Source organism: Pelophylax lessonae (genome assembly GCF_965119305.1).
Source record: "Pelophylax lessonae genome assembly, chromosome: 1".
NCBI lineage: Eukaryota > Metazoa > Chordata > Amphibia > Anura > Ranidae > Pelophylax > Pelophylax lessonae.
The window spans coordinates 797,007,548-797,079,636 of record NC_138768.1 but is presented as its reverse complement, the minus strand read 5'-3'; the positions used below and the strand labels follow the sequence as shown (position 1 = coordinate 797,079,636).

Here is a 72,089-nt window from a genome sequence, read left to right as displayed (position 1 = left end):
ATGATGCACTAAGTGCCCGAGTGGAGTGCGCCTTAACAGGGAATGGGGGCTCCCGACCCTTAATAGAATAAGCCTGCACTACCGTCTGTCTGATCCATCTGGAAATGGTCGCGGCAGATGCAGGCAACCCCTTTTTGGGTCCATCTGGGATCACAAAAAGTGAATCCGTCTTGCGAAACGAGTCTGTCGTTTTCAAGTATACCCTGATCGCCCGGACCACATCCAAGGAGTGTAAAGCAAACTCCCGAGGATGACTGGGCTTAGGACACAGGGAAGGTAATACAATTTCTTCATTTAGATGAAATTCTGAAACCACTTTTGGTAGGAAGGATGGATTCGGACGAAGAACCACCTTATCTCTATGAACCACCAGATATGGTGAACGACAAGATAATGCGGCCAGTTCTGACACCCTGCGTGCAGAAGTAATAGCCACCAAGAAGGCCACCTTCTGGGACAACGTGGGTAGAGGAATCTCCCTAATATCTTCAAAGGGAGGTTTCTGAAGAACCGACAACACTAAATTAAGATCCCAGGGGGGTAACGGCGCGTGCACTGGCGGAGCCAGATGTCGCACCCCCTGGATGAAATTCCGCACCAAGGAATGAGTAGCCAAAGGCTTCTGAAAGAAGATGGCTAATGCTGAGACCTGACCCTTGATAGTACTCAAGGCCAGTTTCTGCTCAACCCCTTGTTGCAGAAAAGCCAATATTCGACTAATCGAATAAGACCGAGGACGGAACCCCAAAGGTTCACACCATGCAATGTAGGACTTCCATGTGCGATGATAAATCTTTCTGGAAGTCGCTTTCCTTGCTTCAACTAGAGTAGGAATAACTGAAGCTGACATACCTTTGTCCTTCAGCACCTGGGTCTCAATAGCCAGGCCGTTAAAGCCAGCGATCGTAAAGCAGGATGGAAGATCGGTCCCTGAGACAGTAGATCCTCCCTGAGAGGAAGTCTCCACGGGACGTCCGCCACCAGTCTGACCATGTCGGCGTACCAAGCTCGACGAGGCCAGTCCGGAGCTACCAGGATTACTGGAATTCCTTCCTCCTCTATCCTGCGAAGAAGTCTTGGCAGTAACGCGAGAGGAGGGAAGGCATATATTAGCTGGTATTGCCCCCACGGGGCGATCAGTGCGTCTGCGGTTTCTGCTAGAGGATCGCGGGAGCGAGCCACGAATCTCTGAACTTTCCTGTTGAATCGTGATGCCAACAGATCCACATCCGGGGTGCCCCACCGTAGGCACAACTGGTGGAAAACGTCTGGATGGAGGGACCATTCCCCCTGATCCAGGGTCTGACGGCTGAGATAATCTGCCTGCCAATTCTCCACCCCCGGAATGAACACCGCAGAGATTGCTGGAACAAATCGTTCCGCCCAGCGAAGAATGCAAGCCACTTCTTTGGCCGCTCGGACACTCTTGGTGCCCCCCTGGTGATTGACATAAGCCACGGCCGTGGCATTGTCCGACTGGATCCGAACCGGGCTGCCCTGGAGCTGCTCGGTCCAGTGAATCAGACAAAGTCTGATCGCTCTCAGTTCCAATACATTTATCGGTAACCTGGATTCTTCCGGGGACCAAAGTCCCTGGACAGATAACTGACCAAGAATTCCTCCCCATCCGGATAGACTGGCATCCGTGGTCACTATCGTCCAATATATTGGCAGAAATGACTTTCCCTGGCTGAGCATTGGAGACCGAAGCCACCAAACCAGAGACTCTCTGGTCTGTTTGCTCAATCGTATCTGATTGTCCAGGGATTCCGGATTCCGATTCCATCTGAGAAGAATCTCTTGCTGAAGAATTCGGGTATGGGACTGGGCAAATGAGACTGCTTCGAATGAAGCCACCATCAACCCCAGAACCCTCATGCAAGTCCGAAGGGAAGACCAGCTGTTGGACAGTAACAACTGGACTGCTGATTGAATCTTTCGGAGTTTCCCTACCGGAAGAAAAACTCTTGTCCTGACTGTGTCTAGGATTAGACCCAGATATTCGAGCCTCTGGGTGGGAACCAGAAATGACTTTTGCTGGTTCACCAGCCACCCGAATTCCTGTAAAGAAATCATAGTAATTTCTATGTTTTGTAGCAAGGTCTGAGGAGACTCTGCATGAAGCAGAAGATCGTCTAGGTAACCAAGAATCGATATACCTCTTTGGCGCAGAAGTGCCAACATTGGGGCCAACACCTTTGTGAAGACCCGCGGAGCCGTGGCGAGACCGAAAGGTAACGCCACAAACTGATAGTGGTTCTCCTCTACGGAAAAGCGTAGAAACCGCTGATGTCCTGCGAAAATGGGAATGTGAAGATAGGCGTCCTTGATGTCTATGGACGCTAGGACATCCCCTGGATGCAGGAAGGCTGCTACCGTGCGAATGGACTCCATTCTGAATCTTCTTATGTTGACGAAAGAATTGAGTGCTCTTAAGTCCAGAATTGGACGTACTTTGCCCTCTTTCCTGGGTATTGTAAACAGGTTTGAATAAAACCCTTGAAACCGTTCTGTCCAAGGAACGTGGACTACCACTCCTTGTTGTAGTAGATCTGTGACTGCTCTCCGCAGATCTTCTAAACGATCTGAGGATAGTCGGATATTGGAAGGGAAGAATCGCGCCGGTGGGAGAGATCGAAACTCGATCTTGTACCCTGACCTTATGACTTCGCAAACCCATTTGTCCGGGATTCTGGAAAGCCATGGATCCGGGAACCGGCGAAGACGTCCCCCCACCCCAGTTATGGGTGGGGGCGCACCTTCAGGCTTTGGATGGTTTATCTTCAGGTCTGGAGGGGGCGGGCTTTTGCTTGCCCGACCAACGACCCCTGACGCCTCCTGCAGGAGCTTTGGAGGACTTAGTTTTTTCACCCGCTGGACGAAAAAACCTCTTGTGAGCAGAAAAAGAAGGCCCTCGTCTTTGACGAGTTCCTCTACCTTTAAAATTTTGCGGTAAAAAGGTGCTCTTTCCACCGGTGAGATCCTTAATGATCTCATCTAAGTTGGCTCCAAATAGACGCTCTCCTGAAAAGGGGATATTAGCCAATGCTTTTTTGGAACCTTGGTCGGCTAACCAACCTTTTAGCCACAGTGTACGCCTGAGAACCACTGCTGAGACTGATGCTCGCGCCATTAATGGAGTGGCGTCTAACGCCGCATCACACACAAACTGTAACCCCTGTATCATTTGTTCCAACAAATCTGATACCGCCTGAGGGACCTCTTCTAAGTCCCGGCGTAACCCCTTGGTCCATTCAGTTACAGCCTGCGAAACCAGACCAATAGCTATTATAGGTCTGAAAGCTGATCCAATCAAGGAAAACATGGTGCGAGACATAGCTTCTATCTTGCGATCCACTGGATCTTTAAAAGACGGAGCGTCTTCTAAAGGAATAACCGTGGCTTTATTCAATCTAGCAATTGGTGAATCCACCACAGGTGGTTCTGTCCATTTCTTAATAAGGGTTTCCTCAAACGGATAACGCCTGTCAATGCGTTTAGAAATAGTAAAAGTGCGTTTTGGCAGACGCCATTCTTCTTCGATTGGATTGCCAAAACATTTGGGCAATGGAAAAACCTTCGCCACTTTGATGCGTTTTTTAGTCCCAAAAGGGATTTCAGTTTCAGCTATTTCCGATGGAATACCCTGTAACCTTAAGGTCTCTTGAACAGATACAATGAGTGCGTTTACCAACGCTTCCTCTCGGGCTATGGCGGATGCCGAAACATCCTCCTCACTGTCTGAAGAGACAGGACCCGAGACACCAATACCAGATGAAGTACCTGCAACTGCAGAAATAGGCTCAGAGTCTGAATCCGAGGTTTCAGATAATAAGGGGTTAGGCGGGGGTCGCTTTCTTGCGCCCTGTCCCTGACAAGCCACTTCCACCCGGGACACAAAAGTTTCCATAATAGCTGACAATGATTCAATTGTCAATGGGGTGCTGGAGGATCCCGCAGACCCCTCGAGGGGATCCGGAGGAGATACATGAGTGGCAGGGTCCATGTTAATACAGGACACCTTTGCCAGCAAAACAAAAAAACTTTTTCTTTTTTTTTTTTTTTTGTGTGTCTCCCCCTAGCGCAATAGCGCCCCTCAGAGTACCTGCTTCTCGATCCCAGAGAGAGAGAGAGGGACCCCCAAGGCTCACCAACAGATGTAGTGCAGTTTCCAACCAACTGCAGTCAGCGTCTGTCTTACACAGACTGGAAGGAGCTGTTTGCTTTTTCCCGGGTAGAAGGCGTGGCTCCGCCCCCTGTGTACGCCTTCCGGCGTTCCCAGCCCTCCACGAGGTAGCTGGGCTCACAAAACATGGCCGCCCCCATAGAAGAGACATAAGACTCCAAAAACATGGCGGCCAGCGTGACCTGAGGACATACATGCATTCGGTCTACGGCAAAATGGCGGCGGACCGCCGATATCGTCTTCCCAGCACATCCACCTGCACTCTGCTAAGAGGTGATATATGGATCTACAGAGATACACTACACATAAGGTAGGATTATACCTCCTATGTCTGCTGTAATGTTACAGTCTGCTGGGTAGAGTGTTAGCTCTTGAACCAAGTCCACTTCCCACAAACACATGCTGTATTACAAGGGGGACTTGTAAGTATCAGATATATACTGACCATATATGGAGGGGCCCATAATACATACTGCCTCATAATGAGGAAAAAAAGGGAACGTTTACTCACCATACCGAACCGACAGGCACCCTCTCTTCACAATACCCTCTCCACCGGGGTGGGGGTTTGTGGACGCCTCGACTCTCAGGTACCTGGCGTCCAAGCGAGACTTTTAACTCGCAAAGTTAGTCCCTTCACTGGGACTCCGTCGCGGCCGACCCAGCGCGGAGCTCTGGTCTGAACGCGCTCGTAGGCAGAAACCGGGGTGACCACTGGATCTCAACATCCAGCCCGTCGCCCGGCCCTGCATACTTACTTGAATATGTCGCGGCCGACCAAGCGCAATGCCATGGTCTGCGCGCGCTCGTAGGCCGGCTGGGGTGACCACAAGTGTCGCCCAGTCCGGCATTTTTGCTTGAAGATCTCACAGGAAAAAAAAAAACACTGGAGAAAACTACCTAAAAAATGTCTTTTTCTTAAAGAAAAAAAGTCTTGCCAGGACCAAAAGATCCCAGCAAGGAACTTAGGTCCTTACTCCTGACTAGACAGAAAAAAACTGATTCCCTGTAGCAGAGAGAGGGAGGATATACCCTCAGGGACTGCCCCTAAGGTGGAGCCAGAACGTTTTGTCTTTCTGCCTAGTCCTACTCCTGCGGAAACAACATAACCCAGCTCTTGAGAATCAAGAAGATTACGTCTGTCAATGAGCGATAGAGAAATGCAGGTCGCCAACAGTACACGGAGAACCGTGGGGAGACGTCCAGGCGAGGTAGCCACCTCGCAGGCTTGCATCCCTGAGGACAGGGATGGGTCGTTTGAGAGGCCAGGGCGAACACATAGCCTGCTAAACGCTCGATGGCGGGCTGGGATTCCATCAGGCCCTCTGTCCTGGAACACCAGGATGACCAGTCCGATTCCCAGCTCCGCAACGCCGTCATCATCGTGAAGAAGTGACTACCTAAAAGCTGAAAATGAAATACCGAGTAATGTGAAGAAAAAAACAATTTCCCTGAAATAAAATCATAAAGAAAAAGAAGGCCGAGACTGTAGCCCCAGCCTATCTCACTCCTAACTAGGCAGAAGACAAACTGAGTTGGGATGGCTGATAGCAGGGGGGGTATTGGACCAGTGGGACAGCCCCCATAGGTGTGTCTATGTAAATGCTTTGTTTTTAACAAGTCTTATGCCTAGCTTGCGCCTATGGATAAGAGGTCAATACCCATTGGTGAAGACTGTGTGAGTGGGCGGCGACTGTCGGAGGACGCAAGAGAAAAAGCAGGCGCCTCGCAGACTGGGCTGGGTTATATGTGTACTGTCAAGGGGCAGCCCTAGCAAAAGTTTTTACCAGTGTCATGAAGGAAGCAACATACAGGGATTGATTTACTAAGGCCGCTTTCACACAGGGCGGACTCTGGCAGCGAATCCGCCTGCTCATCGGGGAATCTGTCCGATGATCCCCACTGAGCAGATGGATGACAGGTCTATGTCTCTTCTGCTAATGCAGAACAGACACAGCCTGCTGTTCTCTATGTGGCGGTCAGATGGACCACCTGTCATCAGATCCAATGACAGATGGAGAAGGGATCCCCATCTTTCTGTCTTTAGCGGACAGGATCGGATGTCGGCGGACATCTGCCACTCCATAGACAGCAATGGATGGTCTGATCGGATCTGCCTAAAAAAAAAAAAAAAAACTGACAGAGGGACCGGATCGGTCTGTCAGTGTGAAAGGGATTAGAAAACCTGTCAGTTTTTATTGCTGTCTGTTTCTCCATTAAGGAGATTCACTCCCTCCATTTGTCCCGTTTACATTATTGAATGTGAAAGTAAAAGAAAATCAAATTTTGGGTTGACCCTAGAAAAGTAATAGGGGGGAAATCTTCCTATGTGGACATTGGTTCTCATGACTTGGGGGTCACCAAGGAATTCCACTAATCTGCAGGGATTTCCTCTCACTTCCTGTTTGGCTATGGGACAGGAAGTAAAGGAAATCTCCGTAATGGGACACAGATGGAAAAAAAAAAAAGAAAAAAATCTGACTAGGGTTATAACCCTCCCTTACTCTAACCAAAAGAAAAAAACAAAATTTTGCCTATAGTTCTACTTGAACTCGAAGGGCTTCAAATACTTTTTCTTTCAAATTTATAATCCATGGTATATTAGTACCAGTCCTGTAGTGTATGATTAGGGGGTCTTTAACCAAAAATATTTTTTTGCATTTCACTTCCTGAATTGTCACCTAGGCAAAGGATGACATAGGTCCAGTGTTTGTTGTGAAATCTCACACTTGCGCAGACATGCCATGTCCATGGAAAAGAGCAGAAACCCACATCATGATTGCGCATGATCCCCCCTATACATGTGCAGAAAGCTGCAGATCTCAGTCTATGGGACCTGACAGAGAAACATTGTATCTGCAGATGCATAGTATCTCATTCCAAGATGGCAGCCAAGACAAAGCTGGACTCCATGAACTACCAAGTTTTTTCCCTTTCTTCCCCAATTTTCACATGTAAACCATAATAAATTGTAGCTAGGTAGAGTGATATTCCTTTTCAATGTTTTTTTACCTCCTTCACTTGAGATGCAATGATACAGAAACAGTTGCAGTTTCACAGAAACGTATTTATTACATCATGGAAAATGGAAATCATGAATAAAGATATTGTATTCATATCATACACAAAACAATAAATTAAAACAATAGCAATAGGACTCATTGATGCGGAAATAATTCCCAGTTTCAGTAAGAGGAATTCATTTCTGGAACGCCTGTAACCAACCGCATTATAATACAACCATGCTGGACAAACCTTCACAGTCCCCTGCAATAACAAAATGCACACACACATGTATCTATAACAGAATAAAAACAAAAACTATACAAAATTGGATTTGTGCAAATATATGAAGCTTGTCTTTTAACACTATGAAGGTAGAGGAAACTTCACAAAAGGCAAAGAGTGTGTGAAAAACCACAGCATTTGCATATATAAAAAATGTAAATTATTTTAGAGAACAGGCTGATCAGAGTTCTAGAATAAAGGGACAATGAGGATGCTTTACCATAGAATCCACAGACAATAGTTCAGTTGGGTGTATGAAAAGAAATTGCTGGCTCAGGAAATTAAGTCTTACTCTTAAGGGTAAAGAAGTCCAATGACAGTGGACACTTACAGAACCAAAAACTGGTGCACCGAAAAAACATTATTTACAGGTAAGTAGTGTCTGCACTCTGCACAAAATGGATTTTAATTTTCAGTTTTTGATTGGAGTTTATTTTAAAAAGGTGTAATCCCAAAATAGAAAGAAATCCTACTTGGGGTGCTTTCTCCTTTTAAGGTGGTATCCCAATTCTTGGTTTGCAGCCCTAAAAGGGTCAGTTTTCCAGTTGCTTGGTACGCTAAAAGATGTGGTTTTCAAACGAAGATGTTGTCAATCCGATTCTAGGACCCAACATTCACATCAAACTGCTGGTTTAGATAAAGCATAACTTAAGCTTTAAAAAAAAAAAAAAAAAAATTATTATATATATATATATATATATAACATCATTACAAGAAAACTGTCCTCTGAGGAAACAAAGGCTAATTAAAAACCCCAAAGTACAAAAACAAACAATCCACCAATGTGTTTGCATATAAATCCTTATAAAATAACTGATTTTTATTTTATGTAATACAGACTCATGACTGAAACGAGCAATATATTTGGCAATTAAAGTGTATCTGAACTCAAACAAAAACTGAATTTATTGCAGCTTACCAGTCCTTTAATGAGGTAGTTACATTAGTTTTAGGGCTAGTTACATTTTAATCAAGTACAGAAAATACATTTTAAAACTTTCCAGGAATGCAGTGGGATTGTTCTTTCTGTTCAGCTCACAGGAAGTGACAAACATCCTTATCTTTCTTATGTAAACTACTACCTGCATCAATCCACCATTCCATGGTATCTCCATGTAATGGAGATGTATCATGGAGATGAACAAAGTCAGACAATGTTTGAGGACCAGCCTGTGCGATAACTATGGCTCCCTCCATAGATACAATAGAGAAAGGAGTGTAGCCACACTGGTACAGGAAGTGTGTTTTTGCAGGATGTTCAGGTGAAAATAATTGGAGAATGTCTAAAAAAACAAAAATGAATGCAGCCGCCTCATCTAAGAACTTGTAAGCTGCAATATATTACTTTTTTGATTTTTAGTAATGCTTTATTAAAGTGGTTGTTAAGCCACTACTATAAAATAACAAAATCCACTCTGTAATATAACACCAAGTGCTCCTGTGCCTGTCTTCTAGAAAAAATATGCCAATCTGTACCTATATCAGAGCGGTTCCCAGCGATCAGAGGATTCCTCGGCTCTCTTCTCTGCACGGCTGACAGCTCCAGTGGGCGGGGCTGACCACTGCAGCTGACGTCAGTCGGGGAGGAGGGGGAAGAGAGAGAGAGACGAGTGGTCACGTGATCGCTGGGAGCCGCTCTGATATAGGTACAGATCGGCATATTTTTTTGATAAGAGGCACAGGAGTGGATGTGATCATTTTATAATAATGAGAGCCGCAGGAGTGGAGAGGCGGACACTGACACAGCGGCAGGGAGAGGAGGGGGAAAGAGGACACAGGAGACCGAGAGGAGAGCTGCGGCTGACAGAGGCACATACACTGACCATGGTGTCAGGGCTCAGCAGCCATGATATACCGTGGTCAGTTTACAGGGAGGACGGTAAAAACTGGCAGGATCAGCCAAGTATTTTAGGTGATCTGGAGTGCCAAATGACACAGCACAAGCACTGTGTTGTATAACATGCTTTAGGGAAACAGTATCTGGGTTGTTTTGTTTTTTTAGGGTAGCAAACGCTTTAAGTTGGACTTGGTCATATTCAAAAAAGTATGACCAAGTCTATCGGTTTTGGAAACTTGAGTCCTTTGTTAACAGTTTCCACAGCATCCCACAGGTCTTGCCAACTGTTTTAGGATCATCTATACTCACAACAAGGTATCTCACAGTCCAAAATACATCTGATCAGAGAACAGGAAGGGTAAGGCTCCATTCACACCAGTGATTTAGGACAGAGCCATTTGCAGGAACAGGAATCAGATTCCTGCTGTGGCTCTGAGTGGCTTGCAAACACTTCAGGAATAGGATTCCTGCAGATTCAATTTGCACTGGCCTAAACCGCCAGTGTGAATGTAGCCTAAGGACATGAGAACTTGCTATATCTTCCCTTAGATCAGATGAGAGGATCTTCTCAAAAAGCATGAAAATTAGCAAACAGAAACTTTCAAATAAAGTTAACAGGATGGAGATCTGCTGCCTTGAGAAAAACAGAACAGCTTACTTCAAGAAGGCAGTGAAGAGTGGAAATATAGTAAACTAGTCAGCAGGGAAATGCCAAGTGTCTGGCTTAAGTTGATCATTAAAAGTTTAAAGGTCTCTGATCCAGAACAAGAATAATAAGTTCAAATGACTTATCTGCATGCTTGTTCCAGGTCATGGACTCAGACAGCCAGGCAACTTGCATCATCAATAGTCTTGCATGACAGGTTTCCTTTAAGCTTGCCATACACAAGAGAGAAACTGCTAGAGGTTGCGTTACATGTGTTGCGTAGCACTAGTGTACAACAAAATAGATCATATCTGCCTTTGGAGACCAGTATTGTATACAGTAAGAGCAAAAAAAAAAAAAAAAGGACGAATATATGGTTTCGTTTTGAATGCCGTCAAACAAGCGGCTGTGCATAAACGCATTTTTTTTTTTTAAAGCGGCTTTTCTCCTGTAAAGAAAAGGTGTGTCCAAAAGAAGCATAGGGTGCATGAAGCCTTTTAGTGGTCTGAGCATTTACATCCAATCAGAAACCTTGATTTATGGCCACCATGACACCAGTTTCCCCGAGAAGAAATGACAAATCTAATATTAAAACATTTTGTGTCCCATTTTGGACTAGTAGGAATACATTAAAATTATAATTTTACTGACTGGCACCATTTGAGTATAATCAATAGTTTGCTTGCATAACTTTTTTTAAAAATAAAATCTAGCAATAAATATTAGAAAATAAATAAAATATCTGTCACAGTTATCATCCCTGACCTTATTTATCATGTTGGTGCTGTAGGCGCCCATCTTTCTTCAAGTTTTCATTGGCTCTCAGCTAGGTTTTCTGAAACAAGGCCAGCTCTGAGTTTGGTGCCACAACTAAGGATCATTGAACACAAGAACAGGCCCAACTGTGTACATCGGTGCGGAGAGACCACCAGATTGTCTGTTAAAAAGGAGAGGTACGGCCAAAGCTATTTTCAGTTCATTCTGCACTTCTGTGACCTGTTCTCAGCTGACAGCAGGCCAACTTCACAGAGGCAGTCCAGTCTCTGAATAGACCCCAACCATATGGTCAGCATCCACCCAGATCCCTGGATCGGCACTTGGGAGGGGCAGAGCAGATCGCTCGGTTCTCAGTTTTAGAGCCGGCGGGGGATAGATGCTGCATCCATCTAGGAGCATATAAAAAGGTTTCATTTGTTTATTTTTAGAAGCCATACATCTCTTAATTAAATACTGACAGAAAAACCTGCAAGATTTCATAGACCTGAAGGGCAGCGCCAGTTCTTAAGTATTTGCACAACCACAAAGGCAGCCAAGGAGAGATTAAAACAGGATCAATGCATAAGGCACACAGGGTGCATAGGTTGCGAAAAAAAAAAAAAATGAAGAGCATAAAGAGCAAAGCTAAAGCTGGGATATATATAACCTAAATCTCCTCTATCCTAAGGACAACAAAAAGAAACCTTAGTCATCTCCTTATATATTCAACTAAAAAGATACAATTTTGTGCTAATGTCTAACCAAATGTGTGTGGTTTCCAAGACTAAATGCACACAGATTATGGAAACTAAAAACCCACGCAGGAATAAGCAGTAATGCACGGATACCCATAGAGCATCAATTACAACTTTGTAATGGGCCAATCCTTGTATAATCAGGATAGCTAAAGCATCTAGAGTTATCACTTTTCTTCTCCAAGTCTAGACAGCAGTGGAAGGTAATTCAGTCTGAAAACCTTTTCTAGTTTCCAAAATTTTAGGAAAGGTTAGAAGAACCGATAAGTTGTTTTTACTGATGTCTTCCAGGGAAATCCCAGGTTTCACAGTTGTCACTAGAATATCTTCTCCCACAGTGAGATTGCATCCAGTTTCCATTCCTAGTACAACTGTGAAATTTTACAAAGTTCCCCAGGACACAAGGAAGAGTTGACATTTCCTATGGAGACTTAGCAATAAAAAGCTGACAGGAGTTCTAACCCTTCCTTATAATATAGGTGAAGACAGGCCCTTGTTGTTTACATACATAATTGCCGTACAATCTGCTTGCATCTAAAAAGCCCATTCTAGCCTAGCCAAACACTCAAACAATGCAGACTGATCCTGGAGTGGATGAATTGTCCACTGGACCTGAAGATGGCAACAAAGAAAAAAAAAAAAGTAATTACGAGATTTGATCATCCACAAAATGCACATGACACGTTAGAATTTCAACAATGAAATGGTCACCTGCACTACAAGAGCCAACATGCCTTTCAGTCAAGGCACTCTATAAGCCATCTACAACTTTTTATTAAAAAAAAATATATTACGCATATAACTTCCTCACAGTTTCCTGATGTTTACTTGACATAAAATGTATATGCAATTACCGTATTTTTCGCCGTATAAGACGCACTTTTTCTTCCCCAAAACTGGGGGGGAAAGTTGGTGCGTCTTATATGGCAAATACACATTTGCCTGCCAGTTCCGGAGCCAGAAGTGGAGTCCTTGCCACGCCCCCCGCTCGCGCCTCACGCTCTGCCCTGCAGTGGTAGTTATGGAGGAGGCGGGACTCGGAGGACTCGAAGAGACGCGGGGACTGAAGAGGAAGCCGCCGCTAAAACAGGTAAGTCACTGTGGCTTGGTACGCTGTTCACTCATTCTAGGCACTCCGCATTGAAAGGGGGCACTCCACATTGAAAGGGGGCACTCCACATTGAAAGGGGGCAGGCTGTGGGCACTCCACATTGAAGGGGGGCACTCCACAATGAAAGGGGGCAGGCTGTGGGCACTCCACATTGAAAGGGGGCACTCCACATTGAAAGGGAGCAGGCTGTGGGCACTCCACATTGAAAGGGGGCACTCCACATTGAAAGGGGGCAGGCTGTGGGCACTCCACAATGAAAGGGGGCACTCCACATTGAAAGGGGGCAGGCTGTGGGCACTCCACATTGAAAGGGGGCACTCCACAATGAAAGGGGGCAGGCTGTGGGCACTCCACATTGAAAGGGGGCACTCCGCATTGAAAGGGGGCAGGCTGTGGGCACTCCGCATTGAAAGGGGGCAGGCTGTGGGCACTCCGCATTGAAAGGGGGCAGGCTGTGGGCACTCCGCATTGAAAGGGGGCAGGCTGTGGGCACTCCGCATTGAAAGTATTTGGTTCAGAATCTTTTTTTTCTAGATTTTCCTCCTTTAAAATTGGGTGTGTCTTATACGGCGAAATATACGGTATATACAAAGACATTTTAGGCCTCTTACACACTGCAGCTTGAAAAAGCTCAGTACAGCTTTTTTTTTTTTTTACTGAGCTAAAAACACAGCCTATTATTTGTAATGTGCCTATTATGCACACAGCCGCATAAACAAGCGCCTTGCATTCTTCAGTAAAAACAAAATAGAAAAATCTGCATTTTTGGTCAGCAATTTACACCTCATGCGCACAAATGTGCGCAAATTGCCATTTACATATAGTACAGAACAAGAACGCAAGAAAAAGCTTTGCGTATGAATACGCAAATACGTAGAAAAAAAAAAAAAAAAAAGTCTGAAAAAGTAGGACGCTCAAACTGGAGTATATTGGGGAGTATTGGAGAGGCCTTACAAGAGATATACCACAGCCAACAATCAAGCAGACTTCAATTTAAAACAGCCTAGCGATGCAAAGACATTGAAGGTTGGTTTCAGTTTTATTACTGTGCATTGATCTAATGGAGTAAAGATTATTCATCATTTGCAATGGCTAGAAAATTTGTCCCTCCAAATTACAGATAAGACTGGAAAAAAAATGTACTTGGTACTTAAGAACTACAGGGAAAAAACTGCTGGCATACAAGGAATTAAGTGCAAGGAGGTTTATGCCACCGCCTCGATCCCTCTCATTTACAATTTACTGGTCCACTACAGTGAAAAGAATAGGAAAAGAGAGAGCTACAGCTAGAGGCTTCAGGGCCCCAATGCAGGAAACCATAAGGAGCCCCCTGAACCCCCCCCCCCCGATGGTGGAACGCCAGGGCCCGGTAACAAGTGTGACCTTTGCGGTGGCTCTGGTAGTTCCGCCACTAGATACAGCCCTCCTACACAGCAGCTGTTCTACCCATCATTCCTCATCCCAGCCTATTAACAGATAACTTTGGATTTTGTGAACAGCTGCTGTGTAGCACAACCATAGCTGGAATGGGTGTCAGTGCCACAAATATAGTGATCGGTACCACACATATTTGCTCAAACCAGAAATTCTAAAATGGGCACAGGGAGCAGTCCCTGGCGGGAGAACACTGATTATTGCTGGTGGCTGTAGATGCTGGCAATAATCACATGCTAGACATCAGACATGCTGGTTGTACCCAAATCTATTGATGGACCGACTTTGGTACAATCAGCCTGCCCATAGATGGATCGAATCACAGCTGGATCGAATCACAGCTGGTCCCTGCTGAACTGGCCGAGATTGAAACCATCTATAGCTAGCTTAAACCCTCAGGTGGGAGTAGGGCTGTACTCAGGCTGCAGACACTAGGAGTACAATCCCAACAGTCTACAAGGGCTCACTGAGCAGGCTCAGTCAGTGCTAAAGATTTCCCCACCAGGGGAGAAAAGTAAATGCATAGGAGGCCCCAGCTGTCCTGCTAGGTTAAGGCTGGCCAGTTAGGGATTTGTTTGGATTCCCCCATCCATACAAAGCAAGGTGGACAGAGGAATCCTCCCTCCCCACTGTATTATATTCTGACAGCAGGTACTGCTCCGTCATTAGCCCACCTCTCTGACTCAGCCAGAGGAAGCTTTGTATTCATTGATGGAGTAAAAAGCTGCCTATAAAAGGCTGAGTGCCACTCGGAACACATTGCTATACAGCAGGTATATGCAAACTATGGTCGTCCAGATGATGCAGAACTACAAGTCTCATGAGGCATAACAAGACTGACAGCTACAAGCATGACACCCAGAGGCATGATGGGATTTGTAGTTTTGCAACAGCTAGAGGGCCACAGTTTGCATATCCCTGCTATATAGTATATGTAGCTGAGGCTACATACAATTTATACAGTACACCCAGTTGGGTGTGCTGTATAAGTTGTATATACAGCACACCCAATTTTAGGGTTGGAAATCGTTCTTGGCCAGCTTGGTCCAAACAAACTATTTATGAAGTAAAGCTGGAGATCAGCTTTAATGATCAGCCTCTGCAAGGTACTACTGCCTAGTTTTCAGACTTAAAAACAACATTTTAGGACACAAGCCTTCTATACAAAAAAAAGAACTAGCACAACAGAATGACCACACCATCCAGATGCTCAAACAAATATAACTCTTCCTAACTTTTTTAATCCTCTTTCCTGGCAAGCTTCCGATATCAGACACAACTAGCATGCTATCCAAGTAATGATTAGGTCTCCTACAGTACTGGGCTACATATGGAACATGAAGCTGCTCTGCATTTCTCTGTACAAGAAAAATCCTTCACAGGGGTCCAAAACTACATCATATAGGCCAGAATTAATGCCTGCAATTACCTCCAGAAAGCTATAAAATCGTGGCAGACTCATGGTGCCCATGGACTTGCTTTCGATCAGCATTGCAGTTTACAGAGTGATGTCCAACACCGACTGGTCAGTCTACATGGTGAAGATCTGTCACAGATAGACTCCAACTAAAACCATCTTCATACACTACAAGACCAAAAGTACGTAGATGCCCCTCCAAATGATTGAATTTAGGTGTTTCCAGTAAATGGTGCTGTTAATGCTACAGCATACAGCACAAAGACCTTTTAGACAATCATGCACTTGTAGTAACAGTTTGGGGAAAGCCCTTTTCTATTCCAGCATGACTGACAGAGAGGGGTTGATTTACTAAAATTGTAGAGTGCAAAATCTGGTGTAGCTCTGCATAGAAACCAAGCAGTTTCTAGGTTTTATTGTCAAAGCTTAACAAGTGGAAGTTAGAAGCTGATTGGCTACCATGCACAGCTGTACTAGATTTTGCTCCAGTTTCAGTAAATCAACCCCAAAGTCATGGTGGAGTAGAAAACCTATGACCTGCACAGAGCCCTGACCTCAACCCTACTGAACAAATTTGGGATGAACTGGAATGGTAATTGGGAGCTCCAGACACACTTTAAGCTCTCGTGGAAAGCATTCCCAAAAGTGAAAGCTGTTAAATTCGACAACTATATGTTTTGGAATGGATGTCCAATGAGCTGATACAGGTTTGATGGACAGGCATTTACAAACTTTTGGCCATACTGCTAAGGTAAAATACAATGAACCTGCCAAATGTATACCATTTAAAATTTAAACTCCAGGCAGCTATAAAAAACATACCATTTAATACATGAACACATGCATTAACATAAAATGTAGTTCTGAATCCATTATAAATATCTGCTTCCTACAATTTCCTGCCAAACCAGGAAAAGGAGCAACAGCACTATGAGCCAGGCTGCTGTGCTGTCATTCTAACACTGTAAGCCTGCTGACAGAAGTGAGCAAAACATTCATCATGACCTTAGTAGTGTGGTGTTGCTCCTTACTGACTTATCAACACTAAACTCCCAAAAAACCTCAAGGATCTAGTTGCACTGTCTAGATGGATATCTGTATCACAATACTGGGTGAACAGAATTACAAATCTTTTAGCAGTAATTTTGCATTTAGTAGTCTGTCTGGAGTTCTGCTTTAATGTCTATTAGCTGCACGCAGTTGTACAAGTTGGGTGTATAAAATGCAATTACCATTACACAGGTAGAGGTGTAATAAGATAAAGGAAAAGGAATTGGCAGCACTCCAGGTTGAGTCAAAATCCAGATTTATTGACTGGACATCCAAATTATGACAATCGTGACAAGGTAGACGCGTTTCACACACTGACTGTGTGCTTAATCATTACTGGTAACAGTCAGTGTGTGAAACGCGTCTACCTTGTCACGATTGTCATAATTTGGATGTCCAGTCAATAAATCTGGATTTTGACTCAACCTGGAGTGCTGCCAATTCCTTTATCAAGTTTTCACGGAGGCGAGCCGGGCATGCACCGGTGTGAGTCATCAGGCAATTACACCACCTTGAGCAGTGAGTTCTTGTCTCTTCAAGGAGGTGTAATAAGGACAAGAATATATGAACACTATGCTATCGTGTACATGCGCACACATTTTCTAGCATTAGTAAATAACAGCAAGTCCGATTGGTAGCTACAAGCAACACAGATACATCACTCATGTTTTAACATGGCCCTTAATGGTTTAAAAGCACAAAAGAGCCTGCAAAAGGCCACATGTTAATCCAGCTCTACAGCACACCATGCCCCAACTCCACCAATTATCCAATCTAAAAACAAAGTGCTCTATAACACACGCCACTTTCAGAGGAAAATAAAAGCTGCCATATTTTCAACCACTGTTGGTGCAAAGAATGGTATAAAGGAAAAAGGATATTAAAAAGCAATTCAATTAAAAATAGACAGCCCCTCCTTGCAAAGATCAAGGGCACGTTTGTAGGACACTATGTAGATCATGAAAAGTCTCAACCAGAATCACCCACTTGGGAAGAAGACATGTAATCAGAACACACCTGCTAATTGGTCAAGCATATTCATTGCTCTGACTGCTCAAAGATTAAGGCCCCTTTCACACTATCCGTCCGTTGGACGGATTCCGTTTGTCTCAGCGGGGGATCGAGCCGCCGATCCCCCCGCTGAGCAGCAGGACAGCTGTGTCTCCGCGCGGTGTGCGGAGACACAGCTGTCAGTTCCCCATGCATCTCTATGGGGGAAATCGGATGGGAACAGACCGTCGGGTTTCCGGATGGGAACGGACCAATAGGGAACGGACCAATAGGGTTTCCATCTGTCCAGATTTGACGGATCGGATCGGGTCAGATGTCAGCGGACATGTCTCCGTTGCCATCCGATGCCCCATAGGAATGCATGGGGGGGGGACTGTTCAGATCTGGCAAAAAAAAAAAAACGGACAGGTGGATCTGAACGGTCCGCCTGTGTGAAAGGGGCCTTAGTAAGATGAATCCATACAGGTGAGGATACAATTTGAAGAGATTGGGTAAGCCCTCACGCTTGTTGGTGCATTCTGTTGATCTTGCAGATCAGATCGAAAAGATCTGACTTGCAGGCAGCTTTAAACCTGAACTAAACTCATTGATTTAACAGTCTGAAACAACAGTTACATTCCCGTCACGTGTCAGGAACGTGTCAATTTAGTTGTGCTCTCAGCCAAACCATCAAATGGCTGGTGTCATAACTGATGATATGTGCAGCATTATGGCAGTTCAAGATCAAACAGGGGCCAAGATAGCAGCTTCCCTGGCTGAAAACAAGAGGAGGGTTTAATTCCACTTTAAGCTAGCCACACAGATTAAACCTCAACGAGGACTGGTACTGTGCAGGCTGTGGCAAAAGAGAAAAGGAAAGGGCAAGTGACTAGTCACTAGTATTGCCTGTGGCTTTCCTGCAGCCAATTATTTTCCTATTGTCAACTTACCATGCCTTGTTCCACACTGTGCCTATATACAGGGACGTCTATCATTGTGCAGGCAAGTCTGTTGCCTTGTAACAAATCTGAAGTCCGTCACCCACCTTCCCCCGATGACTGGTGGGGTAATATTCCATAAGCAGGAGAGGTGCAGTAAGCACAGAATGAAGCAAGGAAATTTTTGCGCTGCAGATGCTCAGGTACAGTTTTCTCTACAGCAAAGAGGGCAGCACACTAATGATATCACTAATTCTCAGACCAAATCAAATGAGAACAGCAGTGCCTTAGATAATCTTGCACTGCAGATACACTGCTATGAGGCACAGGAAATACAAAGTCAGTTCTTCAGGATATCGCTTAAGCACAAAATGTCTAGACATTCCCTGTAAAAGATAGCATATCCCTTTTTTAGTTCAGGTCGACATTATGAATTGGCGACAGGCCTACCTAAACTATCAGATTGTACAATTACGTGTGTGGCCAGCTTTTTTGCATGACCTGTGAGCACTTATTCGTCACAATTGTCTTTCATGCAACTCTACCTAGTCTGATCGCTCGGCTGGGCTTATTCAGTATGTGTAGGAAGAACGAACTGGAAGAGATTCATAGACCAACCAGACCTCCTTATCACATGAAAAAGTGATCTCCAGACACTCCTGGTATGCAATTGGCTGCTAAAGCCAACATCCCCTTTTTTCCTATTTCTTCACTTCTACAGCACACACTAGAACCATTGTCCAAAGCATCAGAATGTAGATTTCATGTCATACAATTTAAAACCTTGTTAAATGCAACACACCAAATTTTCTATCCCTCTCCTTTCAGAGAAAACCCCTTCAAAGTACGACAGGAAAACAATATCTCCAGATTATCAATAACAATAGTAATAAAAAAAAAAACTGCACATATAATACAAGTTCACTCAATAGAGTATGGAGTCCTATTTATATTACATTAGGTGTTCACAATTATTAAAAAAGAATGTCAAGAGGCATCTCGAGATATCCAGCCACTTTCTGTAAGGAAATTTAAAATCCTTTTCTTTAGGACTTTATCCAAGTAACTAGGCAGACGACTCTTTGAGGGAATTCCCTGTCTTTTCTGCAGATGGTCCTTAATGATAATTGTTTTGACAGTCAGGTAACGAGTAGGACTTAAGTTTACAGAGCTGCAAAGCACTTTCTCTCTGTCCGATAGCAGCTCAAAGCCAGGGAGGTTTTCAATAGCAGCAAACTCTCCATCTTTCCCATCTTCACGGCCCCTCTTGGAGCTTGCAGTGTTTTTATTTTCCTTCCTCTTTTCCCGCTTGTGACGAGCAGCTTCGTACTCGGCAGATTCCTCCATCTTCGTGATGCCATTACGCCGGTACCTTTGCAGTTCTCTAAGCTTAGCCCTCAACATTCGCTCCTTATGCATGTTTTCGAAGAAGTCCTCTATCTCCTTGTTGGACATGAACTGATAGAGCGGCCGCAGTTTTAACCGCAGTTCCTTTTCCTCTTTAGAAATTTTTCTTTTTACTGGCTTGTCTTTGTCCTTTTTATCTTTTCCCAAAAAGCCTGGCACCAAGTTATATTCCCGAGCTATGCTTTTCCTCCGCTGCCTCTCCTTTAATTTCCGCACATACATATCTACACAGCATTCTTTAAGTTCTACCTCCACATCATCGTCATCGTAGTTCACAGACAGGCCACTGATGAGAGTTTCAGCATCCTGGTCGTACTCAATTTCGTAGTCATCACGGAGAGGCATGTACCCCAGCTGCTGCTGTTCTTGGACGGTGATATCTAAGGGAGGCAGTGGTGTTGTCAGACTGGGAGACAATGGGCCTCCAGTGGGGCAGGTGTGATCAGTTACCCTGTTGGGAATGCTGTCTGGAATGCATGCTTTCCCAAGGTTTCCATGTATATACATGCTGACATAGTGTTCCATCACTTCCTGGGGAGTCCGGTTGGCACCCACATGCGCAGCCATATCCTCCTAAGAAGAAACAGAAGAAAATAAAATATATTACTTAATTTTTTTTTTTTTTGGAAAGAACATTAAAACCTTATTTGTATATTAAAGTGGCGTTCCACCCATTTTAGTGACTTTAGACCTATGTAATCCCCTTTAAAACGACTTTTACCAATGGAAAGTTTTTTTTTTTGCTAGTAAATACCTTATTTTCTGCTTTATTTATCCTCTTCTCACTTCCGGGTCTGGTTGGCGATTACGTCATTCGGCGATTCGCAGTGTGTGCTGGGATGTATTTCAGGGCATGAAATCTCGCAGTATTACACAGGAGATGAGCTGTACTGCCCCGCCTCCTCTCAGTGAGCTGTATGTATCTATTGTATTGAGGCCGTGCTCCGCCCCACCTCCTCTCAGTGAGCTGTATGTATGTAGTGTATTGAGGCTGTGCTCCGCCCTGCCTCCTCTCAGTGAGCGAGGACTGAAAGCATTATATCCTCACTGAGCTCACTAAGAGGAGGCGGGGCGGAGCACAGCCTCGATACAATACATACATACATACAGCTCACTGAGAGGAGGCGGGGCAGAGCACGCAGTACAGCTCATCTCCTGTGTAATACTGCGAGATTTCATGCCCTGAAATACATCCCAGCACACACTGCGAATCGCCGAATGACGTAATCGCCGACCGGTCCCGGAAGTGAGAAGAGGATAAATAAAGCAGAAAATAAGGTATTTACTAGCAAAAAAAAAAACAAAAAAAAAAAAAAAAAAACTTTCCATTGGTAAAAGTCGTTTTAAAAGGGGATTACATACATCTATGTAATCCAATTTATTAAAAATGGGTGGAACTCCACTTTAAGGTTTCTACAGTGCTGTGCATGCTGGGCCAGCACTACCTGCTCCTGCAGAATAAAGATCTAGATGGTGCAACCTTTGTATGGAGGTGGCGATTGCTCCTCTGGCGCTAATAACTAAGTGACAATTTTATAACTTAGAAATCATAAAGATGTTCCACCCTAAAAATGTGTGGAACGGGTAACATGTTCCCAAAGGTGAGCTTATCCTTTAACATCCATAAAAAGGGTCTATCCATTCCATGGTAATGCTGAAATAAGTAACGTAAAAACACCCAAAAAAGGTGACATGGAGTCAATGTATTATTGAACTCAAACCTATACCTGACCCAGAACTTTGCACAAATACCGTCCTGATAAAAAATACTCTCTCCCCCTCTGATAATTCCATCCATATATCAAGAATGTCTTGTGCAAAAAGAACCAAAAATTATGAAATTCCCAATAAAGAAAGAACCACTGCTCTAAATCTGTGCTGTCACCTTTGGGTCAAATGGCAGGTAGACAGATGGCCATTTAAAAAACCCTTAATCTGTAGAAAGAATGCATCAGTCACACATTTTACTACTAGCCAGCTGTCAATACTGTGCTGTGGTTTACTTCTCAACAAGCACCACGTTTTCTCCTCCAGCTTCCACCAATTACTAGAAGACCTCCAACCAGCTAGGTCTTTGTCTTATGAATAGCGTCATCTGAATAGAGAAGTCTATTCATGACAAAAGGTCAACACTTCAAGTCAGCTCAGAGATGATAGCTGTTGTTTTTAGAACAGTTGGCTCATTCAAAGGAATAAAAAAAAAAAAAAAAAAAAAAAAAAAAAAAAAAAAAGATGCTGCTGAGCCATCTAAATAAAATCAAACTGGATAAAGTTTTCCAATAAACCGACATATTACCTGTATCAGCCATCTTCTACAGACTGTAAACTGCAGCAGTACCTGCAAATTTGAATGTAGCAAATCCAATAAAAAAGGTGTCAACTTCCTCTAAAGGTACGCATCAAAACTGAATGATTCCCATATCTTTAGGTATCAGCAGACACCCAGGGCTGGTAGCTCTTTGGACAATAATGACTCAAAAAATAAAAAAAAAGTTACAGCGGTTCTAAAAGCTGAAGTTTTTTTACCTTCATGCATTCTATGCATGAAGGTAAAAAACCTTGAGTGTGCAGCGCCCCCTCAAATAATTACCCGAGCCGGATATCGATCCAGCGATGTGCACGAGAGCTGAAATTCTCCCGGGTCTTTGCCTCCGCTGCATTCAATCACAGCCAGTGAGGAGGGAGCGGTCTGCAGGACCGAGCCGTGCTCAGAAACACAGAGGTGGCTCAGGAGCAAGCATGCACAAGTTCCCCAAGAGCAGGCAGCTTGCTCTGGGTGCACTCAGCAGGCGGGAGAGGCCAGGACCACTAGCAGGGGTCCCAAGACCCTTCCACAGAACAGGTAAGTATACCAAGTTTATTACAAAAAAAAAAAAAAAATCTGAAGCTTTAGCCACCTCTTTCCCAAGCCTATTCTGACACTTCGCTCCTACATGTAAAAAAAAAAAAAAAAAAAAAAAAGACTTTATTTTGCTAGAAAATTACTTTGAAACCCCAAACATTATTATTATTATTATTATTATTTTTTTTTTTAGCCCAGACCTTATACAATAAAATGGTGTGTGTTGCAATTTATGTCACACAGTATTTGCGCAGCAGTTTTTCAAACAATTTTTTTCTGGGAAAAAAAAAAAACAGTAAAGTTAGCCCAATTTTTTTTGTATAATGTCAAAGATGATGTTACGCCGAGTGATACCTAATTATATTACACTTTAAAAATGCGTCTGCCTGTGGAGTGGCAGAAAACTACGGTGCTTAAAATTCTCCATAGGCGAGGTTTTAAACGTCTTTACAGGTTACGAATTTAGAGGGGCACAGGAGGTCTGATGCACTCGCTCTGACGTTCACGATAATACAATCACCGTTTACATATATGTGTGCAAGAGTAAAGTATGCGTTCACATTTGCGCGTAAGCAAGGTGGGAGAGGGGCGTTTTCAATTTTTTTTATTGAATACAAATTAGCCACTCAGATCACTTCTGCCTGAATCGGAATCGCAGGCTGCAAACAAGGATACCAGGATGATGCCTGTAGGTGCAGGCATCATCTCGGTATAACCACTGAAACCCAAGGACGTACGGGTACATTCTTGGGTGGGAAGAGGATAATGTCACTTTAAGCGATGAGGTGTGATTTTTGGTAAAAATTAATTTACACTATAAGTGTCCATTTTACAATCAGTTATAGGATTATTAAAGATTCCATAAAACATCTGCCTTCCCAGCTGGTAATGGTAGCTCAATTTTCCAATTAAAGGTCAACCAAATCTTTGCAACCAGTTACACCCATATTTAGAGTAATATGCTGCAAATGGGATCCCCTCACTTGGGCATTTGCAGCTTAGTGTAAATATTTAGCACCTACCAAGATGACTAAACTGCAGGGCATGTGTGGGAATGACATCATCCCAGCCCAGCAAATCAAAATAACTGAGGATCTGAACCTGAAAGACCAGCCAAACATCTTAGCAGCCAGAAAGGGACTACATTGCTGAGGTTAGTAGGTGACTGGTTGCCATGCACAGCTGTTCCAGTTTAAGTCCACTGACACTTCCTCCAACAGAAAGCCTGTATCTCGGTATTGGGAGACAGTTGGAAGAAGAGTCTGCAGGACCCTGCCACGGCACCCACCATCCACTGATGGAAGTTGCAATGCTTTGCAACTTCTCCTATGCAAAAAAAAAAAAAAGGGATTTTTGACTTACCGTAAAATCCATTTCTCGGATGTTCGACGGACACAGCTCCTAATTTTTATAACCATTGGGTTATACTGCCCCTACGCAAAAAAATCTGGCTATGCCTATGGGCAGTCCCAGGGGATATACTCTTTCTCCCTGCTATAGGTATTCCGTTTTGTTACAAGCAGTGTCAGAAGAATTATAAATTTCAAGGAAGGGTGGATGTTGTGTCCGTCAATGATCTCAGAGAAATTGATTTTACGGTAGGCTAAACAGTAGCCAACCAGGCAACAGGAGCTCAACCAAAACAACTGGAGCCCAGCTGAAAAAATAAATAAAATACACCCTCACACCCTCAAAGAGGATCAGGTCCTCTAAACAGCAGCCTGCAAAACCTTATGGCCAAAAGAAGCATCTGCAGATGCCAACTCATCCGCTTTATAGAACTTTATAAAAGTGTGCACCGACGACCAGGTGGCCACCTTGCAAACCTGCGTCACTGACGCCCGATGACTGAAAGCCCAGGGAGGCACCGAGCGCCCGAGTAGAATGTGCCCTGACAGGGAAAGGAGGAACTTGACCCCTGAAGGAATAGGCCTGAATCGCAGTCTTTTTGATCCATCTGGAAATGTCCATCCGTGAACACAAATACTGAGTCAGAATTCCTAAAAGACTCCGTAGCTGCCAGGTACAACCTAATTGCCCGGACCACATCCAAGGCAACGATAAGATAACGCCGCCAGTTCCAACTGCACGCAGAGGGGATAGTCACCAAAAAAGCCACCTTCTAAAACAGCGTAAGCAAGGGAACCTCTCCCTAAGATTCTCAAAGGGAGGCTTCTGGAGGACCAAGAGCACCAAATTGAGGTCCCAAGGCAGCAGCAGAAACCACATTGGAGGAACCAAATGTCAGAAACCCTGAAGAAAGGTACGCACCAGGGAGTGTGTGGCCAAGGGTCGTTGGAAGAAGACCACCAAAGCTGACACCTGGCCCTTGATGGTACTCCAGGTCAATTTCTGTTCAACCCCTTGCTGAAGGAAGGTCAAGATCCGAGCCACCGAGAAGAAGCGAGGATGAACCTCAAGAGACTCCCACCACGCAATGAATGTCTTCCACGCACGATGGTAGATCATCCTAGAAGTAAATTTCCTAGTTTTTAACAGCGTTGGAATCCCCGACTTTGATAAACCTCTAGCTTTCAGCACCTGGCGTTCAACAGCCAGGCCGTCAGCCAGCGACTAATGCAGGATGGAAGATTGGTCCTTGCGACAGCAGATCATCCCCGAGAGCTAGCTTCCAAGAACGTCGGTGCGCAGCCGCACCAGATCGGCGTGCCAAGCCCGGCAACGCCAGTCCAGAGCCACCAAGATAACCAGAATCCCTTCTGCCTCGATCTTGCGCAGAAGTCTTGGCAGAAGCTTGAGAGGAGGGAAGGCATAAATCAGATACTGACCCCACAGGGCCACCAGCGTGTCTTTGGCCTCTGCCAGAGGAGGCCCATGACCAAGCCACAAACCTCTGCACCTTTCTGTTGAGCCAAGATGCCAACAGATCCACCTCGGGGATGCCCCACCAGAGACACAACTGGTGAAAAACCTCCGGATGAAGGGGCCACTCCCCTTGGTCCAACACCTGCCGACTGAGGTAACCCGCCTGCTAGTTTTCCACCCCGGGAATATGTACGGCAGAGAGGGCTGAACTAACTGTTCTGCCCACCTTAGAATGCCGGGTACCTACAGAGCCACCAGGACACTTTTTGTGCCCCCTTGGTGATTGACATAAGCCACGGCCGTGGCGTTGTCCGATTGAATGCGTACTGGACATCCCTGAAGACGATCCGTTCAATAGGCCAGGCACAGTATGATCGCTCGGAGTTCCAAGACACTGATCAGTAGTCTGGACTCTTCCAATGTCCAAATCCCCAGAGCAGAATTTTTGCCAAGGACGCCTTCCCAGCCGGACAGGCTGGCATCCGTGGTGACCACTGTCCAATACAAGGGAAGGAAGGATTAGCCCAGCCGAAGTGCCAGGGAACGAAGCCACCATATCAGGTACTCCTTCGTTCCCAGACTCAGCCGGATCGGATTGTCCAGAGACTACAGATTCTTGTCCTATTTGGCCAGAATTTCCCTTTGCAGGGACCTCATATGGAACTATGCAAAATGGAACCGCCTTGAAGGTAGACACCATCAGGCCCAGAGGGATGACCATCTGCTGGAAAGCAGGAGCCGCAGTTTCTGGAGTTTGTCCAGAGGAAGGAGCACTCTGGCTAAGGCAGAGTCCAGAGTCAGACCCAGATAGTCCATCTTTGTGGACGGAACCAGAGCAGACTTCTGAAAATTCAGAATCCTGCCAAACTCCCGGAGTTCATATAGTGATCTCCAGGTTTTCCACTAGAGCAGTAGGAAGTCGCCCAGGTAGCCCAGTACCGCGATACCCTGTCGGCCTAACAATGCTAGCACCGGGGGTTAACACTTGTGAAGAATCGAGGACAAGAGGCTAGACCAAAAGGATAACGCCACAAACTGATAATGCTCCTCTCCCACAGCAACCACTGGTGACTGGCACATATGAGAATGTGTAGGTAAGCATCCTTGATGTCAATTAGAGGCAAGAAAATCCCCCTGAAGCAGGGATGCCACCACCGTGCGAATGGACTCCATCCCGAACTTCTGCACCTGCACGAAGCAGTTCAGCGCCTTGAGGTCCAGGATTGGACGCACCTTGCCTTCCTTCCTGGGAACTGTAAACAGGTTTGAGTAAAAACCCTGAAAACATTCCGAAGTCGGAACCAGGACAATCACCCCTTGAAGCAACAGGTCTTGTACTGTCCCGGACAGGCACAAGTTGGAAGGAAAGAACAAGAGTGAAACTCGATTCTATAGCCAGAGACTGACTTTGTGGACCAACTAGTCTTGTAGCAGGGAAGTCCAAGGGTCCGGAAACCAACAAAGATGCCCCCCCACCCCCGATAGGGGTGAGGGCGCAACTTCGTGCGAAAGGAGGGCCCACGTCTACAACGAGGTTCCTTGCCCTTAGTAGCCTAAAGAAAAAGTACTCTTTCCCCCTGTGAAACCTTTTATAATGTCATCTAGGTTAGCCCTAAACAGGCGATCCCCTACAAAAGGGGAGGTCGAGGCATTTTTAGAAGTCTGGTCTGCAGACCAGCATTAGAGCTGAAAGACACGCCGAAGGACCACTGTTGAAACAGAGCCGAGCCACTAGGGGAGCTACATCCAAAGTGGCATCACAGATAAACTCCAGCCCCTGGACCAGCTGGTCTACCAGCTCAGCAAACGCAGGGAGGAGCTGTTCTCCCTCCAGGTCCTGGCATAAAATCTTAGCCCACGCTATTAAAGTTTGTGACTCCAGGGCAATGGTGAATGCCAGCCTCAGTGGTGAAACAGAGTGTACATATTGCGGGCCACAGCCTCCGCCTTCCTGTCAGCCGAATCCTTAAAGGCCGGGGACTCTTCAATCGGAATCATGGTTGCCATGTTACATCTGGAAACCAGAGGTCCACCACCGGTGGAACAGTCCACTTCTTAATAAGGGACCGCTCATAGGGGTAACGCCTAGTAATTCGCTTAGGGACCCCAACGGGACGCTTTGGTTGTCCCCACTCTTTAGCGTCAATTCTGTAAAAATAGGCGGGGAAAGGAAACACCTTCCATAGCCGCTCTGGATGGCTTGTGAGGGCCAAAGGGGAACCTGTACCTCTGTTGCAGCTGCGTCCTCCATCTTCAAGATCTCACACTCAGATACAATCAGTGCTTCCACCAGCGCCTTTTCATGCACGGTTGCCGATGTGGAAGATTCATCCTCACTATATGAGCATTCCAGGAGCGTGGTTGCAGACCCACCAGGGTGATCCACGTCCGTAGCGACCGAATCAGATTCAGGATCGGATGAGACAGATGAGGCAGGGGAAGGTGAGGGGGTGCTTTTTGCTAGCCCATTGCCTGAAAGCCACCTCCACCAAGGTCACAAAGGACTCCAGGACCGCCGTCAGTGCATCCATGGATGTTGGGACCTGGAGGGCCCTGCAGCCTCCGAGAGGGGATCAGGTGGGGAGATGTGCTCCAAAGACTACATAAGTCACTAGGGGGACCCCACAAAAAGTGTAAAATACTGCAAAAAGACAACCTCCACCATTCTGGCAGCACCACCCAGTCGCCAGGCAAAAAGAACCAAGCCATCCCCAGCAGAGGGGGAGAGAACCCCACCAGACTTGGCACCCAGCAGCCACCAGGATAATCTGCACTCAATGTGCGGCAATAAGGAAGTGAAAAGATCCAGGAGTCCGCACCAGGTGATGAGCAGGGGCTCCCACTGCCGAAATCGCCACCCACAGGGCTCCACTGTCATGGCGCTGCTTTTTTCAATGGCAAACCACCGCAAAATGGCTGGCAGGCTACACAAACATGGCCACCATGCAAAGAAACACAGGCTACAGCAAAATGGCAGCACTACAAGGCTCCCAGGGACCCAGGAGGGATCCCTAGGCCTCAAGGACAGGCCGAATGGGGGTCCCTGGTAGGACAGCCGATCGTCCGGTCGCCAGGGGTGCACCCCCCCTGCCCCCATCGCCAGCGTAGCGCCCTGCCCCCACCCCTGGAGGTGGATCAGACCACCCATACAGCCCCAGCATAAGTGGATGGGGGGTGCCTGACGGGAAGGATGGGAGCCCGGGGGTCCGACTGTCCCAAAGACGGGCCCACGTCCACCCCAAAACCCTTCTGGGGAGAAGGAGACCGCTACTCACCATACCAGGGACAAGACAGACCCCCCTAGCAATTGAAATGGGGGGCTGTCGGCCGGGGGGGGGGGGGGGACGCTGCGACTCGGTCCTATGTGACCTCGCAAGGTGTTTAACTCGCAGGCCAGCCCCTGTCCAGTGGGGCTATGTTGTGGCCGACCTAGCACGGAGCTGACGTCTGCACGAGCTCGCTGGCCAGACTAGGGTGACCACTGGGATTTAGATTATCCAGCCCGCCAGTTGATTGTAGATATCACAGGAAAAAAAACAGGAGAAAATACTTCTATCTAAAAAGAAACAATTTGCCAGGACCAAAGATCCCAGCAAGGAACTAGGTCCTTACCCCTGACTAGGCAGAAAAAAAAAAAGAAGACTATAGCAGAGAGAGGGAGTAGACCCCCTGCGACTGTCCATAGGCATAGCCAGATTATTTTTCTGCCTTGTGTCCTACTCCTGTAGGGGGCTGTATAACCCAATGGTTATGAAAATCAAGAGCTGTGTCCAATGAACGAAAGAGAATGCCTTTTTTTCTGCAAATATACATGTTTATTTTTTTTCTCTTTAAATAAAGTGGACTTTGTCTTTAAGAGCTTACCCATAGACATAAGTCAGTATTCTGAAGGAACGAGTGGTTTTGAGTAGAGCTTTGTTCATTACGCATTTCATATGAAAGGTTTTTCAAAAACTAAAGTGACCTGAAAAATCAGCTTGAATCAGTTGGAATATTTTGGCCAGGTTTATTTTTACAGTGCAAGATAAAAGGAAAAGTCGTCCACAATGTGTATGCACATTTCCTGCAACAGGAAGCACCCTGACAATACTTGGCACAGCCAGGTGTGGATTTTGCAAAAAAAATAATCTTTTCATTGGTACAAAATTACTATTGGTTACAAAGAGATCTTTCACAGGTTTCAGGATTAGAAAGAATCATCTTGTCTAGGTTGTTGTACTATGCTGGTCACACACTGGAGGGAATTTGCCAACACTGGAGCAATTGAATGGCAACCAATCAGCTTCTATCTTCCACTGTTTAAAGTGGAACCTTACACAATTCAAATTTTTGATCAAACAGTACATTCTGAAAATGCTGGTTGCCTGGCTGTCCTTTGCTTCAATGCCAAGGGGATTCACTCAGAACATTTACTGTATGTGAAATCACACATGCATGTCCATTGTGGCAAAATTCACTCTGAGCATCACCCCAACGTACCGAGGCAACACAGGTCCAACACGCGTTGCATTGCACTCCATCAGGGCTTTTTGGACAGACTCACTGAAAGCAACCTTCTTGATCCCTTAACCACTTAAGCCCCGGAAGATTTTACCCCCATTCCGACCAGGGGGTATTTTGCGATTCGGCACTGCGTGACTTTAACGGACAATTGCGCGGTTGTGCGACGCTGTACCTAAACGAATTTGGCGTCCTTTTTTTCCCACAAACAGAGCTTTCTTTTGGTGGTATTTGATCACCTGTGCGATTTTTTGATCACGGGCTATAAACAAAAAAAGAGCGTTTTTTGCAAAAATAACAATATTTTTCACATTTTTTTATATGAAATTCCCCCCAAAAAAAATGTAAAAATCAAAATTTTTTAACATTTTCGGCCAATTTGTTTTATGCTACCTATGTTTGGTAAAAAAAAAAAAAAAAAAAAAAAAAAAAAAAAAAAAAAAAAAAAAAAAAAAAAATCGCAAAAAGCGTATTTTGATTGGTTTGCGCAAAAGTTATCGCGTTTACTAACAAAGGGAAAGATTTTTGTCATTTTTGTTGTTTTTTTTTTTTAACGCGTAATGGCGGCGATCTGCGATTTTTTTTGCGGTACTGCGACATTGCGGCGGACAGATCGGACCCTTGACTGACATTTTTGACACTTTTGGGGTTACCAGTGACATTTCTACAGTAATCAGTGCTATATATATGCACTGTTACTGTAAAAATACACTGGTAGTGAAGGGGTTAACTTTATTTGGGAGGGAGGGGCTGTGTGTGTCCCTAGGGGCGTGCTTTCTACTGTGATTGGCTGTGGCTTCAGCTGTAAGGACACTGATCAACGGATTACACAAGCTGCCTGACATTCTCCCTCTCCCCCGCCGATCGCCCGCCGAGTGGCCGGCGGACATCGGGTCCGCTGGTCACACGCGCGGGGGGGGTCCGTGACCACGCGGGAGCGCGCCTCCGGGGGCGCGCGCTCGCTCCCTAGACCCTCACAAGCAAGCAACGTAGCCCTACGTTAGTTTGCCTGTGAGGGGCTGACCGCCGACGTAGATAGTCGTGCGGCGGTCGGCAAGTGGTTAAAGTCTGGCTTTCACTTGCAGAACTCCACAGAAACTGCCCTACTAAAACTCACTAACGATCCACTACTCCATACTCTTACTACTAGACCTCTGCAGCCTTTGACATTGTTGACCTCCTGATCCTCGTCCATAAACTTCATTCCCTTGGCCTCCAAGATTCCAGTCTTTCCACAGGGGTCCCCCAAAGCTCTGTTCTTGGACCCCTTCTCTTCTCCATCTACATCTCCTCCCTCTGTACGCTCCCACATATTCCAATACCATCTCAATGCTGATGACACCCAAATCTATCTCTACTCCTCACCCAACTTCTTCAGGCTCCTCTCACATAACTAACTGGTAACCTTACTCCCCCCCCCCCACCCGCCCCATGACTTTTCCATACAGATCAATAATACAACTATCAGTCCCTACCCTCACGACAGTTTACTAGTTGTAATCTAAAGGGCCATACACACTATAAGATTTTCTGAAGACTTTTTCCTTCAGATTTACCTTTTCTATGTAGTGCAAGGGCCTGCCAGATTGCATACAAATTGAAAGTGTTTAGGTTTGACCTCATATTATATGGTTTTGGTAAATCTAAAGGAAAAAGTCTTCAGAAAATCTTATAGTGTGTATGGCCCATTAGACTGTGACCTGTTTTTTCAGCACCAAATCCAACGGTTGGCAAGATCAGGGCTGGCCTTAGGTGTTCAGGCGCCCTGTGCGAGCTAATCCTGTGGCTCCCCCGCACATTTCCTTGCACCATTTTTGCACTTTGACTTTCCTTTTTTGATCACTAATAACTTAGCCTCCCTTACATTAGAGACCCCCCTTACATCAGAGACCCTCACAGAGGCCCTCCTTACATCAGAGACCCCCCACACAAAGCCCCCCTTACATCAGAGACCCCGCCACACAAAGCCCCCCTTACATCAGAGACCCCCACACAAAGCCCCCCTTACATCAGAGGCCCCCACACAAAGCCCCCCTTACATCAGAGGCCCCCACACAAAGCCCCCCTTACATCAGAGGCCCCCCACACAAAGCCCCCCTTACATCAGAGACCCCCACACAGAGCCCCCCTTACATTTTTTGCTGGAGAGAGAGCTTACTTACCTCAGTATGGAGGCTCACCCCGCCTGCAGCTTTTCTTTTTTTTCTTTAAACTTCCCGCCCACACATCCCCTGGGAGTGTGGGCAGGGCAGACCCAGGAGAGAAGAACCGGGAGGAGGCGATGATGATCTCTCCTCTGGCATTACTGCAGAGAAGAGGAAAGGAGGGATCTGTCAGCGGCGACGGGGGAATCGGAGGCTGAGCTGTGTGAGATACACAGCTCAGCCCTGCAGCTAGGAGACCGAGGCACAGCCGCACAGCGGGAACCGTTGACTGTGTTAACCCTGTCCAGGCCGCGGCCGCCGCTTACCTTCTGCTGTGTGGCCTGATCATCTGCGAGCTGTGATGGCCGAATGGCGCCCCTGTTGCCCATGGCTCCCCTTTTTAACTAGTGAAACCACCAAACTACTCATTTTACTCCCTTGTTATCTCACGCCTTTATTATTGCAACTCCCTACTCTTAGGCCTACCTCTCCATAGCCTACCCCTCTTCAGTCTATCATGAATGCTGCGGTGCCCTGCTTTAGGTGATCCCTGAAAGCTCCTCTCTTCAGGGAAGCCTATCATGCTTCCAACTAACTGAACTTTTATCACTTCCATCAGCTCACCACCCACAGTTACAACCTTCTGTACCACTTGCCCCACCCTATAAGATTGTAAGCTCCTATGAGTAGAACCCTCCTAACCTCCTTGTATTTCATTGTATTGTAACTGTACTGCCTCCCTTTATATTGTAAATTGCCCACAGCAGTGCAAAATATTATGTTTTCTACAAATGCAAAAAAAAAAAAAAAAATTAATCAAGCCAGAAATCTTGTGAACTGATAATTTCCTGTGCTCTGCCTCTAAACTGTTATCAGTTACCATTCTACCCCATTATCTCTGAACTACAAAACATTTCTTCCCTGTAATAGGAAGGTGTTATGTAGTTCTAACACATGTCCTGTCTTGTGCTGACAACACTGCTCAGTAAGGTTGTCACTCTAGCCCAAGAAATGTGTTAATGGCATTATTACTAGGTTAAAATAAAAGGAAAAAAAAAAAGTGTAAGAAAAAAAAAAAAAAAAAACACGAATGCTGCCGCCACCACCACCACATCTAAGAAATTGTAAGCCGAGACACTTTTTTCTTTTTTTTTTTTTAATATATAATAAAAATAAAAACCCAGTGGCGATGAAATACCACCAAAAGAAAGCTCTATTTGTGTGAAAAAAAAAAAAATAACTGAAGTTTAATTTGTGAACAGTGTGCCATGACCGCGCAATTGCCATTTAAATTAGGAACAGTGCTGAATAGGGGTAAAACCTTCTGGAGGTCAAGTGGTAAAAGCACCCCCCATCCTCATACGCAGACAAAGTTCCGCCACACATAAGTAGACCGTTGTTGCAGCACACAAGGTACCGCTTCAAACGTAGTGGAGCAATAATTGTAGGGCCATAATTCACAATTACGCTACACTGATCAACTGTAAAGGCTTTTAAAGTCTTACCTATGGACAATTTTAGATACTGAAGTTAGTTGCCATTCAATGGGCGTGCTCAATTTTAAATCTTGATATAAACTATATTGTCAAAAGTATTGGGACACCTGCCTTTACACTTACATTAATTTTAATGGCATCCCAGTCTTAGTCCGTTGGGTTCAATATTGAGTTGGCCCACCCTTTGCAGCTATAACAGATTCAGCTCTTCTGGGAAGGCCGTCCACAAGGTTTAGGAGTGTGTTTATGGGAATGTTTGACCATTCTTCCAGAAGCACATTTGTGAGGCCTGGCTCGCAGTCTCCTCTCTAATTCATCACAAAGGCGTTCCATCGGGTTGAGGTCAGGACTCTGTCCAGTCAAGTTCCTCGACCCCAAGCTTGCTTATCCATGTATTTATGGACCTTGCTTTGTGCACTGGTCCAAATCATTTGGTGGAGGGGAGATTATGGTGTGGAGTTGTTTTTCAGGGGTTGGGCTTGGCCCCTTAGTTCAAGTGACGAGAACTCTTAAGGTGTCAGCATACTAAAACAATTTATTCTCCAAACTCCGTGGTAACAGTTTGGGGATGGCCCCTTCCTGTTTCAACATGATTGCGCACCACTGCACAAAGCAAGGTCCATAAAGACATGGATGAGTGAGTTTGGGGTGGAGGAACTTGACTGGCCTGCACAGAGTCCTGACCTCAACCCGACAGAATACCATTGGGATGTATTAGAGTGGAGACTGTGAGCAAGGCCTTTTCTCCAACCTCTGTGCATGACCTCACAAATGCGCTTCTGGAAGAATGGTCAAACATTCCCATAGACACACACCTAAACCTTGTGGACAGCCTTCCCAGAAGAGTGGAAGCTGTTATAGCTGTAAAGGGTGGGCCAACTCAATACTGAACCCTACAGACTAAAGCTGGATACACACTATACAACTTTTGTTGGTAGATTTCCATTAGATTTACCTTCAACTATGTAGTGCAAGGGCCTGCCTGATTGCATATAAACTGAAATGGTTTAGGTGTGACCTCATATTATATGGCTTTGGTAAGCCTAAAAGGAAAAAATCTAAAGAAAATTGTATAGTGTGTATCCAGCTTTAGACTGGGATGCCATTAACCACTTGCCAACCAGCCACTGTATATATACTGCACTTACCTGTACATAGTTTCTTGCAATAGCCAGTGGGAGTCCACACTGATTGGACGCAGGGGGAGCCAATCAGCAGGTCCAGTGGACACGATGTCCACCGCCCCCCCGCGATTGTTCCCCAGAGAGGTAGAACAGCCGTTCTGTGCTAAGCAAGAACAGGGATCTCTGTGTTCATCCAGTGAGTCTATCCCCCACACAGTTAGAAAGCATCCCCTAGGGACACACTTAACCCTTTGCTTGCCCCTGGTGTCCACCCCTTCCCTGCCAGTGTCATTAGGACAGTGATGGTGAATATTGAAAAAAGAGAAAAAGGAGGGGCAAACACCTGGTGCATTACCCTGGGACACCTTTAAAATTTTTATTAAAAAGCTCAGGGCTTTGAGGAAGGGGCGTCTCCCGAAATGCGTCAGCGGTCCGACAGGGACGAATACCTCCACATGTGGTGGACTCATTCAATGCGATTTATGTTCTTCACGTCTGAGTATGTTGTTGGCTTTTTAATAAAAATGTTAAGGGTGTCCAAGGGTAATGCACCAGGTGTTTGCACTAGGGATCGACCGATTATCGACAAAGCTGATATATCGAGGGCTGATATGCATTTTCCCCGATATATCGGAATCGGCTTTTTGATTTATTTTGAGTAACCGATATTGCGGGAAAGTGCATATACCGGGGTGATGCCTGCAGCTAGAGGCATCACCCCGGTACCGGTGTCCATAGCCGACAGTCGGCTGTCTAGTAATGACAACCGATGCGGCTGAGAAGCCGCTCGGCTAGGGCTGGGCGATTTTGCCTAAAAAAAAAAATCTTCGATTTTTAAAGAAAAATTCGAGTTTCGATTCGATTTTCGATTTTTTTTTTCAATGCACTTAAAAAATGACTGCAGACATCAGATATAGTGTCAAAAGTGCAACTTTATAAAGTGCTTGTAGACTGTCTTGCTGAAGAAAGCATAGTAGAGTTCTATTGGGTGAGTAGTAAATAGAGTGCTTGTTGACTGTCCTAAGCAATGTAGAATGTTTGACGGTCTTGCTGGAGAGAGCAGTATAGAATTCTATTGGAGAGAGCAGTATAGAGTCTGTAGACCGACTTTGTGGAGAGAGCAGAATACAGTTCTTAGTGACTGTCCTGCTGGAGAGACTGGACTGATTATTCCAATCAGAAAGGAGAAGAAACTGATGATTTATGAAGCCCTTGTATGGCCACCATAAGGGCTTCTTTACACTAGCTAGAGGCAAGGACTCCTCTGAAAAGTGATCTGTACTTTTCAGAAGTGTTGAATAGGCAGTGAGGCGATAGGATGCCTTTTTTTTATCCCCTAAATGTCACACTCCTGTGTCCCGCACACACTGCATTGGACATGAATGGGTCTCGAATTCCTGGCAGCAGCAAAGGTCAAACACGACAGTAGGTAATTCCTGGTGTGACCGCAAAACACTGCATCTGCAGCATATGTACACCCCTCCCCAGCGACTGCAGCTAAAAGGAGAGCGGTACAAACCTGGCTTAACAACGTGATTTTACTGCACCCCCCCTGTAAACAAGACTGAGTGTTATATCAGAGCAAACCTGAACAATCCATTCAGTCTGCATCCAATCCGTCACACCCACTACACAGCTGAAGGGAGATACAAAGGAGATTGTACTGTGTATAGCAGATACAGTCTATACAATCTGATTGTACAATCTCTCTTAGATCATCCAACACCAGGCACAAGGACCTGCCTGACTGTATAGAGATGGATAGGCCAGGTCCTCATATATTATACAGATTCAGTAGATCTGAAATTTGATTGTACAATCAGATTGTGACAGGTGGGGTGACCCTACGGAGACTCGGTAGATCTGAGGTTGCCTGTACGCATTGGGTGACCCTACAGGCTCACCCCACACATTACAACCTGTTCACACCATCAGCTTGAGATCTGATCTACTGTATGTATGTAATAGAAGGACCTACCTACTCCATCTCACCCACCTCCATACAAGCAGGCCTGCCCTGGCACTACATACTTATAACAGAGATCATACAATCAGATAGTAAGGTGTGTGAGCTGACCATGCAATCTGATCGTATGATTTGCAGCAGGGAAGAATTCATGTGGCAGAGGAAGACCCGCAGTGATCTGCAGAGGGAGGACTTTGCCTCTCCTGTACATCTGGGAGGAGAGGAGCAGGCTGGCCAGATGCTGTCCGGAGGAACAGGCGGAACTCACCACTATACGTCCAGGTGGAAGGCCCAGTACTGAGGACGCAGGTTACACCAGCCCGGGACTTTCTCGGCCTCCTCCCCTCACACACACATGTCATTCTCCGCTTCCAGCAACAGACGCCTCTGCTCAGCACTCAAAGTTTTACCGCGTCCAATCTCCCCCACACAGATCCTGCACACTGCGCATGCCCACAACAGGACCTCCGTCACACAAACAACCTCCTATCACAGTGCGCTGCACCCCCTGTACAGACGCACCGCCCGCAGCTGACGTCACATCCAGGCGCGGCGGTGGTCCGTTACTGGGGAGTGAAAACTCGAGTTTGGAAAAAAAAAATCGTTTCACACCAAAAAAATCGATAAATCGATTAAATCGATTTATCGCCCAGCCCTACGCTCGGCTGTCATTCCGAGGAGTGGGAAGGGACGTCCTCCCCCTCCCGTGGCTCGCCCGGGTCTCCTGTCCCACTGGGAGACCTGGGCATCCTACCTTCACCGCCGCCGTCCGACCGAGTCTCCATTTCTTTGAATCCAGCGCCTCCGAGTACCCGGAAGTGATGTCATGACATAAATTCACTTCCGGGTACTGGTGGTGCCAAATTTAAAAACTTACAGCATTCAAAACAGCCAAACTTGGCGTTTTGAATGCTTAAGTGCAGAGGAGTGGTTTGGGGTCTTTTAGACCCCCAGATCCCTCCACCACAGTACCTGTAGACATTTAAAAAAAAAAAAAAAAATGTTTTCAATGTCCGAAAAGATCGCAGATATCATCCGATACCGATATCCGATGACCAATAAATCGGTATCGGCGGTAAAAAAAAAACGAGATTGGTTGATCACTAGTTTGCACCTCCCTTTTTTTCTTTTTCAATGCACTTCTGATCGGAGTTCCCCGCCTGAGGAGAGCAGCACGCCTGTTATTCCCATTGGAGTGAGAACTTGGGTGATAAAGTGGTTTATATTTTTAGCATTGATTACAGTAATGTCACTGGTTCCCAAAAAAAGCATCAGGTGTCCAATTTTCCTGCCGCAGTCCCAGATTTAGGTAGAGGGGAGATGGATTAAAACACCTGTCAGTTTTTATAGCTGTCTGTGCCCTTGTTAAAAGAGAAGTATGGGAGTCAGGTTTATTTCAGATACTTACCTAGGTGGGTGCTGCATCTGTCCCCCGACGCCTCTGCACTGAGAGCCGAGCGATCGGCAGTGTTCAATGGCTCAGTTCTCTGTGCAGAGGCGTCGGGGGACAGATGCAGCACCCACCTAGGTAAGTATCTGAAATAAACCTGACTCCCATACTTCTCTTTTAACAAGGGCACAGACAGGTGTTCTAATGCAGGGATCTGTCCAGGGATCCAGGTGTGGGTCCGGGCACCTGGCGGATCCAGACTCCTTGGTTGTGATGGCGCAGAGCCTGGACCGACTCTGTGATGTCAGCAGAGAGCGGACTTCAGCCCACTGTCTGCTGAAAACGGGTCATAGGAGTGCAGGACGAAATGCATGCCTGTCATCCATAGAAGATGTACACATAAACAAGCTTTGGCTGTACTTCTCCTTTAAAGCTGAGTTCCAGCCTCACACACTCACCTGTCCAGCGATGCGGCCGCCCGAAGCCTCGCTCTTCTCCCTCTCTGCTTTCCGGCATCACTGGTGTGGGCACCCGGCTGTGACAGTTTGCGGCTTCACAGCCGGGTACGCAGTTGCACTACGCATCGTGATTGCCTGGCAATCTTCTGGGACCTCTGACATGTCCCAGAAGATTGCAGGGAGGGAGGGGGAGAGGAGAACTTCCGCTCAGGGTGCCGCAGCGCTCCGAGCGGGTACCGGTCAAAACTAGGTACCCGCTCCCCCCCCCAAAAAATGACATGTCAGGGTTAGCACTACCTAAAGCGGAAGTTCCACTTTTGGGTGGAACTCCGCTTTAAGGAGTTTCCCTGTCTTGGTTTGGCCTGTTTACCATTATCATTGAAGGTAAATGTAAGAAAAAAAAAAAATCTGATTTTGGGTTGTCCCAGAGAAGTAATAGTGGGGGAAATCTTCCAATGGGGACACTAGTTCTGGTCACCTGGGGGTCCCCAAGGAATTCCCCTAATCTGTAGGGATTTCCTCTCACTTCCTGTTTGGCTATGGGACAGGAAATGTAGGGAAATCCCCACCATGGGAGACAAATGGTGAAAAAAAAATCTGATGGGTAATAACCCTCCCTTGCCCAAAATGGAAAAAAAAAAGTTTTGCCTATAATTCTACTTTAAGTGCATTTTATTTTATTTGATAAATGGCCGCACAAATATCTTGTAACAGAAAACATTGCACCATCCACCATTTCATTGTCCAGGGCCCCAGCTTTCAGAAATATATATGTTGTTTGGGGGTTCCAATTCATTTTGTAGCCTAAGGCAGTACAGAGTTCTTATTTCAGCCCCATAGGTGTCCATTCTAAAACTGCCCCTCCCCCCTAACCTGCAAGGCATGCTGGGAATTGCAGTCCTACCCCCAGAACACCGAGCTCACCCAATTGCCGAAGCCGAACTGTTCGATGGCATCGAGCAGCAGCTGCTCTTCCCTGCTCGTCCAGCCCCCCTCCGCCTCGGGGCCCCATAGCGTGAAGCGGCCGCCGTCCACCAGCTGATACCCGTGCCACCGCCGGTGGTTGCCGATCTCCGCGCCCGCCGAGAAGCACTCGGTGCACAGCTCGACGTCCTGGCATTCCGTGCAGCGGAGGCGCAGGTTGGTCACGTCGGCCAGGCAGTAGACGCAGTACTTCTTCCCCAGGTCCGCCATTTTGGGCCGCTGGAGCTGCTGTTGTTGGGAAGCTCGATCCCCACGAGGCCCCGCCCAGCGCGCCCTCGGTTGCGCATGCGCCTGAGGCGAGAGCGCGCTATCCTGGTGTATGATAGGTCGGCTTCGCGCGGTTGTCATACGATTGGAGGACAGGAGGGGTGACGTCAGTCGTCTTTGCTAGTGCCGGGGTCTGACTCCGCCCTCCGTCTCCATGGAGACCACACAGACGCCTAGATACAGACGTGGTGTGCTTCAGGGAAAGCCATGCAGACCCCAAAGCCCGGTACCGGAGAGAGAAATGGGGCACCGCCTGGTACCAGTCAGGAGACTAACAGAGAGCCTGCTACCGGTGGGCAAGAGTCTGACAGAGGACATGATACCAGTGAGGAGACTTTAAGACAGCCTGATTCCACCAAGGAGGAGACTGGTTCCAATAATGAAGCTGCTGGAGAGCCTGGCATCGCCAGTCAGGAGGGTGACTCCATTAACATGATTGCTGGAGAGCCTGGCACCACCAATCAGGAGGGGGACTCCATTAACATGACTGCCGGAGAGCCTGGCACCACCAATCAGGAGGGTGACACCGCTGAAATGACTGCCGGAGAGCCTGGCACCGCCAATCAGGAGGGTGACACCACTGAAATGACTGCCGCAGAGCCTGGCACCGCCAATCAAGAGGGTGACACCATTGATAGGACTGCTGGAGAGCCCAGCACCACCAATCAGGAGGGTGACACCACTGACATGACTGCCGGAGAGCCTGGCACCGCCAATCAGGAGGGTGACACCATTGACATGACTGCTGGAGAGCCTGGCACCACCAGTCAGGAGGGTGACACCACTGAAATGACTGCTGGAGAGCCCAGAACCGCCAAAAGAGATAAAACCTCCAATCAAGAAGGTGACACCATTGACGTGACTGCTGAAGAGCCTAAGACTCGCGAAGAACAGACCTCCAATCAGGAGGGTGACACCACAGAAATGCCTACCGGAGAGCCTGGTGCTGTTGATCCAGAGACAGAAAGAGAACCTGGCACCAGTGAGTCAATGGGAGTGGAGAAGGGAAGGACTGGCATTGATCAGGAGAATACATCATCAGAAGACCAGGACATTGTTAAACTTGATACAACCACAGAGGAGGAGGAGCTGAAGGGGACTGATGGTATGAACCTTGGGGGTCCAGGCTCAGCTAGATATGAAGAAATGCCTAGTGAGCTCCCTGAGGAGCAGGAGGAGACCCAAGAAGCCTGGGAGAATGATGAACCTAAACCACAAGAGGAGCAGGACGCTATGTCCCAAGACAGTTCAGGTGACCCATATGAAGATGAACAGGTCCGAGAAGCTCTCATCCAACAGTACCATGCACTGCTTTCAGAGAAGGAGAAGGTCCAGCAGCAGAACTCTCACTTCCAACACAAACTCTACGAGTACTTCCGTAGAAAGAAAGGAGAAGACACCCGGGCAGACATTGAAAAGCACGTCTCTGACCAAGAACAGCGCTACCAGAAGTACCTGGCCACGCTGGAGGAGATGAGGAAGAAGTTCAAAGAAGACACCATCCTACATGAGCAGCAAATCGAAGAGCTGAGGATCCGGTGTCAGGAGGTCGTAAGTCAAGTGGACAAGGAGTGGGCTGCTTTCCAAGAGCAGAAACAGAAGATCGCTTTATATGTCGTTAACCGAGGTGCAGGAAAACACGCAGCTTCTACTTTTTCTCAAGAAATATTACAACTCCAAGCCAAGGAAGAGCGCAAGGAGAAGGAAGTAATACAGGTTCGCCTGGAGAACATTAAACTCAAGAACCAGATAAATCACCACGAGTCCACCATGCGCTCCAAAGAGGAGCTAGCTGAGGGCTTACACCTCATCGACTTTGAGCAGCTTAAAATCGAAAACCAGACCTACAACGAAAAGATCGAGGAGAGAAATGAGGAGCTCCTCAAACTAAGAAAAAAGATTACCAACACCGTGCAAGTGCTGACTCACCTGAAAGAGAAGCTGCAGTTTGTGCAGACCGAAAACCAAGAACAGAAGGACAGGCTGATGGAAATCGAGGCCTTGGTGGCTCAAAAGAGAGACATTTTAACCAGAACCAAACAGGCCAGAGACAGCCTGAGGACCAACAACCTGAATCTGAAAGAAAAGTGTGGGCTGCTTGGTAACAAGACTTTACTTCGAGACTTTGAGGAGAAGGTGGATGCTACTGAGGAGCTTCACCAGAAACTGGAGGGCCTGAAGCGTCGCCATGCTGAGCTAACCTTATCCAGCAAGGGAATGATGAAAAAAATAGAAGACTCCAAGTTAGTCATAGAAAGTTAGTATTCCAATATGAGTGCAGCACAATAAAGTGGTACCTTTAATCTTATCAATTCCAAAGCATGTCAAAGGGCGAGGGAGAATTTTGTGGGTAACATTATAGATTACAAATAATCCAATAGTTAAAAGTATACAGAAATCTCTTTATTAAAGTAGAACTATAGGCAAAACTTATTTTTTCTCTTACGTCCTCCGACAGTCGCCGCCCACTCATACAGTCTTCACTTATGGGGTATTGACTTCATCTCCACAGGAGTTTCTAGGCATAAGACTTGTAAAAGAACAATACATCTACATAGTCACACCCATGGGGGCTGTCCTTCTAGTCCAATACCCCTCTGCAATAGCCATCCCAATTCAGTTTGTCTTCTGCCTAGCTTCAGGAATCTCTTTATTAAAGTAGAACTATAGGCAAAACTTTTTTTTTTTTTCATTTCGGATAGAGCAAGGAGATTTATAACCACTGTAATGTTTTATTTTTTTTTTTTTTTTGCCATCTGTGTCCCATTGTAGAGTTTTCCCTTCACTTCCTGTCCCATAGCCAAACAGGAAGTGGGAGGAAATCCCAGCAAATTAAGGTAATTTCTTGAGGATCCGCAGGTCACCAGAACTAGTGTCCCCATTGGAAGATTTCCCCTCTATTAGGCCCCGTTCACACTGGGGCGACGCTACTTGCCGGGGCGACCTCGGAGCGGTCGGCACGGACTTCATAACATTGAAGTCTATGCAGGTCGCTCCTGGTCGACCCAAAGAAGCTCCGGACCCTTTTTCTAAGTCGGAGCGACTTGTGTCTCTCCTATTAGAACGGGTCCGCAGCTTCTCAATGGAAGGCGACCTGTCAGGCGACCAGGTCGCCTGACAGGTCGCCCCAGTGTGAACGGGGGCTAACTGTTCTGGGGACAACCCAAAATTTAGGCTTTTCCTTTACTTTTAATTGTATTGGTAAACAGGACAAATAGAGAAGGGTGAATCTTCCAAGACCCGATTCACACTAGCGCGACTTGTCAGGCGACTTGTCAGCCTGACAAGTCGCGGTCCCTCGTGGTCCAGTGACTGCTACAGGACCCGTTCTAATAGGAGCAACACAAGTCGCTCCGACTTAGAAAAAGGGTCCTGTGCTACTTCGGGGCGACCTCAGAGCGACTTGCATACACTTCCATTATGTGAAGTCCCTGCAAGTCGCTCCGAAGTCGGGGTGCATGGGAATGCACAAGTCGCCCCCGAAGTAGTACAGAGTCATGCCGCCCCAGTGTGAACCGACTCTAACAAGGACACAGACAACAATAAAACAGGTGTTCTTATCCCTCTACACTCTGTCCAAAACTAAAGAAAAAAATGCCTTTAGTTTTACTTTTATACAATATGACCTATGACAATATGAATTAACAACACACAAAATTATACCTATCAGCTTCCAAAAGCTGCCAAGAGTTTCCCACTATGATTGCTGATCACAAGATGTAAATAGTAGGGTCAGTCAGTATGCAGAAAAAGCAGAGGGATGACACATGGAAAGCTAAGGTCACATCTCTGCGTGTTTCGTGGTTTGTTGCTGCTTCCTCAGGTGTTTAGGGAGAACAATAAAATCTCTACAACAAAATATATACATACATGTTAGGTTCTATATAATTAAAACACACAATATAAATGTATGTTAATGTGGGTCACAGAAAATGCATGACTGGATAACCCCTTCAACACCACCTACCCAGAGTCAGCTCTGGGTAGGTGGTTTTGAAGGGGTTATCCCTCTGTGTTTTCAGCATACTGACTGACGCTACTATTTCCATCTTGTGAATTTTGTAATAAAATATAACTAAAGGCAAAACCTTTTCTTTAGTTTTATAGAGTGTAGAGGGATTAGAACCACTGTCAGTTTGTTTTTGCTGTCTGTTCCCCATTAGGCCCCTTTCACACAATCGGACCGCTCAGATTCGCCTGTCCGTTTTTAAGGCAGATCTGAGCGGTCACCCCATGCATCTCTATGGGGCATCGGATGTCAGCGGAGACATGTCCGCTGACATCCGATCTGTCAAATCCGGACAGATGGAAACCCTATTTTCCATCCGTCTGGCAGATCGGATCGGATCGGATGAGAACGGACAGGCGGTCCGTTCCCATCCAATTCCCCCATAGAGAAGAATAGGGACCTGACAGCTCTGTCTCCGCCCACAGCGCAGAGACACAGCTGCTATCCGCCTGCTCAGTGGGGGATCGGCGGATTGATCCCCTGCTGAGAAAAACGGAGTCTGCCGACGGAATACCGTGTGTGAAAGGGGCCTTAGGGAGAATCACTCTATTTGTCCTGTTTACCATTATCATTAAAGGTAAAATAAAATCGCAGCAATTTCTGTGCGTTTCCCTGCATCGCATCAAAATTGCACCCCATTCATACAAACTGCTTTGGGTGTGTATGTTCATTTAATGACACCCCAAAATCGGTTCGCAAAACGCAGTGCGATTTACAGAATCGTATCGCATGGGTGTGAAATTCCGGCAAAATAAGGGTCCTGCGTGATTTTGGTGCGATTTGAACCATACCAAATGAATGGCTCAAATCGCACTGCTACAGAATCGCATGTGATTTGAACAGGAATGCGGTGCGATTCCTGTCCAAATCTCATTTGGTTTTTGGTTTTTGATTCCTTAGTCTTCAGTGGATCAAAAACGTATTGCAAAATGCAGCTGGAATATTCAAACTGCAACCTGCATAGGTGTGAACCAGGCCTAATGCCTCGTACACACGATCAGATAATCGGACGACTTATCGTTCGCATTTTGTTGCATGATACTGATATTGAATTCAACAATGTGTACTAAACGTAGGATTTTTTTCGTACGATTCTGGAAAAGCTTCCTGGTTGCGTAGCTACGTATCGGAAATACATGTGACCATTTTATCATGATTGCTGTATTTTAAAAGCTCCGACCGAACGTAGAGAGACATCGTGATAGTCTGCGAATGATTTTCTGTTTCGTAGTTGGAACATTCTTTCATCTCTTTCGGGGTTATTTTCATGTTTCTGATCAGGCGCGGTCTTTGTCTATCGATTTTTAGCCAACGCATACGGTACTGATTAAACGATTGTTGTTCGCTAGGCTATCGTGCGAGAAAAGTTTTTGTTTTTGTCCCTTTGAATATTGTTGGACGTAATGTTGCGATCGGCTGTCGAAAGCTGTGTACTAACGATCAGATTATCGTGCGATCAATTCAAAAACAAATTTTTTTCTTCCGATTATCCGATTGTGTGTAGGAGGCACGAGTATTTCATTCACAGTATTTCATTCACATGAGTATTTCATTCATAAGGGTTGATTTACTAAGACTGAAGCGTGCAAAATCTGGTGCAGCTGTGCATGGCAGCCAATCAGCGTCTAAATTCAGCTTGTTCAATGAAGCTTTGACAAAAATCCTAGAAGCTGATTGGTTTCAATGCTGAGCTGCACCAGATTTTGCACTCTCCAGTTTTAGTAAAGCAACCCCAATCTCTTAATGTTCTGGCTGACTTAAGGCCCGTACACACGTGCAGATTGTCGGCCGAAAAGATTCGGCCGACGACCGATCGGCCGATTTTCGGCTTGTTAGTATGATGCTTCCGACAGCCGACAGCGCACTTTCGGCCGAACAGAATCTGTCGTGCAAGCATTAAAATTTTTGTATGCCGACACCAGAACGGCCGATTGTTCGCCAGTCAGTACAGAATTCGGCTGACAGACAGCAGATTTGCAAGACTGGGCATGCTCAGAAAAGAAAAAACACAGGGAAAGTTAACCATCACGTGACATCACTTCTGCAGTCGGCGGACAAAATTCGTGTGCAGTCTTTTGCACTTTTCAGCAGACACGACAGCCCGGGGACAAAAGACAGCCGATCGGTCGGCCGACGATCGGTACGTGTGTACGGGGCTTACGTTTTCTTGTTTTAAGCAAAAAACATTTCTAGGAAATACAAAGAATACCTGCTGATCTTTCTGAAAATGCTGTGTCCTTGTCACTTCCTAGCTATCTTCTGTAAACCACTAATTGCATTGTCCTCCCCTGTAATGAAGATGTAGAGATACAGACATGTTTGTAATCCGTATCAGGAGAGCAGCCTTGGGTAATACTCATAGTTCCCTCCATAGATACAGTGGAAGACTGATGTAGACAATCAGGAACAGGAAATGTGTTATTTAAAGGATTATTAGGAGAAAAAAAAAAAACAAGCATTTAAAAAGAAAATAAATGCAACCACCACAACAAGGTCTAGTAAGTTGTGATATCTTTGGTTTTAGGTTTAGATACACTTCAAAACTCCTTTCTTCATAGAAGCTGGATCCTACTTACAGCTCTATAGGTCGGGCACTGCAGGGGTAAAGAGTTGCGGCGTTCTATCAGAATAGCGCTATCTATCAGATTCTGCAACCGGAAGGGACATTCGGATGAGAACAACTTACTGCACATGCGCCATGCGTTCCAACATGGCCGCTATGCGTTCCAATAGGTTTCCTAATGTGACAGAACACGAAGCAGCGGCAGACATCTTCTTACACCCACGCAAGTCTTGAATTTTACATTTATTTTAGAAGTAAACTCACCTTATATACTGAATAACAGTATTACATTTCTATTATTATTGTAATATAGCAAATATAGCGAGTAACCTGCAGGTAGAAGGTGGCGACGGCCATCTTGGTACACCCCGTACTGCTCAGCGACAAACTGATTATATAGTGAAATAGACTGTTTCACCCGGTGCAGTAGTCTATTTCAGTATATAAGGGGAGTTTACTGCTAAAATAAATGTAAAATTCAAGACTTGTGTGGGTGTAAGAAGATCTCAGCCGCTGGAAACCTATGATAGGTAAGTTGCTCTCGTCCGAACGTCACTTCCGGTTGCAGAATACGATAGGTAGTGATATTCTGATAGAACACCGGCTGCAAGAGTTGTCTACCTCCCCTTCTCTTTCCCTTTCATAAAACTCCTTGCATTATTTTCCCAGAATTCAAGGATTTCCGTTTTCTCCTTTCATCTATTCTGAGAGCATCCTGTATTCTTGGAAAATAATACAAGAAGTCTTGTGAATGAACGAGGGGAGGGTAAACGACATGGGCCTTTCACGTTTGCTGCTACTGTTCTTAACTCCTGCAGCACAGCACTTTACTAAAGATGTGCAAAAAATGGGTGCACTAGATGTGACAATTGTTCACATCTAGCGCACCCATTTTTTGCACATCACACATTTACTTTATCAAGGTTAAAGTTTCGGTTGCTGCTGAAGATTAATTTTTTGTTTGCGCACCTCATTCTTCAACATACTTTACTAAAGAGAGGAGGTAAATGAAGTGATTGGTTCTGTATCTACCCCAAAGAAAATGTTTTTTTATTAGATTTCAGTTTCAAATCTATAGTAAAAATGCCTCCAGGGAGGTGGGGAGGAATTTTTTATAGTGCAGTATTCCGCAGCAAATAAGTGCACATTAGCCATCATTGTATGAGCACTACTGTAGGAGTTTGCTTTTCATTTCTATTTCTTTGGGATCCTTTACTGAAGCCCATTTCCATATACACAGTTTATTGGATAATCCCATAAGTGCGCAATAAAAACATTTAAAAAAAAAACTGTAACGTGACTTTTGCAGTTATTTGTGATAGTAAAACATAGATTCAATGTATATTGCATTATGTGATTTTTATAAACATGCACCTAGAATTATTATTTTATTTTTGAGATGTTCAGCTTTTTAAGTCCCGGTTTACACATATATGTGATGAATCAGACATGAATCAGATCGCATAGGTGAACACCCGTGCGATCTGATTCTGGTGCGGACCTAAAAAAGGTTCCTGTGTGTGTTTGGTCTGAATGCAATGCGAATTCAGCCATATAACCTGTATGGCTGAATTTGCATCGCACAGACATCACATGTGATTTGCAGAGCAGTGTGCTCTGAATCACATAGTTACATAGTAGTTGAGGTTGAATAAAGACAATAGTCCATCCAGTTCAACCTGTGTAGGTGGCCGTAATCATTTCTCATACCCCTGAATGTTCTGATCCTTGTAAAAATTAAAAGTAGCCATACTCCCTGCAGTAACTACCTTTTGTGGTAGAGAATTCCACAATCTTGTATCCCTAACAGTAAAGAACCCCCTGCGTAGCCTGAGGTTAAAATGCTTCTCTTTGCTTTTTTTCTATGCTGAGATCGCCGTTGAGGTATTTGTAAATCGCTATCATGTCCCCTCTCAGGCGTCTCTTCTCCAGGGAGAATAAATCAAACGATTGTAAACGCTCTTCATAATTAAGATCCTCCAATCTCCTAATTAGTTTAGTTGCCCTTCTCTGGACTCTCTCCAGCTCCAACACATCCCTCCTGAGGACTGGCGACCAGAACTGGACAGAATACTCCAGATGCGGTCGGACCAGAGTTTTATAAAGTGGAAGGATTATAGTCTTATCTCTGGAATACATCCCTTTCTTTATGCATGCTAATGTTCTGCCGGCTTTGGCAGCTGCAGCTTGACATTGCATGCTATTGCTTAGTCTATCCTCTACCAAGATTCCCAGATCCTTCTCCATTTTTAATCCCCCCCCCCCCCCCCGAGTGTATTGTGCTTTTATGTTTTTAGTCCCCAAGTGCAAAACCTTACACTTCTCCACATTAAACCTCATTTGCCATGTCGTTGCCCACTCTGTTATTTTGTCCAGGTCATTCTGTAGGATATCTGCTTCATGCTGTGCAGTTATTGCCCTGCCCAATTTTGTGTCATCTGCAAAAAACTGAGATTGAGATACTGATCCCGTCCTCAATGCTGTTTATGAATAAATTGAACAAGGTTGGTCCCAGGACTGAGCCCTGGGGCACCCCGCTTACAACCTCAGACCAGTCTGAGTATGCGCTGTTTATTACCACCCTTTGGACACGCCCTTTTAGCCAGTTCCGTATCCAAGAGCAAACCCTGCTGTCGATACCTGCAGACCATATTTTATAAATTAAGTGCTTATGGGGAACTGTATCAAACGCCTTAGCGAAATCCAAGTACACCACATCCACTGGTCTGCCCCTATCTAGCTCACAGCTCTACTCCTCATAGAATGCTAAGAGATTGGTTTGATGTCTGTCATCGCATATGTGTGAACCGGCTGTAAATCCTTTTTGTGATTCACATCTCTGTTATAATGCATAGCCAGTAAATTGACTCTGAGTCAACTCCCTGCTCATTACACAGAGGTGGTCATCATGAAGGTTCGTAGGCCAGAGGTGCCTGGCTGTGCAGTGTGGTAGGGGGTGCAAATCACAAGAGTGACTAAACAGAATCTGCTGTCAGGTAAATAAATCATATATAGGCACTTCAAATCTGTGGTTAACTACAAACATGGTGTTTAGCTTTAAGGACAGTGGTGGAGATTTACTGTAAAATCTGGTGCAGCTCTGTATGGAAACCAATCAGCTTCCAGGTTTTATTGCCAAAGCTTAATTGTACAAGCAAAAATAAGAAGCTCCAGTTTTTGTAAATCTCCCCCACTCTGTTACAAAGCCAAACGTCTACAGATCCATAGCTACTGCTCTTATTGCTGTAAGGCCAAACCTAACTAGCTGAACCATAAGTGACATGACTGCCTTATAACCAGTATACAGCGTGGGTGTCTGGGCATGGCAGCTGCTTCTTACACAGACATTTCAACCAATCAGCTTCTAAAAGACAAATCCCAATTCAATGCTAAAGGCACCATCCTTTGGAGATACCGTATTTATCGGCGTATTGTTATACGCCAATATGAACAAAAAAAAAAAGTCCAGGAAGCAGCGCCGTGAGGTAGAACGGGGCGGGAGGGGCCGAGGAGATGGAAGGACGTGCTGTCACCGGAAGTCCCGCCTCCTATGCTGACGTCTATCATAGGCCCCCGGGACTTGCGATGACCGCACGTGTGTCCTTCCGTCTCCTCGGCCCCGCCCGCCCCCTTCTACCTCACGGCGCTGCTTCCTGGACTTTTAAAAAAGTAATTCACATAGTGTCATTGGCGCTGGCGAGGCTGCAATCACGGGCACGGTGCTGGTGAGGTTGCAAGTATGGGCACAGCGCTGACGAAGCTGCAAGTATGGGCACTGTGCTGGCGAGGCTGCAAGTATGGGCACTGTGCTGGCGAGGCTGCAAGTATGGGCACTGCGCTGGCGAGGCTGCAAGTATGGGCACTGTGCTGGCAAGGCTGCAAGTATGGGCACTGCGCTGGCGAGGCTGCAAGTATGGGCACTGCGCTGGCGAGGCTGCAAGTATGGGCACTGTGCTGGCAAGGCTACAATGATGGGCACTGCGCTGGCAAGGCTGCATTTGTGGGCACTGCGCTGATGAGGAGGCTGCATTCGTGGGCACTGCGCTGATGAGGAGGCTGCATTTGTGGGCACTGCGCTGATGAGGAGGCTGCATTCGTGGGCACTGGTGAGACTGCATTTGATTAAAAAAAATGTTCTGAGTTCAAAGCTGTTTATTTTAAATGTCAGCTTTTTTCCTAAAATTTCTCTCCTAAAATTTAGGTGCGTGTTATACGCCGATAAATACAGTAATTAGAATTATATGTAGCGCTGCTAATGTGTTCTTTCCAGGTGGACTTTTGAACTCTGGGATAAGTAATGCATATGGTATATAATGTGGTATAGATTAAAGGAAAAGTTTTACCGGCGGCTTCACCACCTCCCATCCTGCCCTGTTATAGCTGGTAGAGGTGAGCTGATCATGTGATACATACTACTTTTATTTCATTGTTACAGGTTACATATTGTACATTCACATCAATCCCTGCCCTCAAGGAGCTTCAAATCTAAGGTCCCTACCTCACATACTGGGCCCAAATGCAACAGGAGCCAATTACCTAACAGCCAGTGTTTGGATTGTGGGAGAAAACCCACATAAGCATAGGGAGAACATGCAGACTCATAACTGCATGGACTTTGCATGTTCTCCCTGTGCTCTGTGCGGGTTTCCTCTGGGATTACTGGCTCCGGTATAAATTGGCCCTAGTACGTTATCTATAATGGCGCTTTTCCACTGCATGGAACGGCTCGCTTTGGCGCTTTTCCACTGCATGGTACCGCATGGTACGTGTTAGAACGGTTCGGTACGGTTTGGTACAGCGGCGCTTTTCCACTACATGGTACGGCTCAGTACGGCTCGCTTAAACAATACCACCTTGGTTGTGGTTCCAAATGGGCTGTACCGATACCATATCCCACAATCCTTTGCATGCAGGCTTGATTGTTTGTCACTAGTAGCCACTGATTGGTCAGAGAATCATTGTAATCCCACCCACTTACTACTTTAGTGAAAAAGCAAAACGAGCCGAGTAGAGCCTATATAGTGCCGAAAGGTGCCGACTCGTAGCACGCAGTGGAAAAGCAAACCAAGCCGAGCAGGGCCAAGCGGTGCTGAGTTGAGCCGAGCCGGTACTCGCAGTGGAAAAGTGCCATAAGTATATCTCACATGCACACACAGACAAGGTGGCTTTAATCCCTCACATATACCCAGTGAAGTAACAGGCCTCAGATGATAAACAGAGGTGAAACAAATCCTCCTACATATGTTGTACCAGTTTATCTACAGTCTTCTCTTCTCTACATCTGTTCAAAGTGAAAACATATGCATCCACCACATCTTCTTGGTAAACTGCAATAGATTATATTTTTGGTTCTGGTTTTATACCACTTTAGAAGAAAAAAAATGTTTACAGTTTACTACTACTTTAAGATGAATACACCATTCAAAAATGAAACATGGCCTTGAATAGAGCATTCTAAGTACAAGGAGGCTTAAAGTGTTATTAAACCCAGGAGCCTTCATTCACAATATCTGGTCTCCCACAGTGCACAGAACATGGAAATGCTTTATATTTTAGTAAATATAAACTGCTAAATAGCTTTTCTCATCAGAAGTATATAGCAGTCTTGTGACTTTTATCAGTGTCTGGTTAAAGCTTGTAGGAGGAGTTTTCATTCTTCTCTAAATGTTCTATGAGGCCACAGGACCCCCGACACTCTGTCTGGACAGTGCTGATTGGCCCTGTGCTGATCACATGCACTCTCCCAAGAAAAAAAAAAAACTCTCTAGCAATACACACCAAACTGAGCATGTGCAGAGTGCCCCCAAGGCTCTGCTCTATCAGCAGATGGATTGGGGACTGTGGAAGAAGGGGAGGATCAGAGAAGACAGGATCAAACAACCTTTTTACACAATGCTGAGCATTAACCCCTTAGTTTCCACAGTGAGTATAACAAGCATGCTTTACTGCATATACAGACTGATTTTACTGTTGTGGGTTAACACTAAAAGCTAAATTGCACTAGTCTGTCATTTCAAACATTCAGGATAACAGAGAACCGCCCTACATGTCATTTTATGGTCTTTCGTAAGGACAACATGTGCTGGAATCTCAGGTAGAAATATGTGTAATTATAATAGAAATGATATCTGTATTATTGGGAATATACAGTATCTCACCCCTCACATTTTTGTAAATATTTTATTATACCTTTTCATGTGACAATACTGAAGAAATTACACTTTGCTACAATGTAAAGTAGTGAGTGTACAGCTTGTATAACAGTGTATATTTGCTGTCCCCTCAAAAAACATCAACACAGCCATTAATGTCTAAACCGCTGGCAACAAAAGTGAGTACACCCCTAAGTGAAAATGTCCAACATAGGTCCAATTAGCCATTTTCCCTCCCCGGTGTCATGTGACTCGTTAGTGTTACAAGGTCTCAGGTGGGATGGGGAGCAGGCGTGTTAAATTTGGTGTTATTGCTCTCACTCTCTCATACTGGTCACTGGAAGTTCAACATGGCACCTCATGGCAAAGAACTCTCTGAGGATCTGAAAAAATGAATTATTTCTCTACATGAAGATGGCCTAGGGCTAGGCTATAAGAAGATTGCCAAGACCCTGAAACTGAGCTGCAGCACAGTGGCCAAGACCATACAGCGGTTTAACAGGACAGGTTCCACTCAGAACAGGCCTCGCCATGGTCGACCAAAGAAGTGGAGTACACGTGCTCAGCGTCATATCCAGAGGTTGTCTTTGGGAAATAGACGTATGAGTGCTGCCAGCATTGCTGCAGAGGTTGAAGGGGTGGGGGGTCAGTGCTCAGACCATACGCCGCATCAAATTTGTCTGCATGGCTGTCATCCCAGAAGGAAGCCTCTTCTAAAGATGATGCACAAGAAAGCCCGCAAACAGTTTGCTGAAGACAAGCAGACTAAGGACATGGATTACTGGAACCATGTCCTGTGGTCTGATGAGACCAAGATAAACGTATTTGGTTCAGATGTTGTCAAGCGTGTGTGGGGGCAACCAGGTGAGGAGTGCAAAGACAAGTGTGTCTTGCCTACAGTCAAGCATGGTGGTGGGAGTGCCATTGTCTGGGTCTGCATGAGTGCTGCTGGCACTGGGGAGCTACAGTTCTTTGAAGGAACCATGAATGCCAACATATACTGTCACATACTGAAGCAGAGCATGATCCCCTCCCTTCATAGACTGGGCCGCAGGGCAGTATTCCAACATGATAACGACCCAAAGCAAAACTGGCCAAGCATGTCTCCAGACCTAAACCCTATTGAGAATCTGTGGGGCATCCTCAAATGGAAGGTGGAGGAGCGCAAGGTCTCTAACATCCATCAGCTCCGTGATGTCATCATGGAGGAGTGGAAGAGGACTCCAGTAGCAACCTGTGAAGCTCTGATGAACTCCATGCCCAAGAGAATTAGGGCAGTGCTGGAAAATAATGGTGCCCACACAAAATATTGACACTTTGGGCCCAATTTTGACATTTCACATAGGGGTGTACTTACTTTTGTTGCCAGCAGTTTAGACAATAACGGCTGTGTGTTGAGTTATTTTGAGGGGACAGCAAATTTACACTGTTATACAAGCTGTACACTCACTACTTTACATTGTAGCAAAGTGTCATTTCTTCAGTGTTGTCACATGAAAAGATATAATAAAATATTTACATAAATATGAGGGGTGTACTCACTTTTGTGTGATACTGTGTATATATATATATATATATCTCTACACACACACACACATATATTGAACATATACCTTTTATATACCTGAATCCTTTTTTTTCCTAGTGTTGGATAGTATGGAGATGTTAGAGCCTCTGTCAGGGACACCACCTAGTTTGGATTTTTCCATACTCCATTTTGTCCAAAACAAGATAAAAAAAAAAAGAGGGGGGGGGGGTTGGATTTCTACTTTAGGACACAAACACATTATAAAAGTGTGCAGGCATTTTCTGCTGTAGGGTGACATCGCTCAGTCCATGTTTCCAGAGTTGCCACTTTCAATTGGGCTTTGGATGTCATTTTCCACACACAATATGCAGGAATGGTTCATTGTTGTCACGGTTAGGAAGCTGAGCCACGGAGTCCAAGCATGTAGACAGGATCACCAGTTATCATTTTTACCAAAGCTGCAGATTTAAAAAAATAGGAAATTACTTTTGAATTAACATTAGCATAATAAAGCTTTATATAATTCTAGTGATTGGATCTACATAAACTTAGAACTAATACCGCTCCAAGCCTGTGTTATTTCAGACATAACGGGGGAGATTTCCTAAAAATGGAGCACTCAGATTCTGGTGCATGGTAGCCAATCCGCTTCTAACATCAGCTCATTCCCAATTAAGCTTTGACAATAAAACCTGAGAAGCTGATTGATTTCTTTGCAGAGCTGCACCAGGATTTTGCACTTTCCAGTTTTGGTAAAAAATCCTCAACCAAATCCCAGAGCCTCTTCGTCCACTTCAGGCTCCAGCATGTGACATTTGGGGTTGAGTCAGATTTCTGAGGACATGATAGGCTGATTTTCAAAATAAGGACTCTTTATTGAATAAGGTTACAGATACAGTATATGTGTTTTTAATGTTTATGAGAATATTTATTCTGTCTTTACTTTTCTTTTGAATAACTCTTGATCCCCTCTCTGGGACATAGCCCAGTCCCTGATACCTACCGTGTATGGTGTTGCAATCTGGCTTGCGATTCACCAACAGGACTGGAAAAATGAGATAGTACCATTAAATATGATTTAACAGCTCATTAAATCCTGGTATTTTCTTCCCCAACTCATTACCTGCCTGTTGGGAGGGGTAGGGGGCAGGGTTCTTTTTGGCATTCCATCCCTTACCTATTTTGCTTCTGCTTGTTGCCTCATGAGTTTGGTGGGGACCGCATGGTGTTGGGTTTCTATGTAGTCCAGGAACCCTACCATAGTCCCATGTTCTAAGACAGCAAGGCCTTTTAGTGGTGTTTCTAGGAACCAGCACAGGTGCTACTGAAGATCTGAACAATGGCACAATATGGTCTGGACTTCTCTTTCTGTTGGCACCAGGCATGTGGCCTGGTATTGTTTGGGGGGGGGGGGGGCGCTTGCTTGCTCCTCTCCTTTCCTGGCCTGAAGGGCTGCATGTTCGGATAAGGGTCTGATATTGATTTTGGAGGGGGGGGGGAGCCCTCTGTTTTGGTGGCCCACCGAGTTAGGCGTGAGGTCTTTGCGGTTAGACCAGGGGTCCTCAAACTTTTTAAAACAGGGGGCCAGTTCACGGTCCCTCAGACACAGTTGGGGGCCGGACTATAGTTTGAAAAAAAATATGAACGAATTCCAATGCGCATATTTTATTTATAGTGCACAAAAAAACAGGAAAAACAATACAATATATATTGTTTTATTCATATATATATATATATATATATATATATGACCACAGCGTGCCCCCTTTCAATGCAGAGTGACCACAGCATGCCCCCTTTGAATGCAGAGTGACCACAGCGTGCCCCCCTTCAATGCAGAGTGCCACAGCATGCCCCCTTTTAATGCAGAGTGACCACAGTGTGCCCCCTTCAATGCAGAGTGACCACAGTGTGCCCCCTTCAATGCAGAGAGACCAGCGCGCCGTGCCCCCTTCAATGCAGAGACCAGTGCACTTACCTGCAGCGGCGGCTTCTCCTCAGTCCCCCGCGTCTCCTCGAGTTCTCCCGCCTCCTCCTCGGCCAATGGCATGGGTTCACCTTTCGGACAATCAGGAAGCGGTCTCGGAGGAGGATTTTCATTCGCTATTGTCACACAAATGGGTGGTCTAGGGCGCAGTGCTCTGCGCCCCGGGTCCACCTTTTTCTGAAGCCTCTTAGAGCTTCAGTGAGTGACAGGCAGTCAGCGCTATGCTGATCCTGGCTGGCGGGCCGGGATCAGGACCCTGGCGGGCCGCATGCGGCCCGCGAGCCGTAGTTTGAGGACCCCTGGGTTAGACCATTCAAACTTTCAGAGCACACAAACCCTGAAGGAAGACCATGTGAAGATAGAACTGGTGAAAGCATGGCGCTGGAGGACTTCAGTTAAAAGCCCATAATGTGCTAGTGTGCGATGCAGTGTGTGTGTGTTGGTGTGGGGGGTGGCGGGGGGTAGTGTCCAAGATGGTGACCAGAGTGGACATGTACCTGAAGAGATCTTCCAAAAAATGATTTTCCTTTTTGACCTTTCTCACTGCTGTTCGGGTTTTGACCAGGGCAAAAATATGGAGGGATCACACCAGGCGGGAGATTACAGAAACCAGCCCTCAAAATTTCCACTTGCCTGCTCACATTTGGCAAGTGGAAAATAGCTAAGGGCGAGTGTAGAGCAGAGGCGGACTGGGCCGATAGTTACCTGGCTGATTGCTTCTGGCAGAAGCTGTGCAGCCTTTTTTTTTTTTTTTTTTTACAGGGCTTAAGAGCAGCCTATGGACCAGAAGGTGAGGGTCTTATGCCCTGTAAAAAAAAAAAAAAAAGGGGGGGGGCTGTACCGCTTCTCTTTGGTTTGACTTCAGATTTCTGAGTGATCACCATGGTGCCTGCTCCAATTTTCCTTCTTCTGAAGTGAAGGGGTATTCTGCTCAGAGCTGCCTCAACTCAGGAGCTAACAGTCAACATCAGGATCACGCTGCAGACTCTCTAAGAGTTTGGCTGGCTGCTTAACATCCAGAAATCCTACTTGATTCTGTCTCTTTAGCTATAATACTTAGATACGAGTCTAGATGCCGTTCACGGCACAGGCCTCTGAAGGAACGGCACGGGTGGCCATTCCTTCGGAGCGCATGCGCCGATGACGTCATTGGCTGCATTCACTGTAAATATCTCCTAAACGGTGCAAGTTTAGGAGATATTTATAGCACCTATAGGTAAGCCTTACTATAGGTTTACCTATAGGTAAAAGTCTTTAAAGTGGGTTTACAACAACTTTAAGTAACACTTTAGGGTGGAAGGAGGAAACAGGCCCTGGGAAGAAAGAAAGCCTCAGACCTCAAGACAACCTTATTCCTGTGTAAAACTAGGAAGGGCTCTTTAAAGCATAAGATAGCTAAACGCTAGGACAAGGAAGGCAACCTTTTGAGTGATACAGTGAATCCGGAAAGTATTTACAGCGCTTCACTTTTTCAACATTTTGTTATGTTATAGCCTTATTCCAAAATGGATTAAACTCATTATTTTCCTAAAAATTCTACAAACAATATCCCATAATAACAACATGAAAGAAGTTTGTTTGAAATCTTTGCAAATTTTTACTAAAAAATATTCTCAGCCTTTCAATACTCAACACTTTGTTAAAGCACCATTGGCAACAATTACAGCCTCGAGTCCTTTTAAGTATGATGCTACAAGCTTGGCACACCTATTTTTGGGCAATTTCTCCCATTCTTCTTTGCAGGACCACTCAAGCTCCGTCAGGTTGGATAGGGAGGGTCGGTGCACAGCCATTCTCTCCAGAGATGTTTAATCGGCTTTAAGTCTGAGCTCTGGCTGAGCCACTCAAGGACATTCACAGAGTTGTCCCATAGCCACTCCTTTGTGGTTTTGCCTGTGTGCTTAGTGTTGTCCTGTTGGAAGATTAACCTTATAAGGAAGATAACCTTATGTACATATAATACTTATGTACATGTGATTTTTTTGTTTTTCATTTTTAATACATTTGCAAAGATTTCAAACAAACTTCCTTCACAGTGTCATTATGGGGTATTGTTTGTAGAATTGTAAGGAAAATAATGAATTTAATCTATTTTGGACTAAGGCTGTAACATAACAAAATAATTGAAAAAAGTGAAGTGCTGTGAACACTTTCCGGATGCACTGTGGAAGACAGGGAGACATCACTGATAGGCTTGAAGGGCAGTTTCTGAAGAACCAACAAAACCAAACGCTGTCTCAAATGAATGAAAAGCAAGCAGTCTTTGCATAAGAATGAAAAGGAGGGAAAAATAATTTAGGCCCGAATACATGGGCATGCGGTCGCCCCTCCCTCCTTAATTTAAAAAAAAAAAAATATATATATATATATAGGTAAATTTAAAAGGAGTACTGTAGCTTTAAATATGCAAATTAGGTGGGTTTAGGCAGGAAGGAGAGGTATCACATGACTTTCAAACGACCCTAGAGGTAATTGCCAGCGAGACCGGGACGACGTAATGAGCTCCCCACCCCCCCCCCCCTCCATTGTCGCAAGGCACGTTTGTGTGGTTTGTCACCCTTTTTATTGAAAGGGGGGAATGTTATGTTTTATGATAATCGTGCTCGAGTCCTTAATGACTGAGCAAAGTTTGAATTTTGCATTTAATAAAGTTGAAAGTACAATTATTATTATTGAATGGTTAGAATGTGATGAGATTTATTAAAATTTATTTACACCAATAAACGTGCCGCGGCCAACATTTTTGCCAACCTAAATGGTGTCTGTGTTTTATTTATTTATTATGGATTTTCTGTATTCGGGAGAGGGAATAGGTGCGGCCTGCATTCCCATGCCTATACCCAAAATTTGACCTTTCACGATTGTTAAGGACAAACGCTAAACCAGACCAGATATGGGGGTGGTGGATTCATACCGCACAGTACTTCCTGGGATAAAATTTGCTAGCCTTACACCACAGAATGTAGGCCTTGCAAGTATAATGATAGACTTGGTGAGAAGTCATTTTCTGAGCTTTTAGGGGTTTGGGGGTGACCAATTCCCATTTCTGTCCCTCATGACTTTGGCTTCAAACAACCATGCTGTTAAAGCCATTGACCAAGAAGCAGGATGATGTATGGGCCCTTGGGACGGAAGATCTGGATGCTCTGAAAGGGCCCCTGGAAAGTCTACCAGCCAGAGCATGTCTGAGTATAACCTCCTCCTGGGCCAGTTTGGTGCAGTGAGGATCACTGGAACAGACTCCCTCTTGAACCTGCAAAGCAGATGAGTAAAAAGCTTTAGCGGGGGAAAAAAACAAGCACAGAAGCTGAGCTGATCCCATGGAAAATAACAACAAAGAGTGTAACCTATTCTGTCTCCTTGATGGTTCATGTAAGCTACTGCCATAACATTGTCAGACTAATGGGCCATACACACTAAACAATTGTCTTTAGATTTTTTCCTTTAGCTTTACCAAAACCATATAACATGAGGTCAAACCTAAACACTTTCAATTTGTATGCAATCAGGCAGGCCCTTGCACAACATAGTTGAAGGTAAATCTAAAGGAAATCTACCAACAAAAGTTGTATAGTGCGTATCCAGCATTATTTCCGGTCAGGTGGCCCAATAGCCAAGAGCTCCAACATTGCAGGGGCAACTGCCAAATTACCCTGCATTCCCAAATGTTGGATCAGAAGCCAGGATTCTAATGACCAAGTCCCGGGTATCCGGGACCTGGCTTCAGCCCAAGGGGCTAGCATTGATCATGAGCACCTTCCAATACATTCCAGGTCTGATTGACCCACGTAGTCAGAATGTGGAGTTGTAGCGGTGTGAAGAAAAATTGGGCTCACGGTACTACCTCAAAAGGAGGCTACTTTCAGGCCGAAGATCCCCATGCCAAAGAGAATGGTGGGACATCTTCCAGACCATAGGGTCCAAATGTGGGAGCATAGGGCCAAGAGCTTGCCTGGATGGATAAAAACCCTGGACCAGGCCACATCTAGAATAAGGCCCAGATACTTTAGCTGGTTTCAGTGCGGACTTTTGGAAATTTAGAGTCCATTCAAACTTCTACAGAGTCTGCACTGCTCGACAGACATTGGCTGACAAGGTCTGGACTGACTGTTCCTTCTGGAGGAGATCATCCAGGTATCCAACAATGGAGACTCTGAAAAGGAGGAGGGCTTGTTCCCAGACTTGGCAGGCTTGGAAATCCAGGTGTTACTATGTAAATGTAGCTGAACTGGAGCCTAGAGGCCTGAGGTAAATGAAATGAACACTTCTTTTTTTCAGGAACCAAAGATTTGCCTGCTGGAACATTTGCCTTCTTCTGGGGTGAGGGTATATTTTCTTCCCATGACTTTTTTCTATTGTAACAGTTGAGGGAGTTGCCAAAAAGGTGTTGCCCTTCAAAGTGCATCCTTGCCAGGTGCTTCTTTTACAGAAGTTCTGCCGACCAACACAGCCCAAGCATCCTTCACTCATATACCGAAGAGAGTCTCATCCTGGATATTTGGTGGAGAGTATCCTGCTAACCCATTATGCAGTTGCATAAGTTATTGGTAAGATCTCCAACTCATGGAGGACAGATAGATGTGTTAGAATTAACACTGGGTCCTAAGCCGTTTTTTTGGACCAGACAGATAAGGTCTGACAGACATACATGGTTGCAACAAGAAATTGCAGAGCAGGACCAGCTGAAGAAAACAATTCCTTGAAGAGGGCTTCTAAAAACTCTTTATCAACAGGGACCATTGACAGGGACAGTTCATTATTTTTTTTTTTTTTTTTGCAAATGCAAATTGCCTGTGAGAGTGGGGATTCCCTTGATAAGTCATGAGCGGAAGCCCTACTGAAAGCAATGGGAGGCTGCCAGCTCCCACAGCTAATTGCGCCCACTCGCATGTAATCTCTAAAGCAGGGATCACATATGAGAACGCCTGCATCTAGAGCTGATCGCTACATTCGTGGTTACATGCGAGTGGGCACGATTAGCTGCGGAAGCTGGCAGCCTCGTATTGCTTTCAATGGGGCTGCTACTTACAGTTAATTATGGGAACCCCCCGCTGCATCTAATTGCAGGCAGGGTGCATTCACAGGTGTGATTGTACCCAGCTTATAGTAACAAGACACTGCTGCAAGAGAAAGTTGTGGCTGTACCTTCAAACCTTCAGGATGTCCTCTCACCCTGTTACAATTTCGGACCAGATGGCTGCTAGCTTTACTAAACTGAACAAACATGTTCTCAGTGGTGAAAAAAGTGTAGCTTTAAAAACAGACCCCGTACTATTAACCTTAGAAAGATGAAAGGGCCCATGCAGTCTTTCATGCATGGGAGGTGCGTAGACATATCTATTTTGAGGGCTGAAAAAAAAAAAAAAATTATATTATATATATATATATATATATATATATATATATATATATATATATATATATATATATATATATATATATATATATATATATATATATACACACACATATATATATACATATACAAAAAGGTTTAGCTAATGTGTTACCTTTTAGTGCCTAACTAAAATATTACAAAAGTACAAGCTTCTGCGTGTAATAAATTAAAACAAAAGAAAAAAACAAAATTAAAGGGAATTCAAAATGGTCTACCAGCTAATATTGTAGTTTACTGGCCTGTCAAATCTAAAATATGAGAGAATAGAATTAGGGCTAGTAAAAGACTAAATGTTAGCTAAAGCTTGCTAAATGTGTTTAATGCTACAGCCAAGATTCCCATTAAGATTTCTACACTGCTCAAAAAAATTAAAGGAACACTTTTTAATCAGAGTATAGCATCAAGTTAAATAAACTCCTGGGATATTGATATGGTCAGTTAAATAGCAGAGGGGGTTGGTAACCAGTTTCAGCTGCTTTGGTGTTAATAACATTAACAACAGGTGCACTAGATGGGCAACAATTAGTCAACCTCCAAAACAGGAATGGTTTTACAGGTGAGAGGCCACTGAAGTTTTTTTTCCCTACTCATCTTTTCTGACTGTTTTTCACTAGTTTTGCATTTGGCTAGGGTCAGTGTCACTACTGGTAGCAAGAGACAATTCTTGGACCCTATAGAGCAGGGCTCCTCAATCTACGGCCCGCCAGGGTCCTGAACCTGGCCCACCGGCCGGGGATGTATCATTCATGTTGTTTGCCGGGCACCGCGAGACTCCATCGGCATAGGGCTGACTGCTTGTTACTCACTGAAGCTCTAATAGGCTTCAGAAAAGGGTGGACCCGGGGCGCAGAGCACTGCGTCCTAGCCCACCCATTTGTGTGACAATAGCGAATGGAAATTCGCTATTGTCCCACGGATCCTCCTCCTGGCCAATCAGGAAGCGGGTCCGAGACCCGCTTCCTGATTGGCCAAAAGGCGAACCCATGCCATTGGCCTAGGAGGAGGCGGGAGGACTCAAGGAGACGCAGGGGACTGAGGAGAAGCCGCCGCTGCAGGTAAGTGCACTGGTCTCTCTGCATTGAACAGGGGCAGGGCACGCCATGGCAGCTTTGCATTGAAAGTCGAACAGTTGAACATCAATATGTGCTATTTCTGCATTGAAAGGGGGCACGCTGTGGTCACTCTGCATTGAAAGGGGGCAAGCTGTGGTCATATATATGTAAATAAAACAATAAATATTGTATTGTTTTTTCCTGTTTTTTTTGTGCACTACAAATAAAATATGCGCATTGGAATTCGTTCAAATTTTTTTTCAAACTATAGTCCGGCTCCCAACAGTGTCTGAGGGACCGTGAACTGACCCCCTGTTCAAAAAGTTTGAGGACCCCTGCTATAGAGGTTGCACAGGCACTCCAACTCCTCCAGGATGGCACATCAATACGTGCCATTGCCAGAAGGTTTGCTGTCTCTCATCACAGTCTCAAGAGCATGGAGGAGATTCCAGGAGACAGGCAGTTACTCTAGGAGAGCTGGACAGGACCAAAGAAGGTCCTTAATCCATCAGCAGGTTCGGGATCTGCTCCTTTGTGCAAGGAGGAACAGGATGAACACTGCCAGAGCCCTACAAAATGACCTCCAGCAGGCCACTGGTGTGAATGTCTCTGTCCAATCAGAAACAGACTTCATGAGCATGACCTGAGGGCTCGATGTCCTCTAGTGGGCCCTGTGCTCACTGCACGGCACTGTTAAGCTCGAATGGCATTTGCCAGTGAACACCAGAATTGGCAGGTCTGCCACTGGCGCCTTGTGCTTTTCACAGATCAGAGCAAGTTCACCTTGAGCACGTGACAGACGTGAAAGGGCCTGGAGAAGCCATGGAGAACATTATGCTGCCTTTAACATTGTTCAGTCTGGTCAGTTTGGTGGTGGGTCAGTGATGGTTTGGGTAAGCATATCCATGGAGGGACACACAGACCTCTACAGGCTAGACAATGGCATCGTGACTGCCATTAGGTATCGGGATGAAATCCTTGGACCCATTGACAGATTCTACGCTGGTGCAATGGGTCCTGGGTTCCTCCTGGTGCACGACAATGCCATGCGAAAGTATGTAGCCAGTTCCTGGAGGATGAAAGTATTGATACCATTGAATGGCCCCCACACTCACCTGACCAATAGAACACCTCTGGGACATTTTGTTTTGGTCCATCCAACACAGTCAGCTTGCACCTCAGTCTGTTCAGGAGCTCAGTGTTGCCCTGGTCCAGATCTGGGAGGAAATACCCCAGGACGCCATCTCTCATCTCATTAGGAGCATGCCCTGATGTTGTCAGTCATGCATACAAGCACATGGGGGCCATACAAACTACTGAGTATCATTTTGAGTTGCTGCAATGAAATTTCATCAAAATGGACTAGCCTGCTGCATCATTTGTTTTCACTTTGATTTTCGGGGTGTCTTAATTCAGCCGTCTGTAGATTGATCATTTCCATTAAACTATGTGGCATCCTTTTGTTCCTAACACATTGCCCAGTCCATATCAGTATAGATATCCAGCATGATATTTTTCCCCATTGAGATATGTGTTTTCAAAGTGTTCCTTTAATTTTTTTGAGCAGTGTATTAAACCCTTCCAGGCTAAAGTTTAAAGCAGGCATGTCTAACCTGCAGGCATTGCGGCCCACCAGCCGCTTAACTACAGTCTCCCGCCCGCTAACATACATTCAAAACGGCCGCTCTCACGGCCACTATCTGTTGACATTTTTTTTTTTTTTTTTGAGGAAGTCAGTTGCTGCTGCACTGCATTCCAGGAGTTTTAGTCACCAGATGGTGCTCAAGTTCCTGGTGGCGGCGGGTGGAGAGAACTGAGCAGCAGGAAACTACAACTCCCGGAGATGGAGTCTTGAGGCAAGCCGAGGCGGGGCACGAGGGGACGGGTCATCCATGTCCTGTGACCGGCTGGGCTCTGGATAGCTGCAGCAGTGAAACCTGAAGAAACCCTGAGAACAGCTTACTTTTATACAACTCTGAGTCTTTGGACTGGAGGCAGGGCATGCCAGCCTGCAAGCGGACGCACGTGCTGGCTGCAACTTAAAGATTTCATCACCCCCCAGGAGGCCGTGCAAGGAGCTGCAATCAGCATCACTGAGGTGGGAGACCCTGACACCCCCACATCCCATCCCCCCCCCCCCCATTTACCCTGTCCACCCAGTAACCTTAAAATAGGAAATAGCCTTCAATACTGCCTGGTGCTAGCCATGGCCTGTGGGTCCTGCTGGGAGCTGGCCATGGCCTGTGGGTCCAGCATTAACCACCATCACTACCTGCCAGCATTACCCGCCAATAGTAACCGCACCAGCAGTCTGCAAAATAAGTAGAAAAGGTATGTGCATTAGCATGTGTAAATTGTTGCAATATGTTTTTTAATGACATATGACAAAACACAACTAGTTATTCATACACGTATGAACAAGGACATAAGGACATGTAATTTTCTGGCTGCCCAAGTCATATATGCTAGGGGTGCAACTATCCCCCAGCACATAACTGTAAATATCCCAGCATGTGCAGTGTTTCTGACTCCTACCACCATGACCACTTCAAATCACTGAAGTGGTCATGGTGGTTAGATTGTTCCTTTGATATCTCTCAGAAGAAGTTAACCTCTGTATACTATTCTATTCCATGCAACCATCCTCTAGTTATGTTAAATTAAAGCAGGGGGTGTGCGGGAAGGGCACAGCAGCATTTTATAACTTGTATACCTTAACTATAGCATATATTTTATATGCGGCCCGAGAAAATTTCTCTACACTCAATGTGGCCCAGAGAAGCCAAAAGGTTGGACACCCATGGTTTAAAGCGATCCTGTGCTTTACTCATGTGAGAAAAAAGTAGGACAGAGAAATAAGTTAGTGACTAAACCCCCCTGGTGCTCTATGGTATGTGATATGTGGCTCTTGGACCTTAGCAGTCTGTAGTGGGAACATTGATTAGGGTAATTGCATTGATTTCTACTAGCCTCATGTACATGTTCCCAATCTCATATTGTCTTCTACAGCATATCCCCAGCCAAACATGTACCCTGTCTACACTCTCGGACCCTCATTTTCTCTATTCGTTTCTGGCAGTCCTTTCATGCATTACATATAATGAACAGTATGTGCAGCCCTTTAGTGATATCAGGGGCTGAATCTGAGGCCCCTTTCCGTTCATAAGTTGACAACCACTGGACCATATTTCTAAGGTGCCTTTAGCGCTTTTGTAAACAAGCTTCAGGCTAAGGCTGACCATACATGGAGCAAATTTCTTTCCTGCTACCAAGGGTCGCAGGAAAGAAATTTGCTTGATTTACCCATCAACATAGACCGTGTTGATACTGCAATCTCTCCTGTCGGGCCATTGTCTTCTCCCAGTGGGGGGCAGGGGAAGCTGTCCCTGCCGGGAGAAGACAGGGATTACTGCTAGCGGCTGTAACAGTCGCTATCGATAAACACAGTTAAAACCCAGCATGCTGGTTGCACTCAAGTTGATTAATCAACTTGGTACATTCAGCCTGCCCATAACACTTTGAATCTCGGCCGGTTCCTGCTGAACTGGCTGAGATTTGAACAGTGTATGGCCCTCCTAAGAAAGGAGTCACATGCTCTATCCCCTCTGGTGCTTCCGAGATGCTTTGGCCCTTTCAGTTTCACTGATTTTCATTTCAATTGCATCAAGCGGCTTCAAGATTTGTATGGGGAAGAAAAGGTGCAAACAAAGCCATGCACATGAGCCCTTATAAGCCTGTCAATAGCAAGCTGTAGAAACATTGTATGGAATGGTTACCACAAACCTATACAAAAAGGAGGAGACAAGGTTTACCTCTCAGCCAAAATGGCCCATAGAGCTTCAGCTCTACGGCTGGGTTTCTGTTCACCCTTGTAAAACTTTCAGGCTTGGTTCACACTTAAAATCGGATGCAGGTCACAGCAGGGGTTCGGTGTGTCCCTGTTCTCCATTTCAGGGACGAATCAACCCCAAATTTTTGCCTGAATTCAGACCTGAAACAGAGCCAAAGACACACAGGAACCCTGTGCAATCCACTCCACAACCTCCATGGAGATGTGTAAATCAGCTCCATTGAGAGTCGGTCACAATCTCCTGTCATGCAAATTAGATGCGGGGGGAAACCCACATCCAATTCACACTAGTGTGAACCCAGCCTCAAATACTGCAAACACCGGAGCTCAACTATACCATTTTAAAATCCTTTGTTATAAAATCCATGGTTAAGACAGTGGTACAAAAACTAACATGTTTCGGCTATGACGCCTTAGTCAGGGCTCTTATCACATGTTTGAACGTATACTGGGAGTGCTAATGGAGGGCAGGGTGTCTCAGGGTCCATTGTTTATTTTACAGCGCACGTATCCTTTTCATAAAACAGGCAGACTAGGATGAAAAACACGCCAACAACTTTTACATAAATTTATTTACTAAAACCATATTTACACTTCAAAAAAGTACAGTTCAGTTTTATTATAATACCTTCCCCAAATTAAACAATTCTACACAGATAGCTGTACACTTTAAACATGATTGCATCTGGCTGCTATGCTTCTCATACAATTGCATAACAAGGGCGGCCTCTGTACAACGATTTTACAAGTTTGCTGTATGAAACTTCCAGGAAGCATTAATGGTTACATACGATGAAATCGAACCAGCTCAGCAGAATTTCATGACCATACATTATTTGGACTCTGGGAAGCCTACTCAGTAAAGCAGTGCAATGAGCAGGGACAATGTTGTAGAACAGTTACCCAAAACAACCAATAAGATTTCAGTTTACCAAAGTCAGATCAGCAAAGGATGAATTCTTATTGTTTACCATCATTTGCTGCCATTTTTCCTTACAAAGTAAGCCCATTGATGTGAAAATAAAAAAAGCAATGATCCCGTAACCTCTCAGATTTCTGCAGTTGTGAATTATCATTGCCTTTTGGATCATTATAATTCTGTTCATTTTTAAACAATCTCTTGAGTTACGTGCAAAATGAAGACGGAGATGAGTTTAATGGAATGTGAAAAATGTGAAAAAAACCCTCTCATAAGCATAAATCTTGTCCAACAATAATGCCATAAAGACTTCTACAGTCTATAGACTGGACTGCAAGAATTGTCCAGAATGTCCAATCCTTTTCTAACCTTCTTTAGAAATATGAAAAGTAGAAGCTGATTGGTTGGCATGTGAACACGGCTAGTCTGCTTCTTTTAGCTGTAAGTACAGACTTTGTTGTTCTATCAGCGTTGTTGATTTTTAATGCTTTGATTAAAACATTGAGAACACCACTTCACACACACACTGCGGGTTTTTACATGATCCCTGAATCGAGGAGGACACTAAAGATCCTTACCGGTTTTTAAATAATTTGGTATTCTAACCAGAGAAATTGTGTAAATGATTCAAAACCACATTAGCCATATGATAAACCTTTCTTAATATATTCCCCCAAATTGTGCAAAATGGAATATTGCATTGCTATTAGTTTTCTTCCTCTCCGACACTATTCACAAGTCAATAACATACATATATACACAAAGTAGAATAGAACTATATAATAATTATCTTCTAAATATACACAACCAAAAAAAGAAAAAAAAAATATAGTGAAATTGGACTTTTTACAGCATGTCTCAACAACGGGTTGAAAATTTTACATATAAATGAGTTTTCTGTGAAAATTGTATTTTTGCTTCTTTTATTGTCGACATATGACAGTGAAAGGCATTCCATACCAGACAAAGCAGAGAAGACTATTTTACTAAATGTTAACCATTTTAAAATTGCGAAACACTAAATCTGTGAATTGTAAACAAAATATACTGGCATTAAAACGCTATAAGAAAGAGACGTATGTGTTACACTACTGCAAGTCAGAGATCATTGCTAGACAGACAACAATCACTGTAGTTTCGGTCGTTTATAAGGCAGAGAGCATTGCTGTACCATCTGATGACCAACCATCCAACATCTTTTACTGCTCTATTCTAACCTGCTGAAAGCTGGATTTTGAGTGGTTGGTTTGGGCATATAACATCACTGCCATTTACACCGTCTTTTAAGAATAGCTACTTAGGTGGGTGATAACTCAGATTTTCAGTCCCTCCCGCCTCATTATTAAAAGCAACTTCTTATAAAGTCCACAATTAGAGAAATTCTGCCCAACTGGTCTGAACCTTCTCTGGATCCTTCCAGTTAGAGATCACAACAAATATGAACAGACAAGTCGAACATTTTAGCCAAGCCACTGGTATGTTCTGCATATATTGCAAAGGAAAATCCATTAGTGAGTATGAAATCCAGCATTTCTGTACCATGTGGTAGATTCTCCATAGGCGTACAAGTCAGATTTAGGACTACAGTAACTCAGCTGTAATGACCAGCAGTGCCTGTCACAGCTGTAATGAAAGATGTTCCCATGCTAGATAGGGCAGAGAATAAAAAGTCTGCCTCCCTCCATCTAAAAATGGGAAAAAAAAGTAATAAAAAAGGACTGCAGCCCCGTACACACAGGCCGAATGCTGCCCAACATCAGTCGGTTCAATAAAAACTGGCCGACATTCGGCCTGTGTGTATGCCAGACAAGCATGCCAGAAAACCAGCAGCCGACTGGCTCCCGACCAGCGCTGACTGGTGTGTTCTGGGGGGGGGGGGGGGGGGGGGAGAGAGAAATCAGAACACAACAGCTGAACGGGGGGAGATCGCTGTACTAACGTTGGATCGTTAGTACAGTGGCTCTGACTGGAGCGGACAGTTTTTTCGTACAACCTGCTAGTGTGTACCAGGCTTAAGGATTTCTCCTTAAATTCCAATTACGGACTACTAGAGGCTGTATGAACCTTTGGCGAGAGTATAAGCACTACCGGCTATTGTTCTGAGTGACGGGGACAGGCTTGTGCTTTTAATGTTTTCATGATTTCTACAATCACATGTACTGGGGATAGGAGTCAAAGACTTTAATAAGCCAGCCGGATTAGATTGAACTTCAATTAAACCCTTTTTTAACTAAAGAGTGGAAATTTTAACCACCATCTGGAATTACCCTGTAACTTGAATGCGGAGAAGAAATGTTGGCGTTCAGTACAGGACAACATTAGAATTGCTCATAAAAAATACTAAGTGACCCCGTCATGAACCCCCCCCCCCCCCCCCAAAAAAAAAAAAAAACGGTGTTTAAAGAGTATACTACTAGTTTGCAGTTCCAGCAGTGGTGAATAGAATCTCCTCTTTCTTGCAGAGCTATATTGACTGCTAGAAATCTTCAGCATCTAACACTGCTTGGGCTCTCAGATACGAGTGTTCTCGGCTCCAGGGACAAATCAGTGACCTAGTAGCTGGCGACTGGAACGAGAGCATGAGGTTGGGGAGCACAGACATCCAACATACCAGAAAATTTAACATGCAAAGCAGTCAGTGCAGCTCTGTAAAGATTTGATCCACTGCTTGATGGTTTGGTGAGTGAGTGTGAATGGTATCCCCCAAAAGGAGTTGCCAACATCCCATAAACTGGGTTATACAAAAAATTGCAATACCCCCATGGGACTTTACAGGTAGTAAAGTCCTATGGGGGTATTGCAATTCCATGGAGGTTTTGCAATATTCTGTATAACTGGTCTGGTAAGAAGTAGCATTCTTCACAAGCCGTTTTTTTTCCCCTTCCCCACTCTCCCAAATAGAGTCACTTAGGGCCTCATGTCCACTGTACATTTTGCGATTTCTCCTAGACGCCTTTCCTCCTGGCAGTGGTGTTTTGGAAGCAAAACTCTTTGACGCTTGTAAATGCATGTAACGCGTTTAGGCGTGTCAAGCGCTTTAATGTTAATCCATTTCATTGGCCAGAGTAGTTATCTATTCTGGCCATTGAAATGGGTTAATGCTCAAGAGCTAAACGTGCCTAGTTTTAAGGCGTGTTTAGACATTTTTTTCTGCTTTAATGCCGCTGCTCCTGGACACACTGGCAGTGTTTTTTTTTTTTTTCTATCTCTAAACACCTATGTGTGCATGGACACATAAGACTAACATGCAGGGGCGTTTAGAAGCAGAAAAAGCAAAAACCCCAGACGCCCCTAAGAGAAGCATTAAACGTCCAGTGTGAATGAGGCCTAAGGCTCCATTTACACTTGTGTGACTTGTCATGCAACTTTGGATATCAAAGTTGCATGAAAATTTGTTTCCCATGTGTTCCAATGATAGCCATTCATATATGTGCAACTTAAAGTTGCAGCGACTTCAAAGTACTTCATGCACTATTTTGGCCTGACTTTCAAGCAACTTGAAGGCCATAGAGTTCAAAGTTAACTCTCAAAAGTTGCATGAAAGTTGTACCTGAATTTTCTACAATGCAACAGTTGTCCATTATCACTGGTCAAAGCCAAAGTTCTATCTGAGTTGCATCCATCCAAAGTTGCACTCCAAAAATCAGCACAACTTTGGAGTCCTACAAGAATGAATGGAGCCTAAAGGTAATATCCTGCAGTGGCTTGCTATGTACATTCTCCATGAATATTACAGAAGAGTAAGATTTCTCACATAACATTAGCAGCTGGGCAGAGTTGGGAACAATGCAGAGTCTCCCCATCTGTGTCCCCAAAACATAAAAAAAAAAAAAAAAAAGTTGTGGATAAAACTGACTGTTTTGAAGTCAAATCTAATAGAAAAAAAAATGCTTTAAGTGCCTCTCTGACCCAACAAGAAAACGACCCCTCCTATTTCCTCCTCTAAATAAACCCTCCGTATTCCACTTCTTTTGAACGGATTCCTTGCCATGTTGTGTGGCCTTTTTCTTTGACCTGCATTTTGTTTCATGAAGCAAGGATGATATTTAGAGAAATAATATACTAAATCTAGGTTCCAGAACAGACAATTTCAAACATCAAACAAACAAAACCAAGATCAAACAAACAAAACAAACCAAAAAGCACAACATTTTCATCATTAAAGATCATGAAGATTTAGCGTGACTCTTCTGTGGCTTAGACAATGTATAATGAACTTTAGTGACAAGTGAAGCTAATCAAACATTTAGTCATAGGTGACCAATATTCCAGCATTTATTCATTGGTGTTTAGTAATAACATAAAGAAAGGGGATTTCAGTGGTTTCACCCAAAACAACCAAAATTTCATTACTCCGACCACAAAAGCTCATCTCCTTTTGGCTGTTTAAGGTTACAAAACAACATTACCCTTCACTCAATGGTATTATTTAAAACCAAATATTTTAAAAGGGCTTAGATTAACATAATGGTGGATGCGTATTTGGTCACTAAATTATAGACTGAGATAAGAAACAGCAAATGCTTGACTTTTAATTTTTCATGCCACTTTCTGAGGTTTTTCAAAGCTGGTCTAATGAGGCTCAAATTCAGGGGGAATCCTGTTGAATTGCTCTGGGTGGCCTTGTCAGCACCACCTGGCTTGAGATTTAAAAATCAAATGAATGAACCAGGTGGAAAACGAAATCAGTCAGTGACTGCCTCCTATCAGTTGCAGCCACTGTTAAGGAATTCAGGCAGCCGCAGGTGCTTGAATACAATGGAAAGCAATAAAGAATAAAACGGCATGGATGGAGGAATGTATTGATTTCTGCGGTTTC

The 72,089-nt window shown here is 45.1% G+C and overlaps 2 protein-coding genes across 2 annotated transcripts; one reads left to right on the top strand and one right to left on the bottom strand.

Moving 5' to 3' along the window:
• Window positions 1-19,319: 19,319 nt before the first annotated feature.
• Window positions 19,320-39,893, bottom strand: TADA2B (transcriptional adaptor 2B; the record flags this gene model as incomplete). The annotated part of the gene is made up of 2 exons (XM_082243908.1): window positions 19,320-20,388; window positions 39,486-39,893. The coding sequence occupies 2 exons, from the start codon at window positions 39,891-39,893 to the stop codon at window positions 19,396-19,398; spliced, it is 1,401 nt and encodes a 466-aa protein (XP_082100034.1). The 3' UTR covers window positions 19,320-19,395.
• Window positions 39,894-40,008: 115 nt separating this feature from the next.
• CFAP184 (cilia and flagella associated protein 184) lies at window positions 40,009-42,090 on the top strand. Its single transcript, XM_082249916.1, has one exon. The coding sequence runs from the start codon at window positions 40,020-40,022 to the stop codon at window positions 42,072-42,074; it is 2,055 nt and encodes a 684-aa protein (XP_082106042.1). The 5' UTR covers window positions 40,009-40,019; the 3' UTR covers window positions 42,075-42,090.
• The last annotated feature ends 29,999 nt before the right edge of the window (window positions 42,091-72,089 follow it).

Coding starts and splice junctions, on each gene's coding strand:
- CFAP184 (XM_082249916.1), top strand. CDS start 40,020: ATGCAGACCCCAAAGCCCGGTACCGGAGAGAGAAATGGGGCACCGCCT.